The sequence below is a fragment of the Stenella coeruleoalba genome (assembly GCF_951394435.1).
Source record: "Stenella coeruleoalba genome assembly, chromosome: 10".
Taxonomy (NCBI): Eukaryota; Metazoa; Chordata; class Mammalia; order Artiodactyla; family Delphinidae; genus Stenella; species Stenella coeruleoalba.
The window spans coordinates 23363236-23424183 of record NC_137156.1 but is presented as its reverse complement, the minus strand read 5'-3'; the positions used below and the strand labels follow the sequence as shown (position 1 = coordinate 23424183).

The window sequence follows — 60948 nt, the reverse complement described above, 5'->3', positions numbered from 1 at the left end:
GGCTCCGGACGCGCAGACTCAGCGGCCATGGCTCACGGGCCCAGCCGCTCCGTGGCATGTGGGATCTTCCCGGACTGGGGCACGAACCCTTGTCCCTTGCATCGGCAGGCGGACTCTCAGCCACTGCGCCACCAGGGAAGCCCTGGTAACTCTTCTCTAAATGTTTGGTAGAATTTATCTTTGGTAGAAGCATTGTGGTTCTGGAGTTTTGTCTGTTGAGAGGCTTTTTTTTTTTTTTTTAATTACTGATTCAATTTCATTACTGGTAACTGATCTGTTCATATTTTCTATTCCTGATTCAGTCTTGGGAGATTGTACATTTCTAGGAATTTGTCCATTTCTTCTAGGTTGTCCATTTTATTGGCGTGTAATTATTTGTAAAAATCTCTTATGATCCTTTGTATTTCTGTGGTGTCAGTTGTAACTTCTCCTTTTTCATTTCTGATTTTATTGATTTGGGCCCTCTCCCTTTTTCTTGATGAGTCTGGCTAAAGGTTTATCAATTTTGTTTATCTTTTCAAAGAACAGCTCTTTCATTAATATTTTCTGTTTTTTGTCTCTATTTCATTTATTTCTGTTCTCATCTTTATTATTTCTTTCCTTCTACTAATTTTGGGGTTTGTTTGTTCTTCTTTATCTAGTTCCTTTAGGTGCAAAGTTAGATTGTTTATTTGAGGTTTTTCCTGTTTCCAGGGGTAGGCTTGTATCGCTATAAACTTCCCTCCTAGAAATGTTTCTGCTGCATCCCATAGATTGTGGATCATTGTGTTTTCGTTTTCATTTGTCTCCAGCTTTTAAAAATTTCCTCTTTGATTTTTTAAGTGACCCATTGTCAACAACGATGTTCTGAAGGCGCCAGAGATATGCGCAGAATATTATAGAAGTAGAGGAATAAAAATCAGACTGTGCCTGAGCAGGTTCAGAAATGCTTCTAGAAAAATGTGACTCTTATTAAGTGATATGAAGAACTAGTTAAAATTTAGCCAGGGGACTTCCCTGGTAGTCCAGTGATTAAGAATTCACCTTCCAATGCAGGGGACACATGTTCGATCCCTGGTCAGGGAACTAAGATCCCACATGCCTCAGGGTAACTAAGCCTGCATGCCACGACTACTGAGCCCACACACCACAACTAGAGAGCCTGAACGCTGCAACTACTGAGCCCATGTGCTCTGTAGCCCATGCGCCACAACTAGAGAAAAGCCCATGTGCTGCAACAAGGAGCCCGCACACCACAACGAAAGATCCCGCATGTCACAACAAAGATCCTGTGTGCTGCAACTAAGACCCGATGCAGCCAAATAAATAAGTAAATTAAAAAAAAAAAGGTTTAGCAAGTTTGAGGAGAGAGTGCACATCTTGGGCCCAGTGAACTGATAAGCAGAGGCATGGGTTTGGAACCTATGCCTAGGCTGGTGTGGCTAAATTAAAGGACTGACTGTCCATAATGGAAAATGAGAGCAGAAAATTTAGCAAGACTCTGGTAAGAATTTTATCCTGAGGCTCATTAAAGATGGTTGAGATGACTTCAGTTCTCAAACTTTCTTTTTATTTTTAAATTATTTTTATTTATATATTTTTTAATTTTTTATTTTGGCTGCGCTGGGTCTTTGTTGCGGCATGTGGGCTCTTTGTTGAGGTGCATGGGCTTCTCTAGTTACAGCACACAGGCTTCTCTAGTTGTGGTGTGCAGGCTCAATAGTTGTGGTGCGCTGGCTTAGTTATCCCATGGCATGTGGTATCTTAGTTCCCGGACCAGGGATCGAACCCATATCCCCTGCATTGGAAGGCGGATTCTTTTTTTTTTTTTTAATTTATTTATTTTTGGCTATGTTGGGTCTTTGTTGCTGCCCGCAGGCTTTCTCTAGTTGTGGTGAGCGGGGTCTAGTCGTTGCAGTGTGCAGGCTTCTCATTGTGGTGGCTTCTCTTGTTGCGGAGCATGGGCTCTAGGCACGCAGGCTTCAGTAGTTGTGGCTTGCAGGCTCAGTAGTTGTGGCTTGCAGGCTCTAGAGCACAGGCTCAGTAGTTGTGGCACACGGGCTTAGTTGCTCTGCGGCATGTGGGATCTTCCCAGACCAGGGCTCGAACCCGTGTCCCCTGCATTGGCAGGGGGATTCTTAACCACTGCACCACCAGGGAAGTCCCTCTCAGACTTTCAAAATGATACTCGTGTCCCCTTTCCCAGGTCAGTTACCACAGCAGAATTTCTTGGAAGACCTATCCATACACACTGTCTCCAATGTCTCTCCTCTCATTCTTTCTTAAACCCACTCCAGTCAAGCCTTCATCCCCACCTTCTACCCAAACTACCAAGAGCATCAGTCTCATGGCTTGAAATAAAGTTTATATGCTGATGACTCCCAAATGTGTCTATTCATCAGAGACCTCACTCCAAAACTCCAGACTTGTATACACAGCTATGTACTTGACATCACCTCTTGGGTATCTAACAGATCATTTCAAATTCAGTACATCCAAAACTGAACATTTTGATCTCCGGTCCTCCAATACCTGTTCTATCCACAGCCTTCACCATCTCAGCTGATGACAATTTAAAAATTGCAGTTAAACTAACACAACATTGTAAAGCAACTATACTCCAATAAAAATTAATTTTAAAAAATTCTAGTTAAGTCAAGAATCCTGGAAACTTCATTGACTCCTTTCTTTATCTCACTCCACTTTCAATCAGACAAGAAATCCTATATTGAGGAATTATCCAGAATCCAACCTCTTCACTTCCACTGCTTCCACTTTGATCTGAGCCGTCCTCATCTCTTACCTGGGTTACAGTAACAGCCTCCTAACTGGTCTTCCTAAGTCTACCCCTGCTCCTACAGTCTATTTTCTATACTGCAGTCAGAGTGGGGCCTTTTCTCAGAGGAGTTTTCAAAGCATTCCTTTGCTCAAAGTCCTGCATTGCCTCTCCATTTCTCTCAGAATAAAAGCCAAAGTCCTTACTGTGGCCCACAAGACCCTAGATGACTTGGCCCTCTATTATGTTTCTGATTTTATTGCTCTGCCTATCTGCACAGACCTGTCTTACCCTAGGGCCCTTCTGCTCCTTTTCCCTCTGCCCAACTGACTCTTCCCGCAGAAACCTGCATGGCTCACTCCTTTATTTCCTTGAAGTTTTTGCTCAGTGTTGGTCACCTCCTCAATGAGGCCTCTCCTGATTACCCTTTCAAAATTTTAATCTTCCCTGACCATCCTGGCACCCCTCATTCCCTTTAACCTGCTCTACGTTTGCTTTTTTTCATAATACTTGTCATTTTCTAATAGATCATATAAATTTTAAATTATGTTTACTTTTTATTGTCTGTCCTCCTCCCACACCAGTTCCCACAACAGAATGTAAACTTCACAAAGGCAGGGATCTTTGTTTTGTTCACTCTTCTATCCCAAGCACCTGGAATAGGGAATGGAACATAGTTAATGTCCAATAAGTGATTTTTTACATCTTCTTTAGAGTAGCCCCTGCTTGCTGCAACTGGAGAAAGCCTGCATGCAGCAATGAAGACCCAACCCAGCCAAAAAAGAAAAAAAAATTCTTCTTATCAAAGTGTGTAATATATATGTGTATTATATATATAATATATGAAATTTTGATAGCTTTTCATGAACTGAGCAAAACATGTAACCAAAAACGGAACCTTAACTAGCACAAAAGCTGCCCGAGGGCCCCTTGTAGTCACTGCCCTCCCCCAAGGCTAACTATTATCCTGACTTCTAACAATATATATTAGTTTTACTTGTTTTTGTACTTTATATAAATGGAATTGTACAGTAAGGGTTCTTTTATGTCTGTCTTCTTTTGCTCAACATTGTATTAATGAAATTTATCCACATTGTTGCATGTTATTGTAGTCTGTTCATTCTTACTGCTATATAATAGTAGTCCATTGTGTAAATATAACCCAATTTTTTTTTAACATCTTTATTGGGGTATAATTACTTTACAATGGTGTGTTAGTTTCTGCTTTATAACAAAGTGAATCAGCCATACACATACATAACCCAATTTATTTATCCTGAATGAACAAATTGTTTAAGCTCCAGATCCTTCCTATCCTCCTTGTTGTCGCCAGAGTTGTCGAGAAGATTAAATGAATTAATACACAGAAAGCATCTACCCAGTGTATAGTAGGTGCTCAGTAAAGCTTAGCTATTAATTTTGTTATATTCAGATATTTTATTGAACCCACATTGATCTCGTCCTCATCTGAAGTCCTGTACATTTACTGTAGCACTCTTTAGGATGCCAACCTGGCTTTACCATTGGAAAGGGCCAAAATGAGTGGCCCTAGGGGCCTGATCTGTCCTTGGTACATGAAACAAGCTGGGCCAATTCGATTCTTGCTTTCCAGGGAGTAAGGAAATCTGAAATAGTGGCCAATGACTGGGAGTTGCTGGAGTTAATGCATCTGGATCCCTTGGAGGAAAAGTCCAGGAATAGCCTCACCAAAGGCCTGGGAACTCTCAGGCTCCTGCCTTCCCTGGAACTGGCTTTTTAACCCTTTCTGGCATCCAGGGATCCTGTATGCTCAGAATCTGCCCTCAGTACTCTCCTAATACAAGCCCCTTTTCCTTTTATTAGGTAGACTCGGTTGTTGTAGCTTGTCCCCAACAGGACCTCAAGACTCATTTTCACTTAAATTATCAGGCTTTATAGTGTCGTGAATCCTTTTCTTAATTCAGTAACACCAGTTCTTTCATCTCTCCATCCATCCATTCATTCAAGTTTTAAACATTATTGAGGGCTTATGATATGTCAGGCACTGCAGGGTAGATCATATTACTCTCATTTTCAAATGAAAGACTCAGAGAGGATGAATAATCATTGAGGTTACAAAGCTTATAGTCATAGAGAATGTTGGTTCAAGGTAATCCTTGCTCTTCATCATGAGCTTGGATGATATATTTTTTGTCTGTACATGTCTTTTCATCTCACTTAAATTCCTTGAGGGAGATCAAGGCTATCTTATACATCTGGAATCCCCCTTGGTGTACAAAACCACCTGCTGTAGTAGACATACTACAGAATTGTTGATGGATTGCTCATATGGGCAAATCCTTGCTACCCTTCCCTCAAAGATGCTTCACTCCTTCCCAAACCCAGGAAAAAAAAAATCCCCCAAACAGTGACCAAGCTGATCTGTTGATCTGAAGGAGGATAGTTTATTTAAATTAGTTTAGCTCTGGCTCACAATTTTGTGTTCTTTTTCCATGTTGGAGTCATAGAAGCCCCTTCAATCCCACCACATCTCCTTCACCACAAATCAGGGCAACTCAGAGATAGCTTTCTTGGCTGGGGGACCCGTTGGCTTCTCCTGTTCTCTTGCTTTCTCTTCATACATCAGGATCCTGATTGAGATGGAAGAGACACAGGGATCAGGGGACAGTCCTCTCAAGAGAATAAATTTTAGGCTGCTGTGAAAGTCCAGAAAAAGGATGAGGTTTGTTAGGGTGGGAGGAGAAGGAGAAAGGGCAGGAGTGGGAGTACTGGGGGCTGTTGGGGACCAGACCACAGATGAGGATAGCACCTTAGAAGGGTCTCTCAAAAGACAGAAGAGAAATGCATGCTGAGTAATGTGTAGAAGGTGAACCTGGGGATGGAGGTGGGGGGAGAGAAAACAGGTAAGTATAGGGGAGGTTGGAACTGGACCCTCACATTTTTAGGATGGCAGATCTCTTGCCCAACATCATCCTGAGAAAGTCAGAGTAGCTGAAAGTCTCCCCGGGGCCGCTGGATACCTCCCTGATTAATTTCTTTAGCTCCAGGTGGGTCTTGGGGACCTGAAGTTTCTCCAGCATTCGCTTCAGGGACATGATATCTAGAGGCAGAGGATGGAGGTAAGAAGAGGGGGAGCCTCTCTCACTCTGTTGCCTCTACCTCCTCATTCCCATTCCCCTTCCTACCCTGGTCGATGGGCCCTCTCCCGAACCATTGGGAATGGAGCACTGTGGGAAAGACCTCCCTCTTCCTAGATCTGCACACTCCCCGAAGATCACCCTTTTCTCACCGATATCTCCGTTTCCATTCAGGTCAAACTCCATGTATTTCTCTGGGTGAGGGGAGAAAGCAGAGAGGGTAAGCACTGGCTGGAGGGTCCCAGGCAGGGGCAGGGTAGGGACTGACCGAGCGCTAGGTAGGGGGGGAAGATGAAGAAGAGGTGGGGCAGGTAGAGGAAATGTGAAGGTTGGGAGGCTGAGGGCCCTGGTACGGTGTAGGGAACTGGAGGGGCTCCTGAGAGGGGCAGGCCGGGGAAAGGGACTATAACCAGGATGGCGATAGAGGCAGCCTTCCTTCTTCCCACCCCAAAAGTCAACTTCGTTTCTGCCATCTGCTCTTTTCCTGGGGAAATCCTACCCTCCTCACCCACTTCTCCACCCCTATAGTTTTCCCCTCACTCTTGAAGGCTTCCAGTTTGGAGGGCAGGTCCTCGTCACTGCTATATTTGGGATCATCCAGGAATTGCTGTGGGGGAAAGCAAGAACCTGGGTAAGCCCTCCTGGACGCCCCCCCACCCGGCCCCGCCCCGCCCCTTAGTTCTTCCTTTTACCTTGTTGATTTCACTGAGTCTCTCTTCTTGCTGGGCCTTCAGCAGCCCAAAGGCTTTTCCTCCTGAAGGGGCGCAAAGGTTAATGTAGCCTCACTGCCCCCTTCCTCTCCTCACCCCCAAGCCCAGCCTGAAGCCATCACAACTGTGCCTTCATGGGCCAGATTCCCAGCCCACAGCCCAGGACTGTGCACGTTCTTTCTCCCGTTTTAGGGTCCTGCCTATGCCACCTTCCCTACCCTGTAAATCCCTGGTTTGGCTCATAGCTCAACAGATGCTGGAGGAGACAGACCAGGCTGGGCGCCTCTCTGTCTGCCAGCTGTCCTCTCCCACCAGCTTCCTGGAGGCCTCCCTCCCAAACTTCCCCTTTCCCCTCATTTCCTCCTCCTCTGAGTTCCAGGCCTCACTTCCCCATCAGCTTCTGCTGACACTAGCACCCAGGAAGAAGGGGGAGCTGGATGTAGAAAAGAGATGAGAAAACAACGTTCTCCTTAATTCCTCTTAAGGGGAGCCCAGTGTGGGTGTGAAAGAAATATTTCGATAAGCCACCAAAGGAGTGGGGGAAGGTCAGTAAGACCCCAGGGGGCATTTATTCTCAGGAACAAAGAATCTCTGAACAGGTCTGGAGGTTCAGGTGACTGAGGCCCAGGTTTCACAAGTCTGGACATGCAGGTTTGGATAGGGAGCTGAGGAAAGGCTGACTGAATTTTTCTGCACTGTGGATGGGAGAAGAACCTGAAGTTGCTGGCAGATCTGGGAGGGTGGCAAGATGGGTGCAGGGTCTGGAAAGGGAGAGGTACTTCACTTCCCACCTGACAGCTCCAGAGAGGCACTTGGAAATATGAAAGTGTCTGACAAAGCAGTCTTTGTTTGCTTTAGGATGTGCAATGTAATCCCCTCCTCTTATCTCCTTTGGAATTTTCAGTAAAATCTACAGAGCTCCGGAATTTGAGAATTTCAGTAGATTCTCTGGGGGAATTCCCTGGTGGTCCAGTGGTTAGGACTGTGGCGCTATCGCTGCCGAGGGCCCGGGTTCAGTCCCTGGTGGGGGAACTAAAATCCCACAAGCTGCATGACACGGCCAAAAAAAAAAAAAGATTCTTTGGAGGCCAGTGGTGCTGAGAGATATAGCAGTGGTGGATACAAGAGCCAGGGGGTGAGGCCAACTTAGGGGTGGGACGCTGCTGGTCACTGTGGGCTCAACAGAGTGGGGAGTAGCCTCTGATAAATGTCTTCCCTAGGCACACTCTTTATCCCCTTTGCTGTTCTTTTTGGCTAGTGGCTTCTAGGGGAGGCCAGGACAGTGCGTCCCCCTCACTGAGACACTTTTGTCTAAGCTCCCTGCCCCAAGTTCCATCCACTCTGCCCCAGCACTGATGAGCACACCTTTCCTTCTCTCCCCCGCCCCCCCAACCTATTTCCCCTTCTGCAGCTGGGAGTTTTCATTTCTCACTGCCCTCTCCCTGACCCACATGACTGGGGGAGATGCTGATGGGGACTCTGGCCTCTTGAGTTCCCTTTATCACAGCTTCCTCTCCCCCTGAGGAGAAAGCTGCAACCCTGCCCTCCCAATGGTCTTGGTGCCTAGTGGAGGGAATCTATTTTTTTATTCATACATTCATTCAACAAATATTTATTGAGTGCTTACTATATGCCAGGCACCTTTCTAGGGCCGATGAACCAAATAAGTGTAAAATCTTGTCCTCGTGGACAATCTAATTGGGGGAGACAGACAATAAAAATAAACAAGTATATTAAAGGTGGTAGGTGCTTATGGAGAACAAAATAGGGAAGGAGATAGGAAGGGCCGCACAGACTGCAGATTTAAATAGGGTGCTTAGGGAGGCTTCTCTGCGAAAGTGATATTTGAGCAAAGATTTCAAGGTGAGGAAACAAGCCACGTGGATATATTGGAGGGGAGCATTTCAAGCAGAGGGAACAGCAAACGCAAAGTCCTAAGGTGAGGATGTGTCTGGATGTCTGTCCACTCTCCAGGGGAGCTCCTGGTTAGAATTAGGTCCCCTGTGTACCTACATGAAGAAAATACACTGGCCAGAAAGCTTGTCTGTGTGTGTGTGGGGGGGGGCCTGGAGGTCTTCTGTTTGCCCCTCCATTTTCCCTCTCCCACTCTGTCCTCTGCCCCAGGAGACTAACTGTACAGACTATGTCAAGGGCACCTCTGGCTTCTAGCTGTCTTGGCTGATGGGGAGTGTGGCAGGAGAACAACAGGAGGGAGCACATTAAGTTAAAGGTATTCATTCCTCTGACTCCCTTCCCACAAGGTCACCTCAGGCTGGCTGACACCTCCATCTATGGGCAATGCTCCTCTCCAGGCAACCTGCTCTACATGATGCTGTCCTTTTCCAGGTTTCAGAAGCCCAGGGAATAACTTTCAGGTGGTCTGTGAATTTGGAAAAGAAAAAGTACATCCTCTTCTCACATCCGACATTACACGTGTTGCCTTGTCAAAGACCACTTCACAGTTTAAAGTTCTTACTCAAGCCAACAACATCTTTTGCACTGATACATCTTTTTTAAAGTCTAACTTCAACTTGCCTGTATTTCTTTTTTTAATATTTATTTACTTATTTGGCTATGCCGGGTCTTAGTTGTGGCGTGCGGGATCTTTCGTTGCTGCATGTGGGGTCTAGTTCCCTGACCAGGGATGGAACCCGGGCCCCCTGCACTGGGAGCGTGGAGTCTTACCCACTGGACGACCAGGGAAGTCCCAACTTGCCTCTCTTTTAAATCTCTTGTCTTTTAATGCGGTAATAAGTACATGGTTTTTTCTATCCCAATATTTTATTAATATTTTGATAACTGGAACTCAATGTAATTGTTTTACTTTGTTATATATTTTTTATTTTACACTTTACCAGAATGCTGAAGAGATCTGTGGCACAAAATGAGTAAAAACCACTGCTGTAATTTCTCCTCCCCTCATCCCTTTGGACCGGGGTTGCAATAAGCCTTGTGATTCCCCTATACCTGACCTGCACCTTGGTAAATAAACTATCTCTGGGCACTTCTCTGGTGGTCCAGTGGCTAAGACTCTGCGCTCCCAATGCAGGGGGCCTGGGTTCCATCCCTGGTCAGGGAACTAGATCCCACATGCAGCAACTAAGAGTTCGCATGCCACAACTAAAGATCCCGCATGCCGCAGCTAAAAAAAGATCTTGTGTGCTGCAACTAAAGATCCCGCATGCTTCAACTAAGACCCAGCCCAGCCGAATTAAAACAACAAAACAAAACTATTTCCTCAAATGAACCAAATTTGAGAACCTGAATGATACAGTGTACATGTGTGTATGGAGGGAGTGTGGGGGGCTGGGAAGAAACGGATCTCTGCTGTAGCTCTATTTCTTATTGCAAATGAACAAAAGGGCATCCTGGTGTATGCACCAGACTCAGGGGCTTGGTTAACAAGAGGCTTTCCGGGAGGCAGGAAAACAAGTTAGGATTCTGAGTCTACGAGGTACAGCTCTGGAGAACCATAACCGAGTCACCAACATCGCTTTTGCCAAAGGCTTTTCTTTTCTAAAATGCCTCCTTGTAGGGCTTTGAGGGGAATGTGGCAGCAGTTTATTTCTAAATTTCCCCTCTTGACTCCTGTAAAGAGGTTGGAAACACACACACACATAGACACACGCACGCACACGCGCGCTACATTTTCAGTGAAGCTAGGAGATACAGAGTACCTACAAACTCCGATTTATGTGTCCGTGTGACCAAATTCCCCGCTGAGCAGGCATTCCCCAAGAGTGCCTCTGAGAAGAGCAGGGGACTAGCGAGGGTCCCGGTAACTGCTAAAAAAAAAAAAAAAAAAGAAAAGCAAATATTCCTTCCTAGGAGGAAAGGCCTCACCCCTGGAGGGAAAAGCTGAGGGCAGTGCTGACTGAACAGATTCAAATACCCGTAAAGGTGGAGAGAGAATGTTTTAAAGCAGCCAAAGGGACCCAGATGTGGCAGCAAAATTCTCCTAATATTAAGTGCACCACCTTAGGTGCACTCGGGAGGTGGCAGCCTGTGAGGTCTCCTGTGAAATAAAGAAGCCTAAGGTTGGGGGTAAAGGCTTACTTAACTGGGAGAGGTTCTCAGAGGCCAAGGAGGTAGTGGCTACACAGAGGTGCCAAATTTAAGGAAATAATCCATTGTGATGGCAAAAGAGGAGGAGTCCTTGTACTTGTAAGTCTGGAAAGCCATTCTGACCCCCCACCAAACTTCCTCCTGTTAATAGTTTAGAAAAATCTATCTCATTTAAATATGAGTGGGACTTCCCCAGTGGCGCAGTGGATAGGACTCTGCGCTCCCAACGCAGGGGGCCGGATTCGATCCCTGGTCAGGGAACTAGATCCCACATGCATACCGCAACTAAGAGTTTGCATGCCACAACTAAGGAGCCCACGAGCCGCAACTGAGCCCGCCTGCCGTACCTAAGGAGCTCACGTGCCTCAACTAAGACCTGGTGCAACCAAATAAATAAATAAATACTAAAAAAAAACCCCAAACTGATAAGCTTTAAAAAAAAAAAAAGAGTAACAAAAAGAAATGACCAGGAATTCCCTGGTGGCGCAGTGGTTAAGAATCCACCTGCCAATGCAGGGGACACAGGTTCTAGCCCTGGTCCGGGAAGATCCCACATGCCGTGGAGCGGCTGGGCCCGTGAGCCATGGCCACTGAGCCTGTGCATCCAGAGCCTGTGCTCCACAACGGGAGAGGCCACAACAGTGAGAGGTCCGCATACCCCCAAAATAATAATAATAATAAAATAAAATAAAAAATAAAGATGGTGAGACAATAAATAGAGCTGTGGACAGAGATATATGAGAGATAAGGAGAGAGGTAAGGGAAAGAGAGATCAGGGAAGATGAAGATAGGATGTCTAGCACATGGAAGGCACTCAGTAAAGGCATAGTTGAATAGATGGATGAGCCCTGATGCTCAGATAGGGAGACGTGGAATGAATATTGAGAGGAAACCCACTGTCCATCGGAGAAGCAATTGTCCTAGTTTCATCCTGAGATGATGAGGGCCTTAACTAGCAGTGAGAATCAAAATGCAGAGAAAGATACTTATATATCTCAGAGGCAGAATGGATAGCACTTGGGGTTTTTTTGGTTGGGGGAATGGAGGGAGAAGGCAGAATAGGATAAGTCCCAGGATTTTGCTTTGAGTGACTGGGTAGATGGTTTCCATTCACTGGGGTGGGGAATATAGAAGGCTGACCCGGTTTGGGTAGACACTGATGATTTTGAAATGCCTGTGGTACATTCTGGGGAAGATGTCTAGAGGGAAGTTAGATAATCTGGACTCAGATCTCAGAAAGAGGCCTGAGGTAAAGGTACAAATTGAGGTGGAGATATAGACTGGGGACTCGACAGAGACTAGCAGTAGTTAAAACTGTGGCTCTGGATTTCCCTGGTGGTGCAGTGGTTAAGAATCCATCTGCCAATGCAGGGGACACGGGTTCGAGCCCTGGTCCAGGAAGATCCCACATGCTGTGGAGCAAATAAGCCCGTGTGCCACAACTACTGAGCCTGCGCTCTAAAGCCTGCGAGTCACAACTACTGAGCCCGCGTGCCACAGCTACTGAAACCTGCGCGCATAGAGCTGGTGCTCCGCAACAAGAGAGGCCACCTCAATGAAGAGTAGCCCCCGCTCACCGCAACTAGTGAAAGCCCGCACAGCAACGAAGACCCAACGCGGCCAAAAATAAATACATACATACATACATAAATGTATTTATTAAAAAAAAAATGTGGCTATGACAGAATTGCCTAGGTAAGCCCATAGTAGATGCTCAGTTGAATGAAGGTAAGAGAAACATCCCAAAAGTCTTCCAACAGGAGAATGGTGTGAAAGCACATGTGGAGGGTACAGGAGTTGGGAGGGACTCAGGTCTGATTGCTTTTATGTCCCTGTGAAAGAAGAGGTAAAATGGAGAAAAGATCCAAGGTATAGGTCATGTAGAGTCAAGATGATGGATGGAGTGGACAAGGTGAAGGAGCTGTGAAATCAGTGCATAGAAAAGTAATTTGAAAATTGTGTGCAAGAATGTTCATAGGAGAGGTACTCATAATATCAAACCAATAGAAATAATCCAATTGTACATCATCAGGTGAATGGATAAACAAACTGTGGGACATCCATATAATGAAATACCACTCAGCAACAAAAAGGAACAAGCCTCTGATACCTGGAACAACATAGATGAATTTCACAGACATTATGCAGAATGAAGGAAGCCAGATACAGTAGTGTATACTCTAGGATTCCATTTGTATGAAGTTCAAGAACAGATTAAACTAATCTACAGGGGTATAAATCAGTAGTTGCTCCTGGGAGGGGAAGGGGATTGACCAAAGAGGGGCATAGGAGAGTTTCCTGGGGTGGTGGAAATGATTTGTATCTCAATTGCAGTGCTGTTTACATGGGTGTATATATTTGCCAGAGGTCATCAAATTGTACACTTAAGATCTATGTACTTTACTATATAAATATATATTTACATCTGTATATAATGTCATATACATGGACATTAAATCTTCCAGAGAGATGGCAGAGATTGAAATAGAGAGGAAGCTGGAGAGTCGGGCGTCTGCTCTTGGTGAATGTGAGGGAGTTGGACAGTGACAGCAAGAAGGAGAGGCCAAAGGAGGTGGGGTGAACCTCAGAGAAGTCATGGTCAGAGGTTGAAAGTATATCCTGAGAACCATTAATTAGTTGAAAAATATTTATAAGGACTCAGCTGGAGGAGAAGTCACCCTTGCCAACACGTAGAGGAGGAAACACCAGGTGAGATGGGATCACTTGTGCTGGGATTCCAGAATCCCTTCTGTTTTTTTCACTTCTTTTCCTGCTCTAAGCTCTAAGTTGGGAGTTTGTTGGCCCTGACCACCCTCAAGGCAGCCCACAGCTGGATGTTAAAGCAATCAGACCAGAGACGTGTGTACATCCATTTCACAACTTTCCTACTTGTGGCCTTTCTTCTTGAGTACCTGGTAAAAGTTTCTTTTGAAAAGTTATGTCCTTGAGTTTGCTGAGCTTATTAGCACAGCAGTTCCCATCCCACAGGTTAAAGTGCCCTAGAGGGTCTCAGATTTATTGAAAGGGTCCTTGAATCCACACATACACCAGGGTTTATTCTAGATGGACTTTAAGAAAAGCCAAGTACTGTCTTCATAATCCACAACAGTTTTGGATACTGGAAATCTTAGGTGGACAAAAGAGGTTGAAAGAGCAAAGCACCTTTGAGTTCAGGCCCAGCTATAATCTTGGTCATTCTAGCTCAGGACTGGGGAGGAGATAAAGGCTAACATACATTGACCCTCCACTACAGTGGAGTCTGAAAACTGACAGATGCTACTCCCATTTTACAGTAAGTAGGGGAACCATGATTCCTATTTATGTTGACTTGGCTTCTAAGCTGCATTGCCCTGGGACATGGAGTAGTGCCATGTGATTAATTATATGCCCTGTGAAATACAGAGTTTTATCCTCAGGCCAGTTGCCCATTCCAGCCCCTCACCCCCACTCCACTGGTGGTGATCTTCCCTCCCTCCCCAAACCATGGGGTTCCCACAGTTGAGTACAAGAGACAATTTGCTCCACATTGACCCTTTGGGGATGGGGATGGGGCATTGATAGGACAAGGCAAGGTAAGGGACAGGGCAGAAGCTGGAATTAAGGCCTAGTTGAGAAAAGCCACATATTGGTGCCTCAGGCCTCCCCCTTCTCTGTGACCACCAGGGGGCAGCCCTTGCCTTGCCATGGCACCACATTTCCACAGCCTCTGGTTAGATGGCCCTGAGGAGGCAGCCACTCCACTAAGAGAGAGTGGCTGAGTCACTCCTTCCCAGATTGTGAGGTACCGTGCTTGTCTAGGTGGTTCAGAGAGGTTCAATAATTTGTTCAAGATTATGTAACTAGTTTGTAGGGGAGCTGATCACAGCCTGACTTCAAGCCAGCATTCTTTTTTTTTTTTTTTTTTTTTTGCGGTACGCAGGCCTCTCACTGTTGCGGAGCACAGGCTCCGGACGCGCAGGCTCAGCGGCCATGGCTCACGGGCCCAGCCGCTCCGCGGCATGTGGGATCTTCCCGGACCGGGGCACGAACCTGTGTCCCCTACATCGGCAGACTCTCAACCACTGCGCCACCAGGGAAGCCCCGAGCCAGCATTCTTAACCATAAAATTACTACTTCTCCAAAAATGCTCCAAATCACTGCAGTGGAGATTAGGACTGCACTATGGATGTATTGTGAAACAGCGAGAAACTCGGCCAGAAAGAAAGAATATGTACGGATATAAAAGGAGCCAGAGGGAAAATGTGTGGCGAGGGCTGGGCAGGCTTCACCCGGCATATTACACATCATCCTCTTTTCTCTGTGCTGTGTTATCTCATGTAGGTGTGTAATGCATGTACAAGAGTGTGTTGCATACTCTTGTACTAATCCCTGCATAACCTTGGAGTTATGTGTCACATAATGTGTATTTCATTTGGGTTTGTCAAAATGCATTTCACGTAATGGGGGCACTTTGTGATTTCTCAATAAATATTAGCTAAATAATGAATAAAATAAAAAATGAGTGAATTGACCAGTGGGTGATAAATCTGTGCAGAACACACCTGGTAAAGCAGACCTCTGCAAGAGGCGTATTCCTTTAATGGGGATCTGAGTGTGAAAGCATCCAAACTTCCCCATCAGCGGCACTCACGCTGCCAATCCACCCAAGTCAGCACATCCTAAGCGAAACAGAGTCCCTGGCAACTCCCTGTCGCCACGACCAATCAGCTGACTTCTGCTAATCCTCTCATTTATAGAATTTCTAGAGCAGCCCTGGGGGAGGACCGGACTCGAAGGAAGGGAATGGATAGGGTGGACCTGGGCGCTATTGAGCCAAGGGGAGGGGAAGTAGGTTAGCTCTGAGCCCAGATAAGGCTCTTGGAGGCTGATTCTTGGTAAAGTGTTGGTCTTCTTGAACCTCACAAGATAGGGGAACCACATCCTGGTCTCACCTATCCACCCACCCACCCTAGCATGACCGGCCATCTAAGCCCCCCCTCCCCCTCAAACACTTAGGCAACACGCGCACATGCTGCCCCCACCTCCTAGTGACCCAGATACCCCCGTCAGCAGCATCCTCTTTCCTCAGGGAGGCATGCGTGTGATGCCCCAGGCCCTGGGGCGTTGAGGTCCTTTGTAAGTGATGTGTCAGTCCTGTGTGTCACAGGAAGCTCCCCACCCCCATCCAGTGACCAAAGTCCTGGTCAGAACTAGTGGGTCGTTTTCCTCCACCCAGACCTCACTGCTCATGTCCCCCTCGTCAACAGGAACACCCTTCGACATGGCCCGGATGCTGTTCCTCATCTTCATCACGGTCCATCCAGGTGACAGGGGTTTCTCCCAGGACCCTGAGGGGTGTGGGGCTGGGAGGATGGAGGATGGGGGAGGCTGGACGTAGATGTCCCGGGGGAGCAGGTTGGGTGGGGGCTGAAAGCAGGGCATCCCTCAATAAAGCTGATACCCAGTGGGCTTCCCCACTTCGCAGTTCCCTCCATGTCACCCGCTGGGAAGGTCATTCCCCAGCTTCCATCCTAAAACTCTTCCTTTCCAGCCACGTTCCTAACAAGATAAAGTTTAAAGAACCAGTAAAAAAGGGCTTGAAGGAAGGAAGGGCTTGAAGGAAGGGGTCAGTTTTAATTTGATGAGTTTAATAAATTTATTAAACAAGGCTTATTATCTAGGGTCTAGATATAATTAGGAGTTTAGGAGATCTAATTAAATCTAAGTTAAGTTTCTTAATGAAACTGATTTTAATTGTCAGACATATTCATTGACTAAATTCAGTGTGGATTCCAGACCAGCATCAGCGTCAGCGGGGACCTAGGGCAAATTCTCAGGACCCACTCCAGACCCACTGAATAAAAAATTCTGGGGGTGGGGCCTGGGAATCTGTTTTAACAAGCACTCCAGGTGATTCCAATGTGCTCTCAAGTTTGAGAATCACTGAAATAGAAGACTGATTGGTAAATTTCATTAACTAGAGAATTTAATCAAGAATTTTAATAATTGGTTTAATTCATCATTTTAGATAAGTTAAATAGGGATCCCAAGCAATTATAGCCATATCTTCACCTGGAGATTTAATTAGTTAATGCTCTTTTTTTTTTGCCGTACGTGGGCCTCTCACTGTTGTGGCCTCTCCCGCTGCGGAGCACAGGCTCCGGACGCGCAGGCTCAGCGGCCATGGCTCACGGGCCCAGCCTCTCCGCGGCATGTGGGATCTTCCCGGACCGGGGCACGAACCCGTGTCCCCTGCAGCGGCAGGCGGACTCTCAACCACTGTGCCACCAGGGAAGCCCTAGTTAATGCTCTTTAACAACAACAACAAAAAAAACCAAAGTAGCAAGGATGGTATGCAACAGAATGCTATTAGTACTAAGATAATACCTGGAATAATATAATTAACGGTATTAGTTAACTAGGCAGCCACATTCATGAATGAGCTTCACTTTCACTGTGACAAGTTAAATTTCAGCAAAATGTTACTAGTGAATGGAACTGGAGAATGATGGGAGAGGGTGAGGGTGAGAGTTGGTATGGGAAAGAATTTGAAAAACAATTTAATAAGCAATGTTAAGAAATTAGATTGGTAAAGAGGAAAGGCTTAATGAGACATCTGAAGTGCTCGTCCCTCTGGGCCCTCTGTGGGTGGGGTACAGCAGGGATGGTCTACTGCAAGCTCTCTTGTCTTTTTTCTTTGGAGTAATTGGGGAGGTGTTTCTCTGGGTCTTCTCTCTGCCCCCAGGATCCTGTGCTCTCTGGGTGTCCCAGCCCCCTGAGATCCATACCCAGGAGGGCAGCCCTGCCTTCCTGCCCTGTTCCTTCAATGCCAGCCAAGGGAAATTGGCCATTGGTTCTGTCACGTGGTACCAGGACAAAGTGGCCCCAGGGAAGGAGGTGAGGAATGAGACCGCAGAGTTCAGGGGCCGCCTGGCCCCTCTTCCGTCTTCCCGTTTCCTCTGTGACCACCAGGCTGAGCTGCACATCTGGGACACCCGAGCCCGTGACACCGGAGTCTACGTGTGCAGGGTGGAGGTGCTGGGCCTGGGTGTCGGAACAGGGAACGGGACTCTGCTGGTGGTGGAGAAAGGTGAGGTGCTGGGAAGCTGTGCCTCCTTGGCCGGAGGCCCCACTCTCCCTGGTAGTCGAGTCAAGAGTCCTTCCCTGAGGCCCACTGTCCTCCCTAAGCCTGTGCACGCTTCTTCCCAGGGCCTCCTTTCCTAAGCCCCTCTCCCCCTCGCCATCCCCACCCACGTGCAGGACCTCCTCAGCTAGCTGCCGGCACAGTCTTCCTCCTTCGGGCTGGGTTCTATGCCTTCAGCTTTCTCTCAGTGGCCATGGGCAGCACCATCTATTACCAGGGCAAATGTGAGTAGTGGAGCCGGGACAATGTGCGCAGAGGTGGGAGGGGCACTGAGAGGGCTGGAGCAGGTGGAGACAGAGACCACGGAGAGAAGCAGGCAGCTACTGAGCTACCCCTGTGGCCTCTCCACCAGGCCACTGTCACATGGGAACACACTGCCACTCCTTGGATGGCCTCTGATGAGTGATTTCAGACCCCAGTGACTCCAAGTTCTTCAAGATACCCCCCAATAAATCCCTCTCTGCCCCACCATTAACTCCTTTTGTGTATTTCTTGCTCTAGATGACCCAATGTGCCCTGTTCTAGGTTCTCCCAACTCTTACTCTGCCTTCTACCAAGTCTGGTCTGGAAAGGTCCAAGGAGGGAGCTTCCCAGGACTGTGCCTAGAGTCCCCTCCCACCATCATCCTGAGACTCAACACACCTCCTTCTCCCCCCAGGAGGCTAAGGCCTTTGTCCTGAGAAAAGTGGACTATTAGACATGATTAGCTCTACTTCTCAGTGGCCCACAGACAAATGCTCTTTTCTGGCCTTCAGGGGAGCCTGGGTCCCTAAACACCCTTCTTCACCCAGTGGATCCCTGGTGGGTAAGAATGGGTGGGAGGGTAAGTTGCTTAGGTCTTGATGGTGGCCCTGTTGAGCCGGGGCTTGAGGTAGATGGAGAAGCCTGAGACACAGAGGGTGGCGAGACCATGGTCTTTACTGGGTGTTTACTGGTCTTTACAGCATGGCCCTGACCAACCGCCTGGGTTGGACGAGGCGTCTGGGGGTGCTCAGACCGGTTTGTTCTTGGCAATGCAGGCGTAGTCCGTGCTGGGGTCCTCCTTGCTGCCTTCCCTTTCTTGGTTGCCGAGGTCAGGTCCCTCCCGTTCAGGCAGCCTCAGCAGGGACGCATAGTGGAGCTCCTGTTGCGAGAGCTGGGCCTGGGGCCGGGACAGAGGGTGCTGACAGGAGGTCCCCAGGAGCCTCCCTCCCCTGACGCTGCCCTCTGAGTTCTCACTGCTCCCCTGCCCCGCTTTCTTACCTCATTGCCTCTATTTGCGCGCTCTCTCCCTCTCTCTCTCTTTCTGTCTCCCTCTCTTGTCCTTTTCCCTTTGTGTCTCTCTTACTCTCTCACTCTCCCCCTCTATCACTCTTAATCTCCTTCTCTTACTTTTTCTCTTGATTTCTCTCATTTTCCCTGTGTCTCTCTCATTCTCTCTCTGATTTTTGCCTCTCACTTTTGTCTCTCTCTCCCTCATTTCTTCCTCTCTCTCCTTTCTGTCTTATTTCTTCTTTCCATCTCTACCCTTTTCCTTTCCTCTCTTCTTCTCAGCCCTTACTTCCCTCTTTCTGCTTCTCTCTTACTTCCTCTGTCTCTCTGTCTCTCCGGCTCGTTTCTCCCTCTTCTCCTGCCCCCCGACCTCAGCCCCCACTTGTTGCCCCATCACGCACTTCTCTGCCCCAGACTCACCCAGCTCCTCTCCAGCCTCCTCACTGGAAGAAAAGAAGAAGCTCGGCTTGGCCCTTGTCTCCCTTGTGCCACCTCCAGCCCTCCTCGCCCACTCTCCCCACCCCCAGCAGGTGTTTCCTCACTTGCCAACCTCCCTGTGGTTCCCACAGCTAAAAGCCAAGGTCCCTCTCTTTGGACACTCTCCCCTCCCCTCTCCACCCCCCAACTTCTACCCCCTTCCTCAGGCAGGAGGGGCCAGTGAGGGTTGATGGGGGCGTCTGGGAGCACAGGAGGAAAGGGTGTGTGGGGGACGGCACAGGGTGTTGCCCGGGGGTGAGGGGTGAGGGGGTAAGAGGGAGGTGAGGGTGGGGTTCACCTCTCCCACGGAGCCGACACAGGCAGACGGACAGAATGACCATGACGAGGAACAGAAGCACCCCCAGCCCTAGGCCCCCATATAGGTAAGGGCGTATGTCTGCAGGGAAAAGGGGTGAGTGTCAGAGAGCCCATTTCTCTCTGCAGCTTACCCCGTCCTCCTTGTTGGTCGGGGATCTCAGCTTCTTTCTCCAACAGTTTTAGAGACAGAAAACCATCCTTTCAGAGGTTCTTCACCCCAGACTGTGTTCCCTCACCTCCTCCCAGAGGTGGCCATGACTCATCAGTTAACTCGCTCGTCCCCGAGACCACTCGCCCCTCAGAAACCTCCCACCACATTGCTGCCCTCTCTGGGCCTCCCCATGAAGCCCCTTGTCTGCTGCACTGGCTGGCCCCAAGAGACCCTGGCCACCTACCCACGACCCGCGCACACACCGCTTTTTATCCACTGTTCCCTGAGCGGAGGGTTACCTTACCTTTTATCCCACAAGCTCCCATTAGGTTGGGGACTGAAGACTAGCCTGCAGGTTGGGAAACCTAGCGCTGCTCTTCCAGGCTAAATGGCCTGGGGTGAGTCACGTGCCCCAAGTTCCTCATCTGTAAAGTCTGGGGCCCCTGTTACAATCGTTTCCCAGGCTGAGGAGCCTTAGCTATGTGCCAACCCTGAACTGGGCTCTTTCTATTCGTCACTGCTAATCCCCATAACAATGTAGGGTATTGTGCCCATTTCCTTGGTGAAGGACCTGAGACTCGAGGCTGGACTCCGACAAGGACGTCCAGCCCAGAAGTGGCAGAGCTGGGGTTCAAGGCCAGCTCTGTCCAGCTCCAGAGCCCACTCTGTTTCTCCGACCCTAGGCTGACCAGCTGGTTCATAGGGGCCTCTCCAGCACTGGATAGTTCTAGTTTCTGGTGAGGGGGCTGAGGCAGGAGCTGGGGTCTGGAGGGTGCGTGGCGACTGGTGGGAAAATAGGGAAGGTGGTGTCCAGCGCCACCTGGCACCTACGGCCGCTCCCTCAGCCCCAGAGCAACTTGGGAAAGGGGGGCCCCCCGCTTGGCTGGTGTGGAGAGCCGCTTCCCTTGGGCAGATACTGCTGGGGCTGAAGGGGGGCATGGAGGAGCGTCTGGGGCCCATAACTTCCCCTCAGGCACTTCCTGCCCTACAACCACTGGTTCCTGTTTGAGGGTGAAGAGGGGGCCGCTGACTTCATCCAGAGCCAGAGGCAGTGACCAGGGTGTGGAAACTGAGACCATCCTGGGTTCAGGAGGAAGGCTGGGACATGGGGGGGTGGCAGGTGGGGAGCAGAAGCACAGGTGGAGGAGGGCCTGCGGTGGCCACGGGGGGGGGGGGGTGGGGTGGGGTGGTGGCGGCAGAAGTGGATTGTTTGCAGATCTTTGGGAAGTGGAGACAGAGGCCAGACAGGATCCCCCCAGGGCCCAGGGAACCTCAAAGCCATATTCTCCCTTCCTTCACCTTAGACTCACCTCACTCTGGGGGTGACTGTCCCCTCCCTGGGTTTCCTTCATGAGGGTTCCCTGCTCTCGCCCAGCTTACCTAGAGTCTGTGGCCTGCGGTTGGACAGACTCCTGACTGACCGGAGCTGCCTGGGTAAAGTGTTGCCACCTCAGACATTCCTGCCCCTCCTCTGGTTTAACTTCTCCCCCAGCCTGGGTGCCTCCCTAGCATTGTTAGGAGAGGAGGTTAGGCTTTGAGGGTTAGGGTTACAACATCTTTTCCTTTTAGGCTCCTAGGACTATAATTCAGCCTGTGATCCCTGTCAGCTCCAGCCATCCTATTTTTTAAAATTTATTTATTTATTTTTGCGGTACGCGGGCCTCTCACTGTTGTGGCCTCGCCCGTTGCGGAGCACAGGCTCCGGATGCGCGGGTCAGTGGCCATGGCTCACAGGCCCAGCCGCTCCGCGGCATGTGGGATCTTCCCGGACCGGGGCACGAACCCGTGTCCCCTGCATCGGCAGGCGGACTCTCAACCACTGCGCCACCAGGAAAGCCCTCCAGCCATCCTATTGATCCCACAAGTCGTCAGTGATCATATCCCTTCTAGGTGCCTTCCCTGATTCACTTTTCCCAATTACACTGTGTCGCTGAGAGCTCATGATCCTGGTATGTGTGGACACACACTCCAGCTCCCAAGGCAGACTGGGAGTTCCAGTGGATTTGGGTAACTCTCCTGGTATTCTGGGGCTGTATCTAACAGGGCACTTGGCTGACTGATTAACAAACAGGAGAGTCAGAGACAGCCAGACTAGATCGACATGAGCACTGCTGATAGATCTAGGACAGAAAGTTGATGACAAGTTGGTGCTGGGAAAAGAGGTGTGGGCAATCCAGGTGGCCTTCCTGCAGCGAGCAACATTCTGATATTGAGCACAAAAGTAAGGGTGGTAGTCCAAGGACCTAGATGAAGGCCTCATAGTGGCACTGTGATGGAGAGGGAGATAAATGCTGGAGGATGGCACACCTAGTCCTTGAGGAGGGTGAAGACTTGGGAGCTCATGTGGAAGCAAGGACTGAAGAGGAGATCTGGTGCCTGGGCCCATAAGCATTTGCATTTCCTTCTCCAGATTCAGAAATTTTCTGCTACTTCCTTCCCTTCTCCCATCCACAGTGTTCCCATGCAGGACAGTAGGAAAATATTGTTTCAAAATGTTTTATTATTAAAACATTCAAACATAGAAAAAAATTGAAAGGATTGTACAGTGAACCTATCCCTACCACCTAGATTCTACAATTAATATTCTTCTATATATTTGCTTTATCACATATCTATCAATCCATCTCATTTTTTGATACCTTTCAAAGTTGCAAACATCAGTACATTTTACCTCTAAACCCTTTACCATGCTTATCATTGACTCAAGTTCAGTATTTGTTTCCCTATTCTTTTTTGGGGAGAGTGAGGAAGGTAAGATTTACATACCCTGAAATGGACAAATCTGAAGTCAGTACTCAGTTTTTAAACTGTCTTGTGGTTAACGGTATGGAGCCAGACTGCCTGGGTTCAAATCCTGTCTCTGCTACTACTGTGTGACCTTCCACAAGTTCTTTAACTTCTCTGTGCCTCAGTTTCCTCTTAGAGTTTTTTGAAATAAATTTATTTATTTTATTTATTTATTTTTGGCTGCGTTGGGTCTCCTTTGCTGTGCACGGGCTTTCTCTGGTTGCGGCGAGTGGGGGCTACTCTTCATTGCGGTGCACCGGCTTCTCAATGCGGTGGCTTCTCTTGTCTCAGAGCCCGTGATTCTTAACCACTGCGTCATCAGGGAAGCTCCCCTCTTAAGAGTTTTTATCGGGATTAAAAGCATTATTATAGGACTTCCCTGGAGGTCCAGTGGTTAAGAATCCACGCTTCCACCGCAGGGGGCACGGGTTTGATCCCTGGTTGGGGAACTAAGATCCCGCATGCCACGCCGTGTGGCCAAAAAGAAAGGAAGGAAGGAAGGAAGGAAGAAAGAAAGAAAGAAGAAAGAAAGAAAGAAAGAAAAAGAAAGAAAGAAAAAGAAAGAAAGAAAGAAAGAAAGAAGGAAGGAAGGAAAGAAAGAAAAAGGAAGGAAGAAAGAAAGAAGGAAGGAAGGAAGGAAGGAAAGAAAGAAAAAGGAAGGAAGAGAGAAAGAGCATTATTATTATTATATATAAAGTGTGTAGGTTAGCGGTGGGCACATACCAAATGCTATCTGGATATTAGCTATGTTGTTATTATTATTACCTGAACACACAGAGATAGCAAGAAGGGGAAATGATCTGGGACCACCTCCAACTTTCTTGACCTGGTTTTTCCTCCCTTCAACTCCTACTGCTCTGCCGACTACACCATTCATTTGGTCCTTACTGCTTTGTTTTGCTTACTCATTCATCCTTTTTTCCTTTCTTCACTTAACACTTAGTCAGCATCTACTAAATGGATGGAGCCATTCTAGACTGTGAAGCTCTTTGGCGGTGGATGCCTCATTGCTCTCCTGTCTATACTCTGTGTAGCAAGGGAGGTAATGCTCTATTTCCATCCCTCCTCAGTGAGTTAATAGTCAGTGGTGAGGCTGAGGCCCCCTTCAGCTGCCATCACCATGGACTGGCTTAACTCTGCCTTTCTCACCTAGCTCTGGGGGCTTGGAGGGCGCAAGGGAATGGGAGGAGGAGGTCATTCCAGTGTGGGGACAGGTTCTTCTTTGGAACCTAGACATCCATCCCTGGAGATTCCAGTTCTGGTCCTCCAATCCAGCCCTTGACCTCAGGGATATGGATGCAGCCCTCCCTCCAGCACCCACCTCTGGGGTGCAGAAGAATGCAGACCAGGGACTTCCCTGGTGGCACAGTGGTTAAGAATCCACCTGCCAATGCAGGGGACACGGGTTCAATGCCTGGTCCGGGAAGATCCCACATGCTGCAGAGCAACTAAGCCTGTGTGCCACAACTACTGAGCCTGCGCTCTAGAACCTGCGAGCCTGTGTGCCACAACTACTGAAGCCCGCGTGCCCAGATCCTCTCCGCAACAAGAGAAGCCACTGCAATGAGAAGCCCGCGCACCACAACGAAGAGTAGCCCCTGCTCACCGCAACTAGAGAAAGCCTGCGCAGCAAAGAAGACCCAGCACAGCCAAAATCAATCAATCAATCAATTAATTAATTTAAAAAAAGAAGAAGAAGAATGCAGACCACACTAGCAATCTGGAATTCTGTGTTCTCATTGCAGCTGCCTGACTTTCTGCAAGCTAGCTTCCCTCTCTGGGCCTCAGTTTCCCTTCCCACTGAGTCAGAAGATCTCTAAGGCCCCCTCCAGCTCTACCGTGAATGCCTGTCTCTTCACCCCAGCTCCCTCCCCAGTTCAGAGAACCCAGGCATCCAGCTGCCCCACCCTAGCTCTGGGTAAACAGGAAGCAGGGTGAGGGGAGCAGGGGTGTTCGGAAAGTCCCAGCCAGGTGTGTGGGTCTACGGGGGGGGGGGGTGGCCCCACCCCTGAGGTATGAAAGCCCCCCTGCCCTGGCCCTGGCTCAGTCTCAATGGGGGCGCTGGGGCTGGAGTGCCGGGGTAGGCGGCCCCAGGGGAAGGGATGCCTCCTGCTGGCTGTCGCAGGAGCCGCTTCCCTGGTGACCCTCCTGCTGGCTGTGCCTATCACTGTTCTGGCTGTGCTGGCCTTGGTGCCCCAGGAGCAGGGCGGACTGGTGAGTGGCTTCCACAAATCCTCCAAGGGCCTCACCTCTGGCTGTGCCTCTTGCCTCTTCCAGCTCAGCTGGCTTGGCTGTCCCCCAGTGGGGATGTCTCCTCTGTCTCTTTGCTGGTCCTCTTTCTACGTTCCTGTGATGCTGCTGTGCCCTGATGTCACCAAGCCCCTTTCTGGTTGTCTGTATGTCTCTTCTCCTCTTCCCAAGACATACTTGGGCCTCTGTCTCTCTGCCCAAGTACAGATGCCTTACTTGTTCTCCATTCCAGGGAGGTGTGTTTCGAGGCTGGGGCTGGTGGGAGAAACCCCAAGTCGAGCTTGCATCTATGTTGGGAATGGGGGGGGGTTGGCATCAGCTAAGACTGAACTCTGGGCCCTGTGACCCCACCCACTCAGGTAACAGGGACCGCTGACCCAGGCGCCCAAGCACAGGCCCATCAGCGATTTGGTAAGAGCCGACCACCTCCCCCTCCCCTGCTTCTGCCCCTCAGGGACTCCCAGCTCCCATCCATCAGCATCCCCAGATACTCTCTTCCTCCAGGAATCCAGGTGCCCCATCCCTGGGCCCTGGCGCCTTGTCCTCTCAAGGTGACTACACGTGGGTGGCTGCCCTGCCCCCAACCGTGGACTCTTCGCCCCTTCCAGAGTCCCGGGAGTTGCCGGTGGAGGAGGAGGCAGAAACAGATCTCAGCCCCAGGCTCCCGGCTGCCCACCTCATTGGTAAGGATCTCATAGACCTGAAGAGTCCAAGGGTGCCAGTTCTGCTCGCCCACAGTTAGAGTCCCTTCGCTCTGTTACTGCCCTGCTGGGTAGCCCACCTGCTTCACCGCTGCTACAGTACGCACTCTTCTGCTCGCCCAGCATTCTAGCTTCTCGCTTTCCCCCTCCGCCGGAGGAGTCAAAACCCGGCCTGGATCTCCCCACCACAGCGCTCTGTACCGCACACCCAGGTGCCCTCAGTCCCAACTCGTACTCATTGCAGAGAGAGCGCCATGACCCCGCTCCCCCAGCCCGGCTGGACTCCTGCAGTGGGTTAAAAGCCCCAACTGTCCCTCAGGCCCACCCTCCCAGAAGTCCCAGGCCTGGATCGCTCCTTTCAAGATCGGATTTCCGAGAGCCAACTGGCCCGTTTCTCCGCAGGCGCTTGGACCACGGGGCAGGGGCTAGGCTGGGAGGCGAAGAAAGAAGAGGCGTTTCTGAGGAGCGGGACGCAGTTCTCGGGCGCCGAGGGGCTGGCCCTCCCGCAGGATGGCCTCTATTACCTCTACTGTCACGTCGGCTACCGGGGCCGGGCGCCCCCTCCCGGCGGGGACCCCCTGGACCGCTCCGTCACGCTGCTCAGTCGCCTGTACCGGGCGGGGGGCGCCTATGGATCGGGGAGTCCCGAGCTACTGCTCGAGGGCGCGGAGACCGTGAGCCCGGTCTTGGACCCCGCCCAGAGGCACGAGTACGGGCCTCTCTGGTACACGAGCGTGGGGTTCGGCGGCCTGGTGCAGCTCCGGAGGGGCGAGAGGGTGTACGTCAATATCAGTCACCCCGATATGGTGGACTACAGGAGAGGAAAGACCTTCTTTGGGGCGGTGATGGTGGGGTGAGGGCTACCCGCGTCCCTAAAACGACTACTGCATGGTGGGAGTATGTGAACGAATCAGCCTAGATATTGGGGACCCAGACACCAGGGACCCCATGGCCGTGGCGAAAATGGAGAAGACTGTTTGGAAACTGATTTTGAGCCTGGTGAAAATAAAGAAGGTAAAGCTTTAGTGCTGCCGGTACAGATGCTGAGATGCTGACGTGTCTTCATTCGGGTCGGGTACACAAATGTCGGTTAAATAGTCTCTGTATTTTCCTGGTGTCTTGAAACTATTCATAACACCTGGCATGGCCTCTGTTCCCTGGGATGGGGATCTGTGGGTCCCACCCACCCCTGCCTCTGAATGGCCTTGCCCCAGCACTAGCCCATTTAGAGGGTAGAAGGAAAGGGCTCTCCACAAAGCCCCAAGCAACTCCAAGCGTCCTGATTCTCAAGGCCACATGGTCCCCGCAGACTCAACACTGCACTCTTCTCTCTTGGGTCCCTCCCGGTAGTGACAGGGGTCATTACCGGGGAAGGCAAGTACCACTCAGAAAGGCCCAGCCAGCAGAGTAAACCCGAAGAGGGCTGATGATGAAGCACTGAGGGGACAGCGTTTCCGCCCTGCTAGCTGCCTGAAGGCCCTGTTAGCCTCAGTCGACTCTTCTCCAGGGGAAGACCCACAGCTCGGGGAGCGGGGCAGTGGGGGTGGGGACCGGGCGTGAAGGGAGGAGGCTGAAGGAGTTGGGAGGGTGGTTGAGAAAGAGAGATGGGGTGGGGATAGTGCCCGAGGACACCAGGGAGAACCGGGGGAGGAGGAAAAACTGATGTCACCTGGCCCTGTCCAGGGTGGGATGGAAGGTCCTCACCCCGCAGTCACACTTCAGGTCCCCTTTCCATGAGTGGGCAAGTGTCGCGGCCCCAGAGTGAGTAACAGCAGCCTCTTCACCCCGTGACCGACTTTCAGCCCCGAGCTGGAGGAGGATCCAAGGCTCTATCTAGGTTACCCCAGCAGGTCACCCCACCTCTGCGGCACACGGCACAGTTTTCCCCCTGCCTGGCAACCCTAGCAGGAAGGAAAGCCCAACTTCAGAGCCCAGTGAGGGCTGCCACTCTCTGAGTCTTCATTTCTGACTCCATATTTGTCTTTGACTCTGTGTCCAGAAGAGCCTTCCCGGAGGGGAGGAATGCATTTCTCTTTCCACTTCACCCACCTCCCATCCCTCTCCTCATCATTCGCCAGGAAAATCAGGGAGACCAAGCTGGCATGGGGGGGTGGGTCCTTCACCTACATCTTATTCCTTGTTTTTTATTTTCTTCTTCCTCTTCAATTCCATCCACTGAGAGATGGAAGCGGGTAGAAGACCGGGGGCTGGGAAAAGGGAGAAAGCCAGAATTCACCGAGTGCTCCGCTAGCTGCTCTGTTGTGATGAGTTTAGGTCTTCTGTTCTCAGGGGGCCCCGTGTGCGGTGGGCGTTCCTACTTCTCTTTGATAGACGAGGTTCAGCGACTGGTTCAGTTTGCACAGTTAGGACTGGGCTGGCAGGGGGAGGAGCGTGGGGCGGGATCAGGCGGTTTGGAGCCCAGGTGCCCGACTGCCTGGAAGTCCCTTGGCTGTGATTCAGGTACCTGAGAATTTGGCCGCTCCCCGGGGTCTTTCGGTCAGGCCGCAACAGCCGGAAATCTCATCTGAGCTGCGGGATTTCCCCCACTTGGATAGGAATTCCCAGAGTTGGAAATTCCAGGGCCCTGAGGGAGAGCTAATTAAGTTCAGGTTCCTTTCTTGGGGGAGGGGCATTTTCAGTGGGGCTTTGTTTTATGTAGGGTCTCCTGAGCCCCAGCAGTCCAAGGGGTGAGGGGCAGGGATCATAAGCCCTGTGGAGAAAGAACTTCAGGGAGCCACGTCTCACCCCCAAGGAGAGGCCAATGAAGAATTAATTCCCAGAAAGAGGCCATATTTCTTTTCTAAGCACACTTTATTTCTCGCCACTGACCAGTAGGGCGGTTACAGACACGACTCCCCTGGGGAGCAGAGGTTCAGTGATGTAGCGACAAGTCAGTCACCAAATCAGCATTATTTAGGCAACCTGATCAGATAAATATATTTTAAAAACATAAGCAAAAGGAGGCACAGAGACCAGGAGGCAGGGTGGGAACGACCTACAGTTCAGCTCCGTTTTCACAGAAAACACATCTGAGCCAAGGCAGCCCCTACATTGGGTCTCCCAGGACACCTTGACCTCCTGAATAAATACATTCATTAGTAAATAAATAAATAATAAATAAATAATAAATAATCACAAGTGCAAACATAAATAGAGGGAGCTGGCCCTGTTGGGGTGTGGCTGGGCTCCCCATCTCAGGGAAGTCTAGAAACATTGGAAGAAAGGGAGGCCTGAAGTCCACTCATGTCAAGTTCTGGGTGAGATCTTCTCAAGGAATGTTCTGAAGTGTTCCAGTCAGAACCCAAGGTCCCCTGGCCCCCACATTCTGGGTGTCCCAGGTTGCATCCAGGAATCCAAACGCAAGGACCCCAGTGAGTTCCAGAAGACCCAGTTCCAATTCTTGGTGGTGGTCAGTGCCCCATTGTCCAGGCCATACTTCCCTGCATCCCTGATTTCTAAGTGTTGTTGTTGTTTAAAGTTTTAAGCTTGGAGCCCAGGCCTGAGTCCCTAATTCTCTTTCTAAACCAGAAGGGGATGAGCGGGTCTGAAGGAGTAAATAATAAAGTAATTGAGGTGGGATAGGATGGATGTCCTGCTCCCTCACAGGGCAATGATCCCAAAGTAGACCTGCCCAGACTCAGCAAAGTCCAGATAGTCGGGCAGGTTGATCTCAGCACTGAGTCGATCACCCTTCTCCAGCTGGAAGACCCCTCCCTGGTAGATGGGCTCGTACCAGGGCTTGGCCTCAGCCCCCTCTGGCGTCTCCCTCTGGCAAGGGCTCTTGATGGCAGAGAGGAGGTTGACCTTGGTCGGGTAGGAGACAGCGATGCGGCTGATGGTGTGGGTGAGGAACAAGTGGGTGGAAGGGCAGCCTTGGCCCCTGAAGAGGACCTGGGAGTAGATGAGGTACAGCCCATCCGTCGGCACCACCAGCTGGTTGTCTTCCAGCTTCACGCTGTTGGCCAGGAGGGTGTTGGCATATGTGTTCAGCCACCGGAGCTGCCCCTGAGTACTGAGGTTGGCTGGAGGGAGGGAGAAAAAGAGGGAGGGGTGAGTCATTGTGACCCTGTCAGTTCCACTCTCCACATCCTGGCCCTCAAGTTCTGCCCACCCCACCCCCCACATCCGGTTCCTGTCCCCTCTGTCTGTCTTCCTACATCCCATCTGGCCATGAGGCTCTGAGCATCCCCTTCAAGTTCTAAGTATCCTCCACCCTCCCCTTGAGCTCAGTGAGTCCTTCTCACCCTGTCTCCAAGGTCTGTCTACCCTCAGCCTGGCTTCAGCAGCCAAATCCTACCCCTCCCCATCCCATCTGCTTCTTCGTCCCCCAGACACATCCTCAGAACACTTACCTACAACATGGGCTACGGGCTTGTTACTTGAGGTTTTAGAAGATGATCCTGAAGAGGAAAGAGAAAAGAAGAAGGTGAGAGACCCTTAAGCTTCCCAGAAAATATCTCACTACTTTGACCTCCTTTCCTCCTCCCCCCAAACCCAAACTCTAAATTTCCCCTACTGCTTCCATCCCAGGACCAACCCCTACGCCCACCCAAGCCCAGAATTAGGAGAGAGGTTTTGGAGACACTTACTGAGTGTCTGAGCCAGAGGGCTGATGATGGAGTAGCCAGTTGGGAACTGTTGGGAGAAGAAGGAGGATTAGTATCAAAGCAAGTCACCCCTGAAGGAGAAACAGCCGGCTGCTTCTCTAGCTTGTACTCTCTGCACTGATGCGTCTCGTTTTCTCTCCCCATTCATCCATAATCCATTTAACAGCTCATTCATTGAGTTCCTGCCGTGTGCCAGACACCCTTAGCTTCATCTTTCCTATCTCTCTTTCATACCTGCTGTATCTGCTTCATCTTTATCCAGATGACTTGTTTTCTTCCCCATCTTTCTACCCATACCCCTTATCTGTCTACACATCTCTCTTTATATCTGAATCCCTGCTTACTCATTCATTCATTCGACAAATATTTAGAGAGCGTCGCCCATGTGCCAGGCACCCTATTTCTCCATCCTTCCTTCTCTTCCCACATCTCTCTCCACGTCTCCTTCTGCCTCCCCATCTTTCTCCACTGTTTTCCTCCCCAAGCCTCCCCATCAGCACACCTCTTTCCCCCACCCCACATCTCGCCCCATTTCTCTCTGGGTGAGAGAACGAGCCGAGGCTGGCCAGGGACTCACCTCTTCCCTCTGGGGGCCGATTACCCCGAAGTGCAGCAGGCAGAAGAGCGTGGTGCCTCCTGCGACCAGGAAGAAGGAGAAGAGGCTGAGACACAAGCACCTTCCGGAACCCTGGGAGCCCCCTGCCGTCTTGGAGAGCGCCTCCTCTGCCAGCTCCACATCCCGGATCATGCTTTCAGTGCTCATGGCGTCTTCTTCTGAAGGGCTCAAGTCCAGCTGGGAGACGGTAGAGCCCTGTGGCAGGATGTGTTAGAGGGAGCAAGTCGTCTGGCTGCCTGTCGGGGTGGGGGTGTGTGGTCTGGGAGGTTATTTCCAGGGGGCTCTGGAGTTGCTTGTCTCTCTCCTGGCTGGTCCCCTGGTGTCCTCGCTCTGGGAGCTTCTGCTGGCTGGGTGTGCAAACAGCTGCATTTATACGCTCTGGGGTGAGAGGAGGGCGGGGAAAGGCTCTCATTCAACCAGCGGAAAACTTCCTTGGTGGAGAAACCCATGAGCTCATCTGGAGGAAGCGGTAGCGGGTCCTACACCTTCTGTCTCGGTTTCTTCTCCATCACGGGGGCGGGGGTTTGGAAAGTTGGGGACACCCAGGCATCAAGGATACTTCCTACCCTACCCACCCGGATTCTGAGGGGGGCTCCCTGGGCCAGTTACTGCTGTAGATGTAGGACCCTGGAGGCTGGACCCCATTTCCCCGTGCCCCCCAGTTCCCGTTGTTTCCATTTCTTTGGGGGATGAGTTCTGTGGCCTATTTCCTTCTGATTTCCAGACCGGACTCAGGTAGTGGTAGAACTAGAAATGGGAGGGGCTTCAGAAAGCTGAGTCCTTAATGGAGAGAAAACTTGGGGGAAGCTGTGCTGGGTCCCGAGATGTGTGTTTCGGTCCCTGAGGGCAAGAGGAGCTGGAGGAAGGGAAGCTTGAGGCTCTGCAAGGACTGGGGCAGGATGGCAGGGACAAGCCTGGGACAGCCCCAGAGGAGTGAAAGCGACGCTGGGAATTCACGAACCCCACCACGGCAGGCCTTCTCCTTTCACTCTGACCCGGGACTCAGCAAAACCCTGGTGCTGGTTTCAGTCTTGACTTCCAAGGGCATGTGATGCCCCAATTTTTGCACGAAGACCCCACCCTTCAGAGTCCCTGTGTGTGGCCATGTATCTGCAAAGAACTCCCTGCTCCCTCCAGTTTCCTGGAGACAGCCCTGGCCCTCAGAGCCCCTGCACGTGACCGCGTCTCCCGAAACGTCCCCTGTGTTCTCCAGTCCCCCAGCCTTGGAGGCTCTCCCACTCCTCGGGGCCCTGGCATGGCCATGCCTTCCGGGGGCCTCATGCTGCTCCTCCACAGTCCCAAACAAACACCCTTCAGTGTGGTCACTGCTCCTCAGAAGCCTCCTGTCACCCCCATTCCTCAGGGGTTCCCTGACCTCCACTCCTCCAGACTTTGGACCTGCATCTTTCCTTTGTCTTCTCAGCTTATCCTCTGGTCTCCTCCCACCCCTGCGAGGCCACCACATTTCACCAGAGCCCCTTAGGCCTCTCTGTACGCCCACAGCTCCTGTCCCTCTGATTCCTGTCCTCCCTCCATTCCTTAGAGACATCTGGGGAATTCTCCCCTCCCAGACAGACAGATACAGGCAGACAGCATTTCAGAGAAAAGAGGTTTATTGGGCTCCATCAAGGGTCAGACGTCTCCTCGTGGGGTGTCCAGTCAGGCAATGGCTGGCTCTTAGGAGCCTTTCACTTCCTTCCAGAGCCCCTTGGTCCCTCAGACCCACTCTTTTTCTCTCTTGCTAGGTCATCCTTGTGCCCACGCCCTCTCACTCTCCGTCTCTTGGGTGTATTATCTCTTTCTTCTGCCGTCCCCCTTCTCTCCATCCTCCATAAATAAATAATTTAAAATTTTTTCCCTTCATAAATAACCCCCCTCCCTGCCCCCAGTCATCCACTCAAGCTCCCTCATGTGTCAGCTCCCCTTCCATGTCCAGGGCAAGGCCCCCTAGACGGGCAGGGCAGACAAAGGGCTCTGGGTGGGCATTTCCAGGCAGGTTTGAAGTCCTCAGCCGAGCATCCGGGGTGGTTCAGGAAGGTGTGGTCCCCTGGGGTGCCTAGAGTTCCTTCTTTGGAAGCTCCAGGTGCCGAGAACGGGGGAAGACTTGAGACTGATGGAATGGTCAAAAGAGAGGTGTGGTGACCCCTGAAGTGGTCAGAATGGAGGCAAAATGGGGAGAAGGCCTTGAAACCAAATTTTTTCTTTCTGGATTTTTCTATAGAGCGAAGGCTCCGAAGAAGACGCTACTGGGGCTGAGGAGCAGGTGGGAGATGCCATCTGTGTGAGTGGATAGCTGGTCTCCCCGGGTGAGCAGGAACACAGCCCCCTGGTACACCGAGCGCACCCAAGGTCCCTGTGGCCCTGGGCACACGGACTTCTGAGCGCTGAGGAGAGGCACGTGGAATGGGTACTGGGAGGAGAAGAGCTGGACCTCGTGGGCCAGGTAGAGAGGGGTGGGGGTGGCCTTGGGGAAGCAGCCTTCCCCAGAGAAGACCACCTGGGAGTAGACGAAGTAGAGGCCACTGGTGGGGACCAGGAGGGAATTGTTGCTCAGAGAGAAGCCGTGGCGGAGGAAGGCGCGATCCGTGTTCGCTCTCCAGCGCAGTGAGTCCTGGGTGCTGGGGTCTCCTAGGGAAAGCCAGGAGGGATGGCGGTCAAGGACCTGGGGGTCAGAGGTCTCGATCCCTGAGGAAGCAGGTGCTGGACTGAGTTCCTGGGGGATGGTTGGGAGAACAGAAGGGAGTGGGAGTGGGGGTGAGCTGGAGGGGATGCTTGGGTCCCTGAAGGGGGATGGGAGGAGGGCTGGGGGCTACATGTCTAGGAGGGCAGGTGAATGTTTACCGACAAGGTGAGCAGCAGGTTTGAAGGTGCCTCGGGTGAAGTGATTCGGGGGGTGCTGATGGGCAGGCTGTGCAGTTGAGGGTGGGAGGCCAACACCAGAGAGCCCCTAGGGGAGGACAGAGTCAGAGAGGTCCTCAGGCCCAAGGTCAGGCTGGGCTGCCCACATAGTCCCCATTGCCCTGATGCCTCACCTGGGCCTCGGGCGGCAGGGCCAGCAGCAGTCCCAGAAGGAGGAGGAGTAGGGGGGTGCTGCACACCCTCAGGAGGTAGAGACGTCCAGGTGGTGTCATGGGGAGAACCTGCAGGGAGAGAGACAGTGAGCGGGGCGGGGCACGATGCGGAAGACGGGCCTCCTGCCCGTGGAGACAGCCACCCTGAGAGACGGGGCGACAGACAGAGAAGGGGACAAGATGCAGTCAGGGAAACCCCAGGTGAGCAGGGGGAGAGAGAGAGAGACGAACAGAGATGAGAAGGGTACAGAGAGGGATCAGACTGTGTGACACAGGCAGAGAGAAAGAGATTGACAGATAAAGAGTCAGAGAGAGGGGAACAAACCAAAACCAAACCCACCAAGGCCCAGGCCCAGGCCCAAGCAGGAGGTGCAGGAGGGGCTGAAGCCCAGTCGGAGGGACTGAACGCCCCGGGGGAAGGAGTCCACCGCCGGGGAAGCCCAAGGAGATGGGGTGGGAGAGTCTCACCTGCTGTGCGGGGCCCCTTGGCCGGGACGCCTGGGTCCCTTTATAGAGGAAGCGGCAGTGGCAGCGTGGCAGGCAGCGGGCGGGTTCTAGGCCGGGGCTGGGGCCCGGGGAAGCCCCCAGGGCTTAGAAGATGCTGCTGTTTCAGTCGAAGGCAGGAAAGGCTGAGGCCTAGGAGAGAACCGCAGGCTGGGGGCTCAGACGACTGAGTTCTGGGAAAGGGAGTGGGGTCAGGGGAACCGTGGGCTGGGAGGGCCAGGGAGCGGGGGTCAGGCTTAGGAGTTCCAGAGAAGGGACAGTAAATTCAGAGGACGAGGAGAAGGGGAGCAGCTGGGGCGTGGGCTGGAGGCCCGGTTCCCTGAAGAGCGATTATGTATAACACCTCTGCACCCTTGGCTGGTTACAGGCTTCTCTCTGTGCACATTTCCTCCTCTTGCACCCCTGTCCTTGTCCCAGAGACTCAAGTCACACTTGTCCCAGTGTGTGTATTTTCCAGTTTGCCTGGAAGGTTTCATATCAAAAGTTCCATTATATTCCCTCCTGCCTGGTACATCCTGGGTTATGCCTGTTGTCCTGGTAGAAATATTCATGGACCCCCTTTTACTCTCAAAAGTGTTCTGGTTTGGAAGATTCAGCTCACGATGAGCCATGAACTCACGTATGATGAGGTCTTGTCTCACTGCTGAAGGATGCCCTCCACCTCATCCCAACCTCAGGTGGGCTCCACAGATCAGATTTATATAACCCCAAACAAACACATTCCAGGATCAAGGAATGTGGCAATTGCTAAAGTTCTCTACAGGGGATGCTTCAGAATTCCACACAGGTGGAGCTTAAGGGTGGTGACCTAGGGCGGAGTGGGGACAGCAAAGGGACTTGTCTTGCAGCTGCACTTGTAAAGCCAATACACTGTTGTAAAATCATTAAGGATTTCCCCCTTCTATTGATGCAGAACTCAGGTACAGTGAGGTGCACTTCTCCTAAGGGGATAGCCTGATGAACTTTTCCATCTGTTTATAGCCATGTAGCCACCATCCAGTTCAACATAGTTTTAGGTCCCCAGAGGGTTCTCTTGTGCCCCCTCCCAGTTCATACCTTCCAAAGATAACCAACCACTTTCTGACCTCTACAACTATAGATTAGTTCTTCCAGCTTCTGAGCCTCATACACATGAAATCACACAGACTCTACTCATCTGTGTTTGGCTTCTTTCTCTCGACGTTATGTTTGTGAGATTCATGTATATTGTTGTGTGTATCAGTGATTTTTATTTCATTGTGATGTGATGTTGTGTGAATATACTCTAATTTACTTATCTATTTTTCTGTTAATGGGCATTTGGTTCGTTTCTAGTTTTTGGCTAGTATGAAAAATGTTGATATGAATGTTCTTGAACATGAGGGAGTTTTCACTTAGCTTGCAGGTTGCAGGTTAAAAAAAAAAAAGCAAGGTTTCTAAAGATGATTTTAGTCACATTTCATGAGATTGAGAAAATAACACTTGGCCCCTCAAATATTATTATTCCTCTTACTAGCTTGTTATGCTTTCATTTGGAGGTTTTCGGAGGGGCTGGGGCTGAGGATGGTGGTGATGGAAACTAAAGCCCTCCCTCTGTTGCACTGGGCAGAAAGTTCCTGAGGTGTCTTGGTGTCCTGTGGCACGTAAGTGATATTCAGGGTGTGCATCAGCTAGTTCTGTTTTCCTCCCTGCTACTTGAGGCCCTGCAACTTTGCCTTTCATGCCTTCCTAGTCTAACCTATTACTTCTTTTCATTCCATCTCTTTGGGTTTTCTTGGCTGTGCCTCGTGGCTTGCAGGATCTTAGTTTCCTGACCAGGGATTGAACCCGGGCCACGGCAATGAAAGTGCGGTGTCCTAACCACTGGACCACCAGGGAATTCCTTCATTCCATCTCTTTAGCTTCCTCTCTATTTCACAAACATTTACTGAGCGTCCTGACCTCTGGGAGCTCAAAGACTAGTGTGGGTTCCGTGACAGTGGGCTTATGGCAGCCCACAGTAAAGCCATCAGACTTGGCCTGGGGGAGAGGTGATTCAGGCATTAGTATCAAGGCAAAGATGGTGAAGGGCATTCCTGATAGAGGGAATAGAAGGTGCAAAGACTGGAGGTAAAAGAGAGTATGAAGTGCACTAACCTGTGCAAGTGAGTACACATAAAAGGAACAGAGATGAGGCTTGGGAGGTAAGCTGAGACCACATCCTGAGGGGTTTAAAACCAAGAAAAGAGGTTTGGATTTCATTGTAATTGTGATGGGGAGCTACCAAAAGTTTTGAGTGAGAGAGGGACCCACCCAGATTGGTATATTTAAAACATGAGTCTGGATGCTACATTAAGAATGAATTGAGAAATGGGAGTTGGGGTCTGCAGGGGAAACCAGAAGTGTGGAGAACAGTTAGGGGGGTTTGCAACAACTCAGCAAGGAGGTGACAAGAGCCTGCATTTAACTTTTTTTTTTTTTTTTTTGCTGTACGCGGGCCTCTCACTGTTGTGGCCTCTCCCGTTGTGGAGCACAGGCTCCAGACGCGCAGGCTCAGCGGCCATGGCTCACGGGCCCAGCCGCTCCGCGCTGGACCGGGGCACGAACACGTGTCCCCTGCATCGGCAGGCGGACTCTTAACCACTGCGCCACCAGGGAAGCCCAAGAGCCTGCATTTAAATCGAGGCAGTAGCAGGAGAACGAAGAGGAGGAGAGTTTCTAGGCAAAATCTACAGGTCTTGGTGGCTGACCAGACGTGATGGCGGAAGAAGGGTAGCCACAGATGCCTCTTTTAAATACCTTGGTCTCTATCTTGGCTTCATCTTGTTTCTTTTAACCTCACTGTGTCTTGTGTCACTGTTGGCCTACCTCTTGGTCCCTGCTCCTTTCCTTTCCTCTGTGTCCCTCATTCTCTGGAGTCCCTTTTTCTTCCTGCTGTCTCTTTCTGCCTCTCCAATGGTAGGAGCCCATGGACTAGGAGAACTCAGCTATATTAAAATGTAAAATGGTGCTGCAATTAACGGTGAGAAATAGAGAGAAACGGAGAAACTTCGGTCAGAGAGAGACTGGGGCATTGAAGAAAAAAAAGGGGAAGGTGAGGACAAGTGATGGGGGGACATGAGAGACAGAGAGGAATGAAGGGTGAGAATTGGGTCGAAGCTCCGTGTCACAGGCATTTGCGATGTGCTGAAGGATGCTCCTTGAGATGGGCCAATCTTGGTTTCAATCTCAGTTTTGGAGGTTGTGTGAAATTCAGTTTCTTTCTTGAGGAGGCCAGCAGTTGGTTTGGGGCTTTCCCTGAGTGGGAGGGGTGATGACTGGAGTCTTGTGCTCCAAACCGAGGGATATACAGTTTCTACAGTGGTGTCTGTGGAGAAACTAGTGAAATCTCTGAGCCCTCCAGATAAGGCTGAAATGACAATAGTCTCAAACTTGAACCTAGCCTCAAAACCTGAAGTGGGATTACATATCAACTTTGATCCTAACCCATATTTAACCTCAACCCAAATCACAACTCAAACTCAACCCTAACCTCAAATCTAAACATCTCAATAAATGAACCCCCAAATAAACTTATCCTCTAAACTAACCCAGCCCTGTTTCTAGAGCTAATCTTGGAACTAACTCATCCCCATTCTTAACCCTATAGTTAAACCTGACTCTAAATGTAAGTTCAACTTGAACCACAAACCTAAAGTTGAGCTTTATCCTGCTTTTCCCCATTATTCATCCATGCCTCCATTTAACAAGTCTTTATTGGGAGCTTACTATGTGCTGGGCACTGTTCCAGGCAGTAGGGATAGACAGACAAGGTACCTGCACTTGTGGAGCTTCCACTCTAGTGAGGCAAGGCAGAAAAGAAACACACTGAAGAAGAAGGCAGTTAGTAGGGCTATGAGGAAATAAGACAGGGCCATGTGGTAAGAGTGGCAGGGAACTACTTTAGACACAGTGGTCAGGAAAGTCCTTTCTGAGTAAATGGCATTTTAAGCTGAGACCCAAATGACAAGAGTGGCCAAGTGAAGGTCTGGGGGAGAATCATTCCACGTAAAGGGAACAGCTACTGCGAAGGCCGGAAGGTGGAAATGAGCTGGGGGTGTTGAGGAACAGAAAGGAGGCCAGTGTGGCTGGAGCAGAGAGGGTGGGAGAGAGGTGGGAGATGAGGTCAGGGAGCAGGGGCAGGGGCCCGATCATGCAGGGACCTGCAAGGACGAGTAAAGCACCTGAATTTTACTCAACCATGGGAAGCTCTGGAGGGTGTCAGGGTGTGCACATGTTGCGTGGGTGTGGGGGGAGGAGGGAGGGAGGTCTGAGGTAGAGGTGATTGGATTTACATTTTTTTTTTTTTTTTTTTTTTTTTTTTTTTGCGTACGTGGGCCTCTCACTGTTGTGGCCTCTCCCATTGCGGAACAACAGGCTCCAGACGCGCAGGCTCAGCGGCCATGGCTCACAGGCGCAGCCGCTCCGCGGCATGTGGGATCTTCCCGGACCGGGGCACGAACCCGTGTCCCCTGCATCGCCAGGCGGACTCTCAACCACTGCGCCACCAGGGAAGCCCGGATTTACATTTTTAAAAGATCATTGTGGCTCCTGTGTTTAGGCTAGACTGTAGTGGGTAACATTGCAAGCAGAGACGCCAGTTAGGAGGCAACTGCAGTAATCCTGGGGAGAAGATGGTGGCCACCATGAAGATGGAGAGAAGTAGACAAATTTGGGATATATTGGGATATATTTCACGGGTAGAATTGACAGGACCAGATGATGGATTGGATGGATGGTGGTGGGGTAGAAGACGGGGAGACTGGGAGAGAAGCAGGATTCTGATGGGATGGGAGAACCAGAAGTTCAATTTTGGATTTAAGTTTAAACCTATTGGACAGACATCCAAGTCTTGGATAATATTCAAGCCTTGCCCAGAAATGTCACTTGGCAGTCGTATATATGAGTCTAGATTTCAGAGGCAATGTGAGAACTAGAGAGTCAACAATGGGAACTGTTGGCACGAAGAAAGCCATGGAATTGGAAGAGATACCTTACCTTACGCATCCCCCTAAGATGCCTTCAAAGTGTTTGTTTTCCCTCAGGATAAATGCAGTGTAGCTCCCATCCTAAATTCCAGAAGCAGCAGCCTCTTGCTTCCGGAAGCAAAATCCTCCAGACTTAGTTTCCTTCTGAACTCTCACTGGGATTTAACCTCCCTGGATCCGATTCCCTACCCAACAAAGGATGTTTCTACCAATCCATTTCACAGTATTCTATGGAACTCCTCAAATCCTCTATTTCACTTTTGAAAGCAAGTTCCTCTGGTACTTTGAAACCTGGCTTTTCCCTAATAAAGTTCCTTCTGTCTTTGGTGAAGGCTGCTGTTTCTTCCACACCCATCACTAGGAGCAGGGGGGGGCAGAAGAGAGGCCACTGTTCTCCTCTCTCCCCTCTGCATCATTGATAACCTCCTCCTCTCTCGAAGTCCATGCCTTTTGCATTTTCCACGTTCTTCTGGTCTTCACAGCACAATCTTCTCCACCAACATCTCTACCATGTGCTTAACAACTTGTATATCTAGATAAGTTTTTCTTCATCTCTCATTCCCTTCCTGATATTCTATCAAGAAAATCTTGAAAAACTTGATTTGGGTAAACTCAATGGTCTCATTCTTGGGTCTTTTTCCTAGGCTGCCAAGCATTGCAGGAGAGTCATGCCCTCATAAGAGGCCTACGACTAATCCTGACCATCTAACCTCAGAAAGCCCTCAGTGATCCCTAATCTTTGTTGATTCCCTTGTTCTTCTCCTGCAGGTGATGTTCTAAATCTCCACGCCTCCTCCCCTCTTTACTCCCAGTTGGTGATGCTATCATCTTTTTATTGAACTTAAGGCCATCCAAGGTGGATCTCTTTACTGCTTTCTTTTCCCTTCACTTTGTTTCCTTTTTCCTTTCTTCTTGATTCAGAGGACTCTTTCTCCCGTCCAAGGCTGATTCTTTGTACTCTCTCCCACTTGCCCATGTTTACCATACTCTTTCCCGCCTTTCTTTTGTCTTCAGTATCTTTCTCTTTTCATTCGCCTTCATTTTACATACTCAACTTTATTTCTTGAAAATAAAAAGCCTTCCCTGGACTTTCTCCCTTAAATGTCCATCCACCTCTCACCCTCCTTTTCTGTGTGATGTCTCAAAAGAGACTAGCCCCCTAACTAACCACTTTTTCGGGAACTGGTAAAATTTTCCTCACTGTAAAATTCGTGGGTTGAGCTAGAGATGATACTGTTACCTTCAGTATTCACCATTCTATGCCTTTGTACTCACCACCTCCTTTTCCTCACCTCCCACTCATTCCTTAACCTACGTAAAGCGATTTCTGTGCCTCTGGTAAGTGGAAACTGTTTTCTCAAAATCTGTAATCATCTAGCTCCTGAACCCAAAGGATCTTTTGAACTCTCACCTACTAGACTTCTTTGAAGCACCAGATGTGGCCGCCCAGTCTCTGCTTGGCATACCTCTCCCTTGCCCTACTTCTCTGACTGCTCCCCCAACCTCTCTCCTTTATTGGTTCCTCTTCCTTTGATCATCCTCAAGCCTCTTCTGGTCACCCTCTTTTGGGGATCCTGTCCACTCAGAGGCTCCACCTCTACTGGAAAAGCAATGATGCCCAAACCTATGCCTCCAGCAGCCCCAACTTTTCTGTCGGGCTCCAGACCTGCTCACTGGAAATCTCCACCTGAGTGTCATGCTAACACCTCAAACTCCGCAGGACTTTCTTGAGTACTTTATTACTCTAAGCAGGTGCACCTCCTGTCATCACGTGTAGTTGGTCCTTGTCTGTATGTTGTTTCGTTAGACTGCAAGCCCTATGAGGGCAGTGACTTTATATCATTTATATCCATTGCCTAGCAGAGCACCCTGCTTCTTTCAGGTGCTTAATAAAAATTTGACTGTATGTCTGAAATTAACTCATTTTCCCCTTAGCCACACACCTCCTTGGTTTAGGGTATCATCGCCTTTCCTATGCCCTTGGCTCAAAACTGGGAGTCATCTAAGACTCCTCTTCCCTCACTCCCACCATCCAATCAGTTGGCATGACCTAACGACTTATCCCTGTCAGTTTATAAAATCTGTTCCTTCCTTTAACGCCACTTGGAGTTATTGGGACCTAAGTAGAAAGTACACAAGTTTTGGAGTAAAATGCGTTTGATGCTAATTCCACTACTTTTGAGCTGTGTGACCTTAAGCAAGCTATGGTACACTTGTGAGCCTCAGTTTCCTCATCTGTATAATGGAGGACAGTTGCTGGCAGGATTCTGACATTAGGAAAAGGGCTTGACATGGTTAACACATAGTATGCGGCCCCCCGAATGGCAGTTACTTTTATTCCTTGTCTGTACACCTGCAGCACTGCCCTGTACTCCCTCTTCTTCACAGCTGTCGCAGTGCCACTGCCCACAGATAAGGTCCAAATCCCTCACCTGGACATTCTGTGTCCTTTCTTCAGCACATGCTCCCTCACACCTGTGCTTCCTCTACCTCAGGACACTTGTCTTTCCTGTTTTCTGACTCCTGGCCTCTGCTCAAGCTGTTTCACTCCTCTCTGGGGCCCTTCCACTCCCCCTCCCACAGAAATCCTACCCGTTCGTCAAATGCCTTCTTCTCCCTCAGAGACCCCCGGGTGCTTTCAGCCGGAATCCACCTCCCCTTCCCCTTTTTGCACATCCACTGTACCTTACTCGTTTTTACTCAGCATGCCTTGAATCAGTTGATTAGGTATGGGCCTGCCTCCCCTATCGGATGGCAAACTTGAAACAGAGTTTGCATTTATCTTTGGGCTATTTGATGCTCAGCTGAACTGCACTGAAGAGAGTCCCTCCCAGACCCTTCTCCTAACTTAATCCAAACCTGCCCCAACCCGATCCCCCAACTGACCCTCTTCAATCTCACCGGTCTCATTCCCAATCCCATTTCTCTAACTGAACCCCAACGCATCCTCCTCTGAGAAGTGATTCCTCTTTCCAGGTCTAGAGAGCGAGATATGCACACTCCTACCTCCCCAGTGTTTCATGGTAGGCACTGAGTCACCCCTTGGGGATCCCTGGTTCCTCCTCCCCACCCCCACCATGGAGGACAGGATGCCTGCCGCCTGGCCCCAGGGGGTCAGAGGAAGCCAGGGCCTCTAGGGTTCAGTATTTTTATCAGCCTAGGAAATTAGAGACACAGAAGCGGAAACCGTGTGGTCAGAGAAAGTGAACAGCCCTCATCTCAGGGGAACCCCCAACAGGGCTGGGGGCCAGACACCAGGGAGAGACGTTGAGAAGAGGGAGGTCTGGGGGGCCAGGTATCAGGGCTTGTTTTGCTTTAGTTTTATGTGACTCTTGGCAGAAGGGCAAATGATGTGCTCAAAAACCAGACAAAAGTCTGCTGGATGAAGGAACAAATTTGGACACCAAAGTTTTCTGTTGCTTACCTCTCAACCCCCAGCTTAGGGGTCCTAACCCCAACCCCGCCTCCACTCCCAACCTGAGCTCTTTGCATGCCACTTCCGAAATCTCTGGCCTGTGAGAGGAACCGGACGCCTGGGTTGCTCACAGCTCGCAGTCTCTTCTCTGAATCACAGCAGCTTCCTCTCACAGGATCTTTCTCACCAGCCCTTCCTCCTCCTGCCCCCTGAACATCCGCCTGGTCCCTCGGAGACCTGGGGCCTTTTGGCTCTCTGTCTTCTTCAAGGGTCTCACACCCGCCCCATGTTTCCATGCTTCCAGAAGCTTCCCCTCCCTGTCACCTCTTGCCCTCCACTTCCACTCCTGGGATTCTCCTGTGTAGACCGGCATTCCATTCCAAACCTGAAAAATAAGTTCTGATTCATGATTCTCTGATGCAGACAACATGCAGACTGTGCACGTGCCAGCGCATGCCTGTACTCTCCTTAGTCCTGCCCTTTCTCTTTGCTGAGTTCCTGCTGTGTCCTGCTGGTGACGTGGGGTCTGGTGCTGTCTGCAAACTCCCTACCCCAGTTCCCGGGAGCTGAAGTGGGGACTGAGTATGAAGAGTGGAAGGGAGGGTGTCCTCCACCCCACGCCCTGCGAATCCTGGACCCTCTCCCTCTACCCTCCAGGCCCTTTCCTCAACCTCAGGAAAAGGGGATGTTTATCTGGAAGGCCAAGACTGGGCTGCCCAGAGATGAAGCCCAGGTTTGGAATGGGGGCAGAAGCTCGATGGAGGGAGCAGAGAATCGGGGCCCTAGAGGACGAGAGACGGGACTGAGAAGCTAGAGGCGAGGGATGGCCTCAGGGGTGGATCCCTGGTTGCCCAAGAACAGACAACCCAGGTTACATAATTTGGCCCTTTCCGCCTCCTTCCCCTGCTCCTAATTTTAGCAACCGAAATTCCACTGCCCCATAGGCTCTTCCTCCATCCTTTCTGCTTCTATCCCCCAACCTCCCACAGCCTCCTTATGGTCCCCCAGCTCCAGCTGCCCCCAATTCACATCATTCAGTGACTCAGCAGAGGGAAAGCCCTGTGTTGGGGGAAGGGGGTGTTAAGTGGGGAGGAGGATGTGGTTCTGGCTGGGGAGGGGAGGGAAACTGGTTTTGTTCCCCTTTTCGCGTCTGTTCACATCTATTTCTCCAACCGCTGACTGAAGAGTGGAGAGGAGCCCAGTGTAGGGAGTGGAGAGACTGGAGGGCAAGCTGGGCCTTCTTAGGGCCGCCCTGGTGGGCGGGTGGGCAGGCAAGCAGGGGGCTCCTAGTCTCCAGCTGAGGGCACGAGTTAGGGTGTGCGTGCATGGTGCAGGTGTGCAGGAGCTGTGGGTTTGGGCAGGTGGAGTGAGAAAGGAGATGTTATGGGTGATGAAAACCACAGTGATGGACAAAGGCAGAGGAGACACCGGGAGTGAGATGTGGAACCAGGTCTTATTAGGAAATGGCAGAGTCAAGGAGCAGTGGTGGTGGCCCGCATCCCCCCACCCCTGCTCATTACAAGTTCTGCTCCCGCCCCACATCCTCTGCCGTTCAGCACCGGTCTCCTGACCTTACCCTTCTTACTTCCCTGCACTTCCTGCAGTTTCTTGCTCTTTCCCTGGGGTCACTTGAGGGCCTCCGCATGGCGATTCAGGGCCTGAGAAAGGGCTGTCACAGCTCCCATCACTCGGCCCAGCTCCCAGGTCTCAATCTGGCTTCGGAATCGTTGCAGGAAGCGGTCGGGGTGCCAGCGGACCTGCTGGACCCTCAAATACCTCCTCAGGGCCCCCTGCTCCTCCAAGGGAGGGCCCCTGGCCACCAGGGCTGCAGCCATGGCTTCTGGGTCTCCTCCGCCAGGGCAGGGCCAGGGCACATCACCGAAGCGCCAGAGTCTGCCCCTCCCCGCTCCTCTGGGGTGCTCTGCCCTGGGCCCGGCCCTGGCTGGCTCCAGCACTCGATCCCCGGGAGCCTCCGGTGCCCTCCTGGCTCGGCTCTCACGCAGTTCTTCCTCCTTGGCCCGGGCTCGCTCTTGGAAGAGCCGCTGCTCCTCCTGCTGCTGCCGCCAGCTCTGACCCGAGCCCTCAGCCCGTGGGGGTCGGCAGGCTCCCTCTGCCTCGCGCTGCTGCTGGCGCTTCTGGGCATGTTCCCGGGCCATGCGATCTGACCAGGCTGAGAAGGACTCGGGTTCCTGGGTCTCATGGGAAGCATCATCTGTTTGGGAGGGTGGGAGGTGGTGGTCGCAGGGAGGCCATGAGAAGGTGACAGGCAAGAGAGGTGGGGCAGCACAGAAGAAGGGACCATAGGAAGCCAGTGGGAGCATTCGTGGAGTGGGTGTAGGAAAAGCAGCCAGTGAGGAAGAAGGGCGGCTGTGGATGGAAATGGATTCTTACCTTCAAACCTCCCGATGACCTCCTGCCACTCGTCCTCCAGCTCTCCCTGCAGCTTCTGGCTCCATTCCCGCTCCTTAGAGGCCTCATCTTCTTCCTCCTCCTCGGCAGAATCCCAGGGGGGTCCCCAGCCCAGAATTTGCCCTGGGGTCTCCCCATCCTTATTCTTTATTCCCATGGCAGAGGGACAGCGACTCAGCAGTGGCAGGAAGAAATCCGTGTAGGCTGTTTGTGGGAGAGCAGTGAGCAAAAGTTAGCTGGAACTCTCACTCCTTGGTAGGGCCGCCATCTTGAATCCTACAGGTTACTTACTCTCTTGGTCTTATTTTTTTATTTTATTTTTTTTTTAAAGGGCTTCAAATGCTTGGCTTATTTATTTATTTATTTATTTATTTATTTATTTATTTATTTAATTTTGGCTGGGTTGGGTCTTCATTTCTGTGCGAGGGCTTTCTCTAGTTGTGGCAAGCGGGGGCCACTCTTCATTGCGGTGCACAGGCCTCTCACTATCGCGGCCTCTCTTGTTGCAGAGCACAGGCTCCAGACGCGCAGGCTCAGTAGCTGTGGCTCACAGGCCCAGTTGCTCCACGGCATGTGGGATCTTCCCAGACCAGGGCTCGAACCCGTGTCCCCTGCATTGGCAGGCAGATTCTCAACCACTGCGCCACCAGGGAAGCCCACTCTCTTGGTCTTAGAGCAATGGAAGGGTTGCCCACATAGATGCTTTCTGGGTGCTAGGAAATCACCATCACTGACAAATATTTACTGATACTTAACCACATGCGTGGTAAGTGTGGTAGTTTAAAATATACCGACCTGCGTCTTCACAAACTAATTTAGTGTCCTGGGAGCTCTACTATGTCAATGACATTTTCTGGTCTGCCTCCAGCCACCTAGGGTAATGTCAAAACACTTTGACTATATATTCCATTTTTGGCTTGAAAATATTGTCACTTTATGCCTCTCATTGTGTTTCTCACCCAAAACTATGTTCTCCAGACTGGGAAAATACCTGCACACCCTGATTTATACCATTCTAAATATACAAATACTTAATACTTTTCTTTATATCACTTTTCAATAAGCTGCATAAGATAAATATTTTCAGGGGCATTTCTCTCAGCCAGCCTTAGCCAGGGGATGCTGGGAGGGGGACGGAGAGGTAGAGAGTCCAGCCCAGTAATGAATTTGAGCCATAGAAATGTTCCCAGCAGCAGAGCAAACTCTTTCCAAATGACTGCTGACCTAGGGCAGGGGAACGGGGCTGAGATAGAGGGTTCCACTCAGGGCCTGGCTGACAGGAGGCTGGGGGAAAATAGGAGAGGGACTGACATTCCTGAGCTCCCCTCTTCCTGAGCCCTGACCTCAACGCATCAGCTGAGTGCCACGCTGCTCTCCTCACTGCCCACCCGGCACCCTACGCCTGGCCAGCCTGCCACCTGCCATGGTCGCCAACCACCTCTGCACTCTCAGGACAGAGGAAGATGAGTGAGGCACCCTCCCTTCCTGTGGACCTAGTTTCTCTCCCTACGGCAGGAAGAAGTGGGCCGGCAGTCTTTAGATCTTTATTCAGTGGTGCTAGAACATACTGGCTACCTGGCAAAAGGATGAGAGAGAGGAAGGGTTGTCCTGTCACTGCCAGGAAAGCAGAAGATAGAAGGGTCCAGCCTTGGCTGGCCAAGGTCCACTGCCCCCACCCATCTCCTGGCACACCTGAGCGTCACCCAACCCAAACCACATCAAAAGGAGGGGTGGGGGTGCTTCTCTTTAGTACTGACGTGACCTGTCACAAGCCCTCCCAACTTGTCCCTCCCAGCAAGTACCTGGTCTTGTCTTTCAACGGCTTATATCCCACCAGGGCTCACAGCAGGTGTGAGGGTGGAAGGTTTTTAAATTCACAGGTTTTAAGGGGTAAGGCCTCCAACTATAAAACATCATGAGTAAAATCTGGTACAGAATATTAAATAGCCACTAAAAATTATGTTTGTGTGTGGAAAAAGCTGGCTGCAAAACTGTACATAGGATCCAATCACAGCTCTGTGAAAAAGAGACCAAACCCCATGCTTGAAAAAGGTAGACTGGATGGAAATACGTAAACATTCTAGTCTCTGGGTGGTAGACTATGGGTGGCTTTCCTTCAACCTTAGCTGATATTTTAATGTGAAAGGGACATAATTAATGTGAAATTTTCTTTTCTTTTTAAAGACTAAAGAATAAAGTTAATCACTGTTAACAGTTTGCTGTGGTCCCTTCTAGTCTTCTCTTGGTTTATATAAACACATAACGCACAATTTCTTTTCAGTTATGCGACCATACTACTATATATTGTTTGGCAACTTGCTTTTTTCATTTTAACACCTCATTTATATATTTTCCACAGGCGTATACACAGTCTACCTCATTCTTTTTTATGACTGTGTAGTGTTCCACTGTGTGCATGAAACAAATCTTCACACCCCCAACAGAAAGACTTTGCTTCCAAAAATGATCAGTCTTATGGATGTGTCTTTGTGGACTCCTTACAGTACTTCTGTGGGGTAGATTCTCAGAAGTGGAATTTCTGAGTCAAACGACATGTGCAATTTTGCCAAACTGCTTTCAAAAAGTTTGTGTCATCAAGAATATACGAACGCCTGATGAGGTTACAGCTTTATCACTTTCAGGAATCCTTTTCTATATGCGACAAAGAATATTATTCAATTACTCTTGAAATGAACTAGGTAATTATCAAAGTTAAAAAAAAAAAGAATATATGAGTGCCTGTGCTGTCCTTTACCAAAGCTGAATATCCCTAACCCTTTAAATTTTGCCCATCTGATGGATTAAAAAAATGACTTTATTAATGAAAAATTTCATATTCATATTCTTTGTCTACTTTCCCCTGGAAATTATATGTGTAGATATGAGAGCTCTTTATATAGTATAGATACCAACCCTTTGTGTCTGTGTCACATATATTGTAGATATTTTTTCCCATCTGTCTTTTCAAAATTGTACTGCAGTTAAATCTGTATCAATATTTTCATTTTACAGTTTTTGACTTTATTTCATTCTTAGGAAGGTTTTTCTCCACTCCAAGATTATGCCCTTGTGTGTTTTCCTACTATATTTCTAGAAATATAAAAAAAAGAAAAAAGTACAAAGTATAGTATGATAAGCAACCCTATTCCTACCACAAGGTATGTTAATATATTTTCATTTTGCAACATCCTTTAAAAAAAAATCATAGATAAAGCTAAAGTTTTCTTTGATACTGTCTTCCAAGTTTTATTCCCCCCAGGGAAAACCCTCCCATGCATTTCCTGTCACATATAGGTGTTTAATCTGCTGTAATTTACTTTTAAATCAGGTGTAAGGTAAGACTATTTTTCTCCAGAGAAGACAAATGGTCCAGTATCGTTTATTAAATAGTTCACCACCACCCCCTCCAGTGATTTGAAACACCAACTTTACCACCAATTTAGCAGTATAGATCAACTTTTCCCTTATGTTCTTTAATTAACATGTTGCACTTTTATATTGGGAAAAATAAATGTGAAAAAAAAAGCTTTGTGGAGTAAAAATGCACTTCTTCTTAGTGATGGAAGCACTGTTCTTCTCCTCCCCATAATGAGACATGACTTCTACATTAATGAGATGTTCATACTAATTGGTACAAAACACTTTTTTAAAATGCCAGAGCAGAAGTTTATATTAAGTGACGACTGAGACACAGGAAGAAAAGGTAACAGTGGGCGGGGTGGTTGGAAAGGGCTTCCAGGAGGAGGTGGGGACTTACACTGGGCTGTGAAGGGAGAATAATCTAGCAAGGTGGAAAACTTAGTAGGGCGGACAGGAAGGCGACAGGCAAGAGGCAGATAAAAGAACAAGCATGTTTGTTGAAAACATGCTTGGGGTCACTGAAGACAGAGTCACGAAGCAGGAGTCTCGGGTTTGTGGGCTCGCTGTGGGATGTAAGGTTGGAAAGCAAAGAGAACATAAACCGGACAGCTCAGTCATCTGCAAAGCAGGGCCACAGCCTACTTCTACTGAGCAGATCAAAGTGGGTAAAGGATAGGAAATGTCTAATACTGTGCTGGCACAGGTGCAGTGAATGTTACATTAAAAAAAAAAAGAAAACAAACACACAAGCTGGCTTTGGACTTATTCTTTTTGCAAAGACTGTGAGAAAACGACCCCGTTTCTCAATGTTCACTCATTCTTGCTGTATATAGAGAATGGCTATTGTTGGACTAAGGTGTGTTTATACAGGGGTCTCTGACAGCTAAGACCACCTCCCCATGAGGTGTTACCAAAAGCCTCAAAGGTAGTGGCCATTCACTGGCATCTCACTAAGTGTGACAACCCAGCCCAGCCAATTCAGCGTGAACTGGCACATCCCTTGAACATGGAAACTGAAGGGAACCTACCCTCCCCCAGGAGACTCTGGGTCATTTCATCTGTTCAAAGGAAATATCTGCATTTTAAGGCAGAGTGGTCTCTAGAGACAGGCCTTTCTACCAAGGAGTTAGAAGGCCACCTGGTGGTAGGGCTGGCAGGGGACCAGGAGGAAGGAAGGCCTGAGAGGGCTTGGGAGTGACCTCAGTGTAGGTGAGATTTCAGCAAGGTCCTGAACCTTCTAGGCCCTGCTTTCCTCATCTGTAAATGGAACCATAATGTCATTCTCACATGCTTCTTAGAATTCAGTACAATGAAGGAAGCACTTACCATACTGTAAGAGACATTTGTTACTTAAAAAGCCTTAATTGAATAATACAAGAATAAAAATAACAATACTTATCATCCAGTGAGGATCAAAACTGCCAAATGCTTGCCTCACTTACTCGCCACAACCTCCATTTTAGAGAAGCAAATTAGGTTCATAGAGGCTAAGCTGCATGTCCCTGTCACACAGCCTGTAAGTGGCAGAGCTGGAGCTTGGACGGGGTCTGAAGTTGGCCTCAGGGCACTCTGCTCTGTTGCCATGTACAATGTCCACTGTCGAGTTAGGTGCCTGCGCTTTGTAAACCTCCTCTCTTTGTTCTCAGTTTAAAAAAAAAAAAATCTGAACAGGGCAGCCTATCTCACTTATGTTAGGGGAATTAAAGAAAAGGGGATTTTTGACTATATGGGGGAGGTTTCGGGGATGTGGGTGAGGTTCCTGTATATTCGTGGGGAGCTGGGGGATGATAAGAGCAATCAAACTGAGTTCAGGTTGTTCATCCCAACCTAAAGGTTTTCATCTAATGTTCTTACTATAGAAGGAAAATCTCTAAAAGGGGAAAGGGGTTTCACCTGTTATTTTCCTAGGAGGGCTGTACCTCTGCAGAGCTGCCTCTGCTGCCACTAATGTATCAACAAGTCCCCATCTGAAACCCTCAATATCAAAGGCTTTCCAGAATGCAGATATTTTGGGGATTTGATAGAGTTGATCTGAAAGTATACATATAGTTGGCCCTCCATATCCTCAGGTTCCGCATCCGCAGAATCAACCAACCATAGACCTAAAACATTCAGGAAAAAAAAGTTCCAGAAAGTTCCAAAAAGCAAAACTTAAATTTGCTGCTTGCCTGCAACTATTTACATAGCATTTACATTGTATTAGGTATTTTAAGTAATCTAGAGATGACTTAGAGTATACAGGAAGATGGTTTGTAGGCTATACGCAAATACCACGTCATCTTATAAAACGGACTTGAGCATCTGTGGATTTTGGTCTCTTGGGAGGGGGATCCTTGAACCAATCCCTCTCGGATACCAAGGGACAACTGTACACTGTATATTATGTAGCCCGGGAGAGACTGGGTAGCCCCAGTAACCAAACACGTGAATGTTTCTGCAGTGAAACATATGAATACTGACATCAGTAGGATAAAAACATCATAAATAGCCTAGCTTTAGTTTATGTTAGGTTTTGTTACCAAATGAGTTTGGTGGCAGACTGATGAAAAATGTTTGGTTCTCAGAGTGTTTCTGAGTTTCAGAACTGTGGGTGAAAGAGTATGGGTCTGTTGATAACCACAGGAACAATGGCCAGTATCTAGAGTGTTTATCATGTGCCAAGTGCTCTAATTATGTACTGTGTCAGCTGATTCTCAAAACATATGTCACAGCATGGGTGCTTTGAACACAGGCATTATTACTGTATGATTCTACAAAGGATCACACAGGTTAGAGCATAGGCAGTCTAGTTAGGCTGCCTAGGATACAACCCTTGCTCTTAATAGCTGTGTGACTTTGGCAAAGTACTTAAACTTCTCTGTGCTGTTTCCTCATCTGAGAAATGGGGGATGATGTTATACCTTCATAGGGTAGCTGTGAGGATTAAATGAGTTGCTTTGTGAGAAGTGTCTGGCACACAGCAATGGTTGCTGTTATTTAATTTTGCAGATGAGGGCTTCCCTGGTGGCGCAGTGGTTGAGAGTCTGCCTGCCGATGCAGGGGACATGGGTTCGTGCCCTGGTCTGGGAAGATCCCACATGCCGCGGAGCGGCTGGGCCCATGAGCCATGGCCACTGAGCCTGCGCGTCCGGAGCCTGTGCTCCGCAACGGGAGAGGCCACAACAGTGAGAGGCCCGCGTACCACAAAAAGAAATAAAATAAAATGAAATGAAATATAATTTTGCAGATGGGCAAATGAAGCATCAGGCCAGTTTAGAAACTTGCCAAGAATACACAGCTATTAAGTGTGGAGCTGGGATTTGAACCCAGGCAATGTAACTGCAGAGAGTACCCTCTATCCTGCTTTTCACACTACACGCAAACAACCAGTCAAGAGACAAAGTAGCTACTAATCTAGAGAGATGTGTAATTTAAATACTAGTTGCTGTTTCGGGAATGCTGGGCTCTTCAGACAATGGTAGCTCAGTAATGTAAAGGCACAAATGACAGCCACAAGCCAACTTGGTCAACTATTTCCCTAAGTCCCATGACCAAATAACTAGCTTATTTTTCAACCATTGGCCTTCATCTCACACCCCACCAGTTGCTCATGACCTTGTTCCCCATGAAGCAGACTCACCATCAGGGCCCTGCCGGGCAGCAGCGTGCAGCGCTGTGTCCCCGTGGCGGTCCTGGTGGGCAGGGTCAGCCCCAAGCCGAAGAAGCAGGCACAGGGCAGGGGCATCGTGGCGGGCGCAGGCCCGGTGCAGTGGTGGAGGCTGCCCAGCATCTACATCAAGGCCTGGGTGTCGCTGGAGGAGGGCTTGGGCCCGGACCAGCCGTCCTGCAGACAAATAACGACGGAAGCGACGCTCTCGGCGTTGGCGTCGGGAAGTGGAGGCCATGGAACTCTTGGGCTGAGGAAGAAGGATAAACAGGCAGCAGTCAGGACCCCAGCCTTGGATGGTCCCTCCCCCTCCATCTCTGATATTCCCTCTGTTTCTCCCTTTGGTTCCCCATTTCTTCTTACATTTTCAGCAAGAGATGAGGCCAGTCCTAACCCTCATCCCTTTTCCAGGTGATAGGTTTGAGAACAATTTTGAGGGGAGCTGGGGTCACATTTTTTTTTTAATGTGAAATTTGAGAAAAGGATAAATGATTACTTAAAGGCTCATTAGTCCAGGTAAATTTTTAATAAAGGACTTTGTTATATAATAAAGACAAATAGAGAGTGATGGGGGAAATTTTTATCAATAGAAACCTGAATTTTAAAAAGTCACAATTTCAAATAATGATCTAGAAATTGAATATAATGTACCCGACAGACAGATGTAGAGGCTTCTCCCTCTGGGACTTGGGGGGAGGGGTTACTCATCAGACCTGCCCCCCGCCCCCTAAGTACCCCCGGAGCAGTAGGCCCGAAGCCTGTGTTTAAGACGCTCCGAGGAAGGGAGGCGGGAAGGGCGGAGACACTCTAGACTGACGGAAATGGCGCAAGCCGAGACGCAGGTAAAGGACGGAAATGAACTGAGGCGCGTTACCGGATGCCGTTCCTCCCCGAGGGGACGGGAGGTGTTTCCTTGGCCTTAGCCTCCGGGGGGAAACTAGGGAACTTAAGATAAAGGGTCCGTCTGAAACCGGAAGACTGGACGACAGGCGAGGAAAAGGAAGAGCAAGGGCTCTTTGGAGGTTTAACCCCGCTTCCCCCTACTGGGAGGAGAGAGGAGATGGTTCAGTGATAGGCGAAAAAATGAGAAGAGAGAGAAAACAGGGGAGATAAAGACAGGATAAAAATCACAATGAAAATGAAAAATCAAAACCACAGTGAGATCAAGAAAGGGACAGATCATAAAAGAGAAAAACACAGGGAGCAAAAGACAAGGAAAACAACCGCAGGACAAAGCACGTGAAGTGAATGGAGAAATTTGGAATTGGGAAAGGTGTAGAAAAAGGAGATGGAAATGGGAGGGAGAAAAAGGAAAAGAAGTTGGAAGAATTCAGAGAAGCCCAGCACACTCTATTCCCAACACACCACGCATGATAATTTCCTTACCTCCTCACCCCATTCTCAATCCCTCTATGCCTCCTCCTCTCTCAAATACTCCTCTCTTCTCGGCCCCTGCCCCCATTCCTAGACCTTCCGACTGGGAAAGCCCTGCACCTGCTGTGAAGTTAGCAGGCAGCTTTGGACCTGGTCTTTGCTGCCCCCAGGCGGTTCTTCTGGGTACTGCCAGAGTGAGAGGTGGGAGAGGAGGACCAGCCATCAATGGGAGGATCAGTTTGGGGGAGACACCCGGTGCAGGAGGCTGAGCGAAAAGGGGAGCACTAAGACCCAGGGGTAGTGGAAGGCTGCAGCAAACAGCTGGAGGAGGAGGAGGCGGTGTGGGGGGAGGGGGAAAGGGGGAGCCATCTGGTACCTTGGTAGCTTCCGAAACGGCATCGGTCGTAACGACAGAAATGGCCAGTCAGTCCCAGGGTATCCAGCAGCTCCTGCAAGCCGAGAAGCGGGCGGCTGAGAAGGTGGCAGATGCCAGAAAGAGTGAGTCTCCTCATTTCTCCCTTAGGAATCTGGAGAGAAAATTGGGGGTGGAAGGACAGCAAACATTTGAGTCCTTAGGATAACCCAAGGCTGGTGGGGCGGGGGGAGGGAGGCTGGGGGCGCTTATTAGGAGGGAAGAAATGGGTGGGTGTCAGAATCTAGTTCTTGGCTGGCTGAGAGAAGGCACTAACTTTTTGGGAGGGACTGACCCCTGCTCTCACGTTTTGTGTGTGTGGGGTCTACCCCCACTTTCAGTCCTTTCTCCTGCCTCCAGGGAAGGCCCGGCGTCTGAAGCAGGCAAAGGAGGAGGCACAGATGGAAGTGGAGCAATACCGCAGAGAGAGAGAGCAGGAATTCCAGAGCAAGCAGCAGGCAGTGAGTCGTGGGGGAGGCTGGGATGGGACCCCAGGGTGCAAGTTGGTCGGTATATCTGGTGAGGTGTGTACAGGGTGATTCCACAAGAAAATAAGGTAGTAAAGGGCTGAAGGGGACCTGATGAAGACCATGATATTGGTCAAGCTTTGTGATATGTAAGAGCGTCTAGGAGTTTTGAAGGACTTGTACGGCTTGTGGAAGTGGGGGGGATTGCCACAGTCTCTGTAGAGTATGATGATATTTGGGGTGGAGGGCCGAGTTTTATGGGCATGGGTGGTGAGGTGGTGGGGATGGTACGGTCTGTTGTAGGGTGATGCTGCATGTCAGGTCTTAGGGGAGAGGGCATTATGTTGGTCTCTTCAGTGTCTAGATATTTCCACGGATGGGAGTGGTTTTGGAGAGGGCCTTTCTTTCTGGTCTTGCTCCAGGACCCTTCCCTCCACATGCGTGGATGCTTCTTTCTCTGTTTCTGCTTTCTCGTTTCTCTTTTCCACCCTTTCTCCCACCCCCCAGGCCATGGGCTCCCAAGGGAATCTGTCAGCTGAGGTGGAGCAGGCTACAAGGCGCCAGGTGCAGGGCATGCAGAGCTCCCAGCAGAGAAGCCGCGAACGTGTCCTGGCCCAGCTTCTTGGCATGGTCTGTGACGTCAGGCCCCAGGTCCACCCCAACTACCGGACTGCTGCCTAGGACCCACCCTAGGGCCTGACTCCTCCTGCCAGTTCCCTCCTACCAAGAAATCCCCAAGTCAAAATCAACTCCCACCATAATCCTTTCTCTCCCTTGCATTCCCTAGAAATTCTAGAAAGCAGGATCCAATAATTCTCCTGTGAAATTTATAAATATCCTGCTCAGACCTGAATCTCCTTATTGTTCTTTCACTGGGAGCTTGGAATTTGCCAAGTCACCCTCACCCAGCCCCTCTGTGAAATTTGTAGCATGGAGAAGTAGGGATGTGAAAACACTCTGACTTCAGAGCCTGGCAGGCTCGGGTCCCTCTTCTGACCCTGCCCCTTGCTGGCTGGGCAACAAGAACAAGCTACTTAAACTGTAACCCCAGTGTCCTTTGCAAGGTTGGAATAATAATAATAATGCCTACCTTGCAGGGGTGTTGCATTGGTTAGGAATCATTCTATAAAGAGTTTAGCATGGTTTCCAGCATGTAGTAGCTGTGATTCAATAAATGGCAAACCTGTGATATTATTACTAGTCTCTGCCCACCTACCAAAACTTAAACATAGCTGTTTTCTCACTTCTGTCTGTGGCTTTGTAATTTCTAGGGTCACATTCATTCTGTGACCCTAGAAATTCTCTAAAAAATTGGTTCTTCCCACCTCTCTTTCCCCAGAGACCTTATTATCCCTGAAAAGATAGATTAAATGATGGCCTCATTTAGCCTCTCTTCTGTGGTTCCAGGAAGATGTTTGCATTTCTTAGCCTCTCTTTTTGTCTCTCTTAAGTTGGTCTTTCTCTTTATTGGATTTCCCCCTTTTCCTGTTTCCCCAAAGACCCATCAGATGCTTATTACTGCTTCCTGAGATCTAAAGTGATGCTGTGTCCCCTCATGTGCATGGCCTTCCTTTCTACATCCTCAACACCTTACTTTCCCTTTGTAACAATAAAAAAGTGTCAATAAAATAATTATGGGCAAATCAATTGCTGGGTGGAATCAGCCTCCTTTTGCTTCATCATTTCTCATTTTCAGTCACTCTTGTTCCTTGTTTATGTATTCCCCAAACACCCAAAAGGTGTTGGAGCTTTGAGAAACAAAAGCAAATGGTACATTATTTTTTCTCTAAAGTGAGAAACACGTGGCTCCTCCTTTGTGAACCTGAGGACTATAGATGGTAACTGTAGAGAACAGCTGGGGTGTAGGAACAAGCACTCTGCCCCTTACCTTGCTTTATTTTCCTTCATAGCACCTATCGATACTTGACATGTTTATGTGTTGTCTCCCCTGTTATGTGAACTCTGTGAGGACAGGGCTGTTCACTGCTGTGTCCCCAGATCTCAGGATAGCATTTGGCACAGGACAGGCAGTTGATAAATACTGTTGAAAAAGATTGATATTGTGGGTTTGAAAAACTGCGCTTCTGTAACATCATCCTTGGATCACTGTTATTTCTTTTGGCCACAGAAAACGAGCCTACTTCACCAAGCACTTGAACCAGTGAGGTAATCTATAGTGTGTATTTATTAACCAGACTCTTTAAGCAGGGAGTCAGGATACACTAGAGAATAGAGAGGTGTTTACATCCTGGCTCTTACTGGTCACCTTACTAGCTGTATTACTTTGGACATGTTGCTTTATTTCTTTGAATCTGTTTGCTTGATATAGCATGGGAATAATGGTACACCTTGGTGTTAAATGGTTGTGATAACAGGTAAAGGGCCAAACGTCTGTTGTCAGTTTTGTTAAGTCACATCTGACTTCTGTAGCATACAAAAGCGGGGCGAGATATATCAAATGTTTCATTCAGAAAAAAAAATCCAGGCTGAACCAAGGGTCTATTGGGGGCAAGGCTAAGCACATTCCGGTAGAATTAACAACACTTATAAAAAGTTATTTAACTCTCAAGCCCTAGCGTTTATCGTTAACATTTGGGGCAGAATCTAGACCCTGTACCCCACTCAGTGGATTCAGAACCCCTTCCTGATTCCAGCCCACGCCCACGAACCTCAGGGCTCTTAAGGCATCAGCTACCTCGGCCAACATTAGGCAAATGCCGTCCACCGGCTCCAGGGCTGGTGAAAGGGTAGGGCTAGGATAGGACTCGTGAGCACGACTCACTTCCCACACCTGCGGCCGGTCGTTCCCTAGCTCCAGCGCCAACGTCCCCAGGTCACCTTGACTACCGGACCAAGGACCCCGTGGGAACTCGAAATCCCGCCACCTTGGGTCCTCCTGCACCCACGGAGGGGTGCCCAGAGAGAAGGCCTGTGCGGCAAGAACGTAAATGAAGAGAGAGGCGTGGAAAAGAGCAGGACAAGAGAAAAAAGATAACAATGGGGAGGATGCTAGTTTCCTTTATGCCTTTTGTTACTGGTAGTAGCGGAGGAGTTAGAAGTGGCTTAAAAAAAATTTTTTTTTCCACACAGGCATTTTCTAAAGGCAACCCTGGAGCGCGCGGAACTATAGAACCGTGGAAGGTCCTTCTTCCGGTTCCTTACGTCTGCGCGGTCGTAAGGCGGGAGGCCGGGGTAGAGGGAAGCCGGGAACCGGAAGTGAAGGCAGATTCCTTCCTTCGTCGCTGTTACCGCCGCCATACGCCTTCGCCTTGCTCAGGTAAGCTTTGGCCTTCGGCACCATCCGCCTCCATCTGCGTTTCTCTGTGGCCATCGTGTCGCACGGCCTCCTGATAACCTTTGTACAGGCTATGGTCTGGTCGCTGGCGTCTGATTGGGTTGTTACTTCCATCACTTGCATCCCTCGAGATCAAGAAACTTCGGGGGAAGGTAGGGAAGCCAGAGGGGCCCAATCCAAGATGGTGGCCCCGGCGCCATTGTGCTTCCTTTGCTCCTCGCTCTTTCGGTGGGACCCTCGGTTACCTCAGAACCCAGCGACAGTGAGAGGCGGCGCTAGGCGTCTTCTGGTCCTGGGCATTTGCAGAGGGCGGGGCTCTTCTCACTTTCCCGCTTATCTCGGTCCGCGGTGGGAATGGAAGGAGTCCCGACTTGTGGGCCTAGTTGGACTTTTCTCACCACGGACTGCCCACTGTTATCTGGAGTGTTTTCCAAATGTTTACCAGTGGTGTCGTTGTGTGTTTTCGGAAATGAGCTACACCTAGGAGTAACATAATGGTGATGGAAGGTCACTTGGTAAAGCTTCTGTTAGCCGGAACGAGGATACATCTTTCTTCATTATTGTGTTCTATTTTATTCATTGTATGATGGAGGAGTGGGTTTTTTCCCGGCCGAGCCATTTCTCTAGGCCTCTTTCTCCGTCATTAATTACACAAGGATTTCTTCAGCTCCAGAAGGTTATTGAGGAGTGGGAGGCTGGAATGCTGCGAGAGGTGGTTGGCAGCCACATGATGTTTTCATTTTGAAAAGTGAGCGCTTTGCGTAATGACGACCATAATCTATCACCCTTGACTGATGGCTGCTGTCGACACCTTGAGATTATAGGGAAAGCACAAGGTCTTCCGTTGAGGACTTTTCGTTTTGTCACTTTCATCTTCATTCTCCATTTTAAGTCATTAGTAGTATTCTGTTTTTCAGACGTGTATTTTTTTTTCCTTGTTACTGTCACAGACCAGGAGTTTATAAGTCGGTTTTGCCCTTCCAACTTTCCGGTTTCTCCTTCTCCAGTCCTATCTTTTTGGGGACTTACGTCCTAACCACTTCCCCTGGGCCCACGTTTCCCATTCCCAGTATTATGTTTGCCTTTCGCTTTTATGTCTTGTGCTTCTTTATTATTTTTTTTTTCCAGGTAAATGTTTCCTAGCTTAGGGAAAGTGGAAAGAGTGTGGGGATGGAAAAGATGGTGAAGGCTCTGCTCATGACTGATGAGTTTTCTCTTTTTTTTCCCCCAGCTCTTCTGTCAGAAACTATTGTGTTTCTTTTCCTCTACTGTTCCTCAAGCCCCCACTTTCCTCCTCTGTCTTCCCTTATTCTGCGTGAACTCATCCAGAGACCCCTCCCCTTCTCCCCCTGCCGGCCCAGTTATGGCAGAGAACGATGTGGACAATGAGCTCTTGGATTATGAAGATGATGAGGTGGAGACAGCAGCTGGGGGAGATGGGGCTGAGGCCCCTGCCAAGAAGGATGTCAAGGGCTCCTACGTCTCCATTCACAGCTCTGGCTTTCGTGACTTCCTGCTCAAGCCAGAGTTGCTCCGGGCCATTGTTGACTGTGGCTTTGAGCATCCATCAGAAGGTAAATTTTCTGTTGGGCATGGCGTATTCATTAGGCTCTTTAAGGATACAGGAAACAGTATGGTCATGGCCCCTCCGGTGATACAGATTTATATTCAGGATAGACCAGGAAATAAGTACTAAAAGCTATTTTAGCAATAGAAGAGGTTTATATAAGTTGGTCTTTCATTCATGATAGCATGTAAGTGCTAGTGATCTAAAAGCAACTTAGAGGGGCTTTTTTTCTTGCCTGTTTTAAATTTTGTCTTTCTGACTTTTAGTTTAAAATTTCCAGAGAGGAGCTGGTTGGACCCTTGGGCCAGGCCAACTCTGGTCTCTGGAAACCTGGCTGGCTTTTGGGTCATGTACCAAGTTCTTCATTTTGTTCAAGGTTGTTGCAGGGTTATGTACCCCAAAGCATGATAATCTAAGTATGAGAAATGGCTTGTGGCAGGCACTCAAAATTCATGGATTGCTACAGATGAAGGAACATTCAGACAGAATCAGAAGCACCTAAGTCGTCCAATTGGTAGATGCAAGAGGGTTGTTAGCAGGACTTTGGGCCCATAGCTGGAAGGCTATGTTAGAAGGAACTGGGAAGGTCTGATTTGGGAATCACTTTGATTGAGGGGGCAGAGAGGTAGAAAGGGTCTGGAAATTGACAAGAACAACTTAAGAATTGAGTGGTGAGAAATGGGTTTGGCCTGGTGAAAAAGGTGGTGGAGTTCTCTGGAAACTAATTTATCTTTTTTTTCCCCTACTTCTAGTCCAGCATGAATGCATCCCTCAGGCCATCCTGGGAATGGATGTCCTATGCCAGGCCAAGTCAGGCATGGGAAAGACGGCGGTGTTTGTGCTGGCTACACTGCAACAGCTGGAGCCAGTTACTGGGCAGGTACACTTGGGGAGAGTGCTGGGGAAGGCATTTTGGCTAGTAATGTTCAGGAAGGGTATTTTCGTCTCTGCTACATGATGCATTCAGAGCCAGGAGTGCTTGTTGTTAAGATGACCTTTATCATCCTTGACAGATAGGCATGAGAATATTCTGTAGTAATCACGGGGTTAATGATTTAGATCCAGAATTGTAGTCACCTGTGATCTGCTGGGTGTGCTTTTGTGACATGCCTGGTGAAGGGATATACTGTATGTGTGTCTCCGTCTACTTCCCCCCCAGGTGTCTGTACTGGTGATGTGTCACACTCGGGAGTTGGCTTTTCAGATCAGCAAGGAATATGAACGCTTCTCTAAATACATGCCCAACGTCAAGGTAAGCTAGGGTAAGGAGACCTGGGGGAGTGAGGGTGTGGGGAGTTGGAGGCATTGGAGACTTGTTAGATCAGCAGTCTTCACATCCCACAGGTGTTAAATATCTATACACAAATCTCAGTTGCACGTAGTACGTAGTAAGTTTCTGCAACTTAGGTGTGTAAGAGGTTTATATTCTAGGGCTCATTTGGGTATGCATTATACTTTCAGAGATGTCTGCTGTATTTTGATTTTGGAGAAGCTTTATAGTTTGCCTTGGTTTTTA

The 60948-nt window shown here is 49.7% G+C and overlaps 9 protein-coding genes across 13 annotated transcripts in view; 4 read left to right on the top strand and 5 right to left on the bottom strand.

The window, feature by feature from the left end:
• Positions 1-5202: 5202 nt before the first annotated feature.
• AIF1 (allograft inflammatory factor 1) lies at positions 5203-7349 on the bottom strand. The gene is made up of 6 exons (XM_079933994.1): positions 6800-7349; positions 6564-6625; positions 6412-6478; positions 6024-6065; positions 5672-5834; positions 5203-5364 (listed from the first exon to the last, which is right to left on the bottom strand). The coding sequence occupies exons 1-6, from the start codon at positions 6822-6824 to the stop codon at positions 5280-5282; spliced, it is 444 nt and encodes a 147-aa protein (XP_079790120.1). The 5' UTR covers positions 6825-7349; the 3' UTR covers positions 5203-5279.
• An 8557-nt stretch (positions 7350-15906) lies between these two features.
• Positions 15907-18262, top strand: NCR3 (natural cytotoxicity triggering receptor 3; the record flags this gene model as incomplete). Its single annotated transcript, XM_079934654.1, has 4 exons — positions 15907-15949; positions 17371-17715; positions 17886-17993; positions 18122-18262. The coding sequence occupies 4 exons, from the start codon at positions 15907-15909 to the stop codon at positions 18166-18168; spliced, it is 543 nt and encodes a 180-aa protein (XP_079790780.1). The 3' UTR covers positions 18169-18262.
• A 373-nt stretch (positions 18263-18635) lies between these two features.
• Positions 18636-20344, bottom strand: LST1 (leukocyte specific transcript 1). The gene is made up of 4 exons (XM_079934573.1): positions 20271-20344; positions 19796-19894; positions 19441-19463; positions 18636-18910 (listed from the first exon to the last, which is right to left on the bottom strand). Exons 1-4 carry the CDS (start codon positions 20290-20292, stop codon positions 18761-18763), a joined length of 294 nt encoding a protein of 97 aa, XP_079790699.1. The 5' UTR covers positions 20293-20344; the 3' UTR covers positions 18636-18760.
• A 4368-nt stretch (positions 20345-24712) lies between these two features.
• LTB (lymphotoxin beta) lies at positions 24713-26699 on the top strand. Its single transcript, XM_079934130.1, has 4 exons — positions 24713-24967; positions 25363-25414; positions 25612-25686; positions 26107-26699. The coding sequence occupies exons 1-4, from the start codon at positions 24806-24808 to the stop codon at positions 26559-26561; spliced, it is 744 nt and encodes a 247-aa protein (XP_079790256.1). The 5' UTR covers positions 24713-24805; the 3' UTR covers positions 26562-26699.
• A 2605-nt stretch (positions 26700-29304) lies between these two features.
• Positions 29305-31074, bottom strand: TNF (tumor necrosis factor; the record flags this gene model as incomplete). Of its 2 annotated transcripts, XM_079935321.1 has the most annotated exons (4): positions 29305-29726; positions 30057-30104; positions 30294-30339; positions 30889-31074. In XM_079935321.1, the coding sequence occupies 4 exons, from the start codon at positions 31072-31074 to the stop codon at positions 29305-29307; spliced, it is 702 nt and encodes a 233-aa protein (XP_079791447.1). The 2 variants fall into 2 exon arrangements, with proteins under 2 accessions (XP_079791447.1, XP_079791448.1); XM_079935322.1 differs by lacking the exon at positions 30294-30339 and having other exon boundaries at positions 29305-29709; positions 30040-30082; positions 30827-31074.
• Positions 31075-33142: 2068 nt separating this feature from the next.
• Positions 33143-34058, bottom strand: LTA (lymphotoxin alpha; the record flags this gene model as incomplete). Its single annotated transcript, XM_079934070.1, has 3 exons — positions 33143-33555; positions 33769-33874; positions 33960-34058. 3 exons carry the CDS (start codon positions 34056-34058, stop codon positions 33143-33145), a joined length of 618 nt encoding a protein of 205 aa, XP_079790196.1.
• Positions 34059-42633: 8575 nt separating this feature from the next.
• Positions 42634-53133, bottom strand: NFKBIL1 (NFKB inhibitor like 1). Of its 2 annotated transcripts, none has more exons than XM_079934370.1 (4): positions 52969-53133; positions 52291-52567; positions 45294-45515; positions 42634-45114 (listed from the first exon to the last, which is right to left on the bottom strand). In XM_079934370.1, the coding sequence occupies exons 1-4, from the start codon at positions 53023-53025 to the stop codon at positions 44528-44530; spliced, it is 1143 nt and encodes a 380-aa protein (XP_079790496.1). In that variant the 5' UTR covers positions 53026-53133; the 3' UTR covers positions 42634-44527. The 2 variants fall into 2 exon arrangements, with proteins under 2 accessions (XP_079790496.1, XP_079790497.1); XM_079934371.1 differs by lacking the exon at positions 52969-53133 and adding an exon at positions 52681-52705.
• A 974-nt stretch (positions 53134-54107) lies between these two features.
• Positions 54108-55610, top strand: ATP6V1G2 (ATPase H+ transporting V1 subunit G2; the record flags this gene model as incomplete). 2 transcript variants are annotated; one of them, XM_079934372.1, is made up of 3 exons in its annotated part: positions 54108-54189; positions 54464-54564; positions 55078-55610. In XM_079934372.1, the coding sequence occupies 3 exons, from the start codon at positions 54108-54110 to the stop codon at positions 55249-55251; spliced, it is 357 nt and encodes a 118-aa protein (XP_079790498.1). In that variant the 3' UTR covers positions 55252-55610. The 2 variants fall into 2 exon arrangements, with proteins under 2 accessions (XP_079790498.1, XP_079790499.1); XM_079934373.1 differs by lacking the exon at positions 54464-54564 and having other exon boundaries at positions 55106-55610.
• Positions 55611-57745: 2135 nt separating this feature from the next.
• DDX39B (DExD-box helicase 39B) overlaps positions 57746-60948 on the top strand; it is a 10719-nt gene continuing 7516 nt past the window's right edge. Inside the window, exons 1-4 of one of the 2 annotated variants that reach the window (XM_079934674.1) lie at positions 57746-57847; positions 59097-59439; positions 60185-60312; positions 60592-60684. In XM_079934674.1, coding sequence (XP_079790800.1) covers positions 59229-59439; positions 60185-60312; positions 60592-60684 — 432 coding nt within the window. In that variant the 5' untranslated portion in view covers positions 57746-57847; positions 59097-59228. The other variant, XM_079934675.1, reaches the window with a different exon arrangement.

What these genes read in the sequence shown, in the direction of transcription:
- AIF1 (XM_079933994.1), bottom strand. Translation starts at nt 6,824, where the DNA reads ATGAGCCAAACCAGGGATTTACAGG. An exon ending in CCAAACCAGGGATTTACAGG is followed by an intron (nt 6,626 to 6,799) that starts GTAGGGAAGGTG and finishes GCGCCCCTTCAG; the next exon opens with GAGGAAAAGCCTTTGGGCTG. An exon ending in CAAACTGGAAGCCTTCAAGA is followed by an intron (nt 6,066 to 6,411) that starts GTGAGGGGAAAA and finishes CCCCTCACCCAG; the next exon opens with AGAAATACATGGAGTTTGAC.
- LST1 (XM_079934573.1), bottom strand. Translation starts at nt 20,292, where the DNA reads ATGGGAGCTTGTGGGATAAAAG. An exon ending in GGGAGCTTGTGGGATAAAAG is followed by an intron (nt 19,895 to 20,270) that starts GTAAGGTAACCC and finishes TTTTCCCTGCAG; the next exon opens with ACATACGCCCTTACCTATAT. An exon ending in GTGTCGGCTCCGTGGGAGAG is followed by an intron (nt 19,464 to 19,795) that starts GTGAACCCCACC and finishes CTTTTCTTCCAG; the next exon opens with TGAGGAGGCTGGAGAGGAGC.
- LTB (XM_079934130.1), top strand. Translation starts at nt 24,806, where the DNA reads ATGGGGGCGCTGGGGCTGGAGTGCCGGGGTAGGCGGCCCCAGGGGAAG. An exon ending in ACAGGCCCATCAGCGATTTG is followed by an intron (nt 25,415 to 25,611) that starts GTAAGAGCCGAC and finishes CGCCCCTTCCAG; the next exon opens with AGTCCCGGGAGTTGCCGGTG. An exon ending in CCCGGCTGCCCACCTCATTG is followed by an intron (nt 25,687 to 26,106) that starts GTAAGGATCTCA and finishes GTTTCTCCGCAG; the next exon opens with GCGCTTGGACCACGGGGCAG.
- NFKBIL1 (XM_079934370.1), bottom strand. Translation starts at nt 53,025, where the DNA reads ATGAGTAACCCCTCCCCCCAAGTCCCAGAGGGAGAAGCCTCTACATCT. An exon ending in CCTCTACATCTGTCTGTCGG is followed by an intron (nt 52,568 to 52,968) that starts GTACATTATATT and finishes CTTCTTCCTCAG; the next exon opens with CCCAAGAGTTCCATGGCCTC. An exon ending in GGTCATCGGGAGGTTTGAAG is followed by an intron (nt 45,115 to 45,293) that starts GTAAGAATCCAT and finishes CCTCCCAAACAG; the next exon opens with ATGATGCTTCCCATGAGACC.